The 60948-nt window shown below is 41.2% G+C and overlaps 2 protein-coding genes and 2 non-coding genes across 5 annotated transcripts; all 4 read right to left on the bottom strand.

Annotated features, from left to right (window-relative positions):
• Positions 1-584: 584 nt before the first annotated feature.
• On the bottom strand, positions 585-30487 carry ETF1 (eukaryotic translation termination factor 1). Of its 2 annotated transcripts, XM_046666637.1 has the most exons (11): positions 30352-30487; positions 30087-30190; positions 10390-10565; positions 9844-9983; positions 7038-7176; positions 6510-6700; positions 5324-5453; positions 4634-4789; positions 4133-4197; positions 3179-3326; positions 585-2899 (listed from the first exon to the last, which is right to left on the bottom strand). In XM_046666637.1, exons 2-11 carry the CDS (start codon positions 30170-30172, stop codon positions 2817-2819), a joined length of 1314 nt encoding a protein of 437 aa, XP_046522593.1. In that variant the 5' UTR covers positions 30173-30190; positions 30352-30487; the 3' UTR covers positions 585-2816. The 2 variants fall into 2 exon arrangements, with proteins under 2 accessions (XP_046522593.1, XP_046522594.1); XM_046666638.1 differs by lacking the exons at positions 30087-30190; positions 30352-30487 and adding an exon at positions 29963-30072.
• Positions 30488-40705: 10218 nt separating this feature from the next.
• Positions 40706-56537, bottom strand: HSPA9 (heat shock protein family A (Hsp70) member 9). Its single transcript, XM_046666012.1, has 17 exons — positions 56356-56537; positions 54920-54978; positions 54628-54715; positions 53337-53518; positions 52526-52650; positions 51896-51969; positions 51711-51817; positions 50829-50991; positions 50044-50136; positions 46614-46823; positions 44814-45041; positions 43831-43935; positions 43079-43196; positions 42563-42657; positions 42113-42205; positions 41795-41935; positions 40706-41473 (listed from the first exon to the last, which is right to left on the bottom strand). Exons 1-17 carry the CDS (start codon positions 56434-56436, stop codon positions 41396-41398), a joined length of 2040 nt encoding a protein of 679 aa, XP_046521968.1. The 5' UTR covers positions 56437-56537; the 3' UTR covers positions 40706-41395.
• On the bottom strand, positions 44260-44320 carry LOC124243137 (small nucleolar RNA SNORD63). The gene has a single exon (XR_006889632.1). It is a non-coding gene; the product is annotated as a small nucleolar RNA SNORD63 (small nucleolar RNA).
• Positions 46152-46226, bottom strand: LOC124243135 (small nucleolar RNA SNORD63). Its single transcript, XR_006889630.1, has one exon. It is a non-coding gene; the product is annotated as a small nucleolar RNA SNORD63 (small nucleolar RNA).
• Positions 56538-60948: the final 4411 nt, after the last annotated feature.

Here is a 60948-nt window from a genome sequence, read left to right as displayed (position 1 = left end):
CTTGCTCTTGGATGAGGTTATTATGCTCCTACGCAGTGCCATGTGTGCAAGATCAAGGAGAATGGGAGGCTGAGTTTCTCCCATCTGGACCATTCTTTTGACTCAAAGGTGGCCAGATGTATAAAGAGAATCAACTTTGGAATTAGGCCTGGGATAAAACTTGGCTTCTCCACTAAAGAACTACTTAACCTCTTTTGGTCTGTTTCATCACCTGTAAAATAGAGTACACCATCTACCTCCAGGGAATATTGAGTTACATGGGATAACATACTTGAAACACCTTAAAAAAAAAAAAAAGACAAGTTTCTCTTTGGCATGCATGTGGAATCAGGGAAGATATGAATTAGTTGGGCCCCAGCAACTTGAACCTCCTTCCTTAAGGCATTAACTTTGGGATCATGATCTCAGACACCCTTTGTATATATCCTTCCACAGGCAAACTGAGCGAAAAGACAACTAAAATCTAAGGCTGAAGTTATTTGCCATGACTAAACTGACACATGCCTTGGAGAGCTCACTCATACTGTCTCCATAGTTCAGACCTTTCTAGGAACAGTCCTAAAGAATCTCAAGCACACAAAGTGTATTCTTAAATATGGTTTAATACTCTTCTCCATTTCTGTACATCACAACACCAAGATTTTGCTGCTTAGGATCTCTCTGTAGAGGCTATAGAGAATGCAAAGGCTACGGTTTTCACCCCCTCTTATTTATGTGTTTGTATGTGTAAGTGTAATACATATCAGTATATATTGATACACACATCAATATATAATGCAATATATATCACCGAAGAGAACACATTGATTAAAGAAATACAAAAATTTGGCATCATTTCCAAACTTAAATAGTAAAAATAAAAACTACAAAAGGAGCTGCATACCCTAAATGTATCATGTGAAACAACAAGCATATTCAAAAATGTAAATTTACATCCAATTTCTCTGGTCTTGTCATATCACATTAGACCCATTTACAATGGCAAAACCCTAAGGTACTGCTGTGAAGAGAGCATGTTTGCTCACTCTTGGGTGTTCTGCAAACAAACAGCAGAGCCCAAAGCAAACGCCTGTTCCGGTGAAGCCTCCCGCGTCGGTGAATACCAAAGAAGTGACTCTTCTCACTGGGGGTTGAGACATCAGGTTATACATCAACAAACAGTCATTTGGACCTCAGAGTACAGTGTGAGAACCAGAAGCTTTACATTTAAGACATACTCCCTTCATTCAAGTGAAACAGGATTATTGGAACGATAGGCAGGTCTGCAACCTGGGAACAAGGAGCTGGTTCAGACCAATAAAGCTACGAGTGACTGAGTCAAGTCAGTGAAGAACAGCAGTCAGGCACTAAAGTGTTAAAAGTACCCAATTTGAAAACCAAATGCACCCCACTACTCTATCAGTGTGGGGGTGATACCAATTGACTTTTAAAACCTTTGGTCCTTCAAAGTCCATTTGGTATGCTTTTTTCCTTTGCTACCACTGGGCACATCATATACACTTTGTCACCACCTCGGGCACACCATGACCTTGCATGTCAGCTGGGGTCAAGTCCGACTTACAGCCCAGCTGTGAAGCATATGCTTCAGGTTTTCAGGCCCACTTTTGGATCCAACATGGTTAAGTCCTTGGTGCCAGAAGCTGTGTCCCATCCCTTCCCACCCCTGCCCTTCCCACCCCCCTCCCATAATTTCTCATATGAGAGGTGCTTATTATAAGTCCCATATTCGAAACAGATGCTCCTACCCCACCAGGAGGTCAGGGGTTTGTAATTACATGCACAGTCATACATGTCTTGTCTGTCGTTCCTGTGAAAAACCTTGTAGTTCATTTTTTAGGAATCAAAACATTCACATAATCTCATGCCATCCAACACAAGGAAAACACAACCACCTCCCTTTTACCAAGGACAGACCCAAGCAAAATAAAATATTCTTTAAATTTCTTTGCTTCCACTTAAATTGCATGTTTTATTTCTCCCAATCCCAGCAATAGCACAGAAGCCCCATTATATCCATCCCAAACTGGTTTCTAGTAGGCTAAGATTATGGGAACCCTTGTCAAAGCAATTGATGCTAAGAGTTCCCAAACCCTGGGCACAAATGCGCCTGCAAAACAGATGGAAGTAAACAGTGCACTGGCCCAAATGCTTCATGTGTCAGTGTGACTTTGTAATGCAATTTGCATCCTCAAAACTGACAGTCTGGAGGGGGAATGGGTAGTGTGAGGGAGTGAAGTTGAAATTGCCTCCTATTAGCTCACCCTTTCAACATTAAACAGAGACCAAGAGAGAAATGGTTCCAACATTTCACCACATATATTTCTTCTTATGCAGTCTAAGCTGAGAATGCCATGTAAATGGGTCACTGCGAAATGCAGCAATTTAATTTATCTCCAATCAAAATAAGAAACAAACCAGTAAGATCTCATTTCTATTAACTTTTGAAGGTTTACAGCAGTTAAAGTATTTTTGCTTCTATGTATGAAGGTTAAAAAAATCATTTTTTTTTCATAAAATACAAGAGCAACCAATTTCACCATCAAGTAAAAGTAAAAACTGGGATTCTTTTTTAAATTAGTCCAAAGTGGCATTTAGGAACTTAGTTGTAGGCTGCTGCGCTGACACCATGACAAACCTAAGTGTAGGGTTGGGTCTGGTTTTGTTTCGGTTTTCTTTTCAATATCCAATGCTCATGGATTAAGTTCTGGAAATGTTCCAATTGTAAGGCAGGGATCTGTTTGGATTCCACCACGGGTATGCTCCTTGGGTTGGATGCTGGAGGGTGAGGCACGTTTTGCCGGACCCACGTCGACTACCTAGTAGTCATCAAGGTCAAAAAATTCATCGTCTCCTCCTTGGTATTCCATTCCCTGGAAATCTACTCGGTACCGCAAGATACCTGGGGAAACAAACCAAAGAGTAAATCACCTGTGTTCACGGAATGGGGAAGGTCCACTCTAATAAAGGAAGTCCAATTCCCTTGCAGAATTATAAACAGCAACAAGGCGATGATAAAAAATGGTTCCAACCAAGGAACTTGCAGCCATGTGCTGCCTCAACCTCCAGTCTTGTGGGTGATGAGCACACCTCACTTGAAGTAACTTTATTTTGGGGTAGCCAGGAAAGGCCTTGGCCTGAGACCCTGGCGTTAAGCTTAGTTTTCTGATTTGCTACTTACCTCCAATTCCACCAAATCCTTTCACAAACTGGGATCCTTCTTGTGACTTATCTGTGACAATTTCCAATGTAGCTCCAAATTTTTTATAGTTGTTAGCAAACCATTCCAACAGGGGCATGCTCTCAATCAGCTCATGTTCTTGTCCTGTCTACACGTGCAACCATGAGACAGAGAGACAGTGGAATTAGGATATATCAAGATTCAGTGACTCTTGCTCCCATGCCCACCATCATTCTCATTCTCCCTCTCATTATGTGTACGTGTGTAAAACTCTCTAAGTAAATCCTGGTTTCTGATGACAAACCGAACAGCACAGAAATTCTGATTATTTGAAACAACATTCCTCCTCAGGTTCTAGCCTCAGTAATGAAATATCAACATACATTTAGCAGTTTTTCAACTGATGGTCCTGTTGTTGTCTCTGGAAGTCAGGCTGTTGTTAAGTGTCTCTAGGCAGCACTCATTCAACAGCCCTGAAGAGACATGCCAGAACTGCTTTTTGGAGTAGCCTTATAAAAAACAAAGTCCTTCAACTCAGCATTTGAGGAAGCCACCACTTAAAGGGATCTGTGCTGGTGACACTTTAAGCTGTGGTGATGCATTTAGACCAAACCTGCAAAAGCCATTTCAGAAGAACTGATAGAGTGAAGACAGCAGCACAAGTTTCACAGTGCAGGAGAGGCACTATTCCATGAAATCTTCCTCTCTACTATTTTAAAGATGAGAATGTTTTAACTACTTTAAAAATAAGGAACCATAGTAACTATGACCTGGCCTCCTTCCGTGGAATTAGATGGGTATGTGGCAGCTAGGAGCTGAACACTTCCCATTGCCCTCCACTGCCACCAAGTATGAGGTCTGGTTTCCCAAGGCTGATCCTCTACACTGCCAGTGCTCCAACATACGAATTTGTTTCCTTGCATGTATCATCAAACCAAGAAAACAATCACATACCTCTTTGTCTGTGAAATGAGATTTATCCTTCTCTTGTTCTGGAGTCAGGTAGAGAATTTTCTCCTCTGCAGTGATGGGGGGGGGGGGGGGGAAATGTGTTAACCTAGTTCTCATATACTAGTAAGTATAAGTCCCATGAGATGAGTCAGGTTAGATCAAAGGGCTCCTGAATTCATTCTATCAACCTTCTTTTCCTAAGCATATTAATCAGCATGCACTGAGTGTCTACTAGGTATACTGCTCCTATCATAAGCAAACACCAAAGACATTCCAGACACAGTCCTTGTCCTCAGGAAATTTAACAATCTTAAACAGGCATGTATCAGTTCAAGCAGAAACATCCATGCAGGAATGTGTTACAGATTGAAGGAGTGGGGAACAAGGTGTAGGGCTGCCTTCTGATTGCTCCTGAAATCAACCATCTCTCCCAAATCTCCACCCCAGGCTTCCTGAATACACAAGTCAGTAACAAATAGCATTCTTATCTTCTAATTCTCATACCTTCTGTGCCTTGGCAATGAAGAACATATCTCATTATATCCAGATTTTCATAGACTATTAGAATCTCTACAGCTCCCATTTCTAAAGCCTTTAGTGTATCTTCAACTCCAAAACAGTACTTGCCCGTGTCCTGGCTGATTTCATCAAAGTATCGCCCTGTGATTAGGCAAAGGTCAGTAAGGACATATATTAAAGTTTCCTTTATAGATATAGACCCCTTTACTCAAAATCAAAGAAAAAAAGTCAACTTAAAAATGAGTAAGCACCAAAAGTCAGTGACAAATCATACCACTAGGTGAGGCTCTGGAAATTGACCCTAGGAGGTAACAGTTGGGCCAAATACTATACAACCACCTGTAACCGTGCGTGTGCTCAGTTAAATTAGAAACAAAGTGAAGCAATGGCCACATCAATCTTTAATTCGGGCTCTCTATTCAACACTCTATTACGAAGGGTAATTAATATGGGAAATAAGACTGAAATTTGGTTCCTACTGGGAATATAAACACATTTATGAGACCTAATGACTAAAGGAATATTAAAAATAATGATTCCACTGAGGAAGAATTAAACAAAATGCTAAATTTTCCTTTTTTACCTTTCAGTGTCTTTTTCATACATGCAATCATGTACATACATATACACACACAAAAACATTCACAGAATAAGTCAGGTGCATTTCACTGATACCTATTAATTTCTTCTCTTGAATGAATTTCACGTTGGAGAGGACTTCAGTAGATAACTCAATAGCTTGGTTGAATCCATTTTCACCACCATAGGATATATCAACTAATTTTAAAACTTTTGATTGCAACCTCTGACACAATTAAAAAAAAAAAAAAAAAAAGCATTATCAGTATTTCAAACACCTTTACCAAGACCCACTACCTCTATTTTTCTTTGGTGAGAAAGATTGGCCCTGAGCTAACATTTGTTGCCAATCTTCCTTTTTTTTTTTTTTCCCTCCCCAGTACATAGCTGTATATCCTAGTTGTAGGTCCTTCTAGTTCTTCTATGTGGGATGCCACCTCAGGATGGCTTGATGAGTGGCACTAGGTCCATGCCCAGGATCCAAACCGGTGAACCCTGGGCCACCAAAGCAGAGTGTGCAAACTTAACCACTCAGCCATGGGGCCGGCCCTTCTACTGTCTCTTAATGGCATGCAAAGCTCAGCAACATAATCACTGAAGTCTAAAGAGAAAGAATATGGGGAAGGGGCCCAGTGTAAAACTCCCCAATCATATGACGCATTCTATTAGACCCATAAGAGACTAACTCATTAAACACAAACAAAACTAAGTTTCTTGTGAAGGCAAAGGGGGAACTATTGGTTCCTGCCATATAAGGTGGTAGAGTAAAAGACACATTCTTTGGTGAGCCTTCTACTGCAATGCTACACCTCCCCTCCAGAACATCATCTTGGGAATGTGTCACGGCTAAGCCCATGTCGTAAACCAAAAGATCTTACGGGATTAAATGCTTTAGGCTTAATCAGCTCTGTCTATTGCTGAGTCTCACTGCTTTACTTATCTCCAAGAACAAATCAGAAAAAGACAGGAAAAACCAGCTCCTAGTTTCTTTGAAATCAATCTCCATTTTAAAGCCAATTATGGCAATCCACTAAACCAGGGGCCTCCATAGGGCCCAGAAAGATTCTATCTAAAAATGGCTGATTTCAAAAGAGAAAAGGCCCAGAAAAGCATGGGGGAACGTTTCCTAATAAACACTCAGAATTCTACCAACTCAGAGATAGGTTTTTAACACAGAATATATCACTGTAAAAGTAAAAAAAAATGTGCATGTCCCAGTACTCAGAGGACTCTCCACTCCCACCTAGAAGCTTCCATAGTGGAGCCTCCACTTCTCACTCACCTGATCAAACATATCAGATTGACTTAGTTCAGTTTTAAAGTCAGCTGATCCAGCTAAAACGAGACCAGCCACATTTACTTTGTCCCCAGAAATAAATAGCTGTACAGCAGTCTCAGCTACTTTCCGAACATAGTTATGTCGCTTTTCCATTCTTAAACGGGCAAAACGCAAGGCTGATTGACCTCCTCTACCTTTGACACAAAAAAGTGGCGAGAGAAAAAGGTGATTATTAAGAAGCACAGGATGCCTTGCTAATTAAAAAGTAATTAAATGATCATGCTATTACCCAAGAAAAGGACAAAGAGGAAAATCACTATTCCCTTAACTAAATGTCTGACACAAACTGTTACTCGTTTCCAGAGGGTGACTACTAATTCTCTTGTCAAAAGAAGAGCTACAGCACGAATGAGTCATGAGTCATTTCATGATGCTTCTTCCATCATCTGGATTTACTTCCCCCCATTATCCTATTTGTTTCCTTACTGCTACGCACAAAGCAAATGGGCTCATGTTCTCTTCCTATATTACCATGTTTCTTTGGGAGATCCACAGTGAATTTGTGCAGGACTTCTCTTGTGTTTCCTTGGAGTGTGCCAAAAAGTGCACCACTACCATCTATTACAATGAAGCCAAACTTGCTATCATCTGAAAGTAGTGCTGTAAGAGCCTGAAAAGTAAACACATGTACCACACGATAAATTGCAAAGCTTTGCTAGGGTCAAGACAAAATCTGAAAGGAGATATATACAAACCCTTTCACCCCACTCAGAATGGTACAAGTACTACAGAAAAACCATTTTATGGAATAATTTATAGATTTCAGCTATAAATATGTAACTCCTATGGACAAATGTGAACCCAATGCAGGAAAAAACCAATGATATCAATGTGAAGCCTTGCAACAAGCCTGACCTGGGCCCATGAATACAGAGTTACGGGGCTCAAATTATTCCTAGTCCTTGATTTGACTTAGACTGATAGCAGTCTAGGGAACATAACGTTCAAATTAAAAGTCAACCTTCCAAAAGTTGACTTTCTGTTACCATTAATAACCCCAGCATTAATAGACAGTATTCATTATGACAAATAAGAATATCTCATAAATCAACTCTAGAGTAGGAGTATATGAGTACAAAACCCAAAAAAAGTCTATAAAAAGATCCAGCTCTGAAATGTTTCATTTAACTTCTACGTCTTGAGCATCATTAATGATACCAGGATATAAAACTCAATTTTATTTTAAAGGTATTATAGCTAATGCTTATGAGTTTCTATGGAGGAAAATTTTCTTTCTGGGTTAGCATTATTTCTGCCTTCTGAAAGAGCAAATATTTAAACAGTCTTGGGACCCATATAGATGGGCAAGAGTTTTTTATTTTATTTTTTTCCTTTTTCTCCCCAAAGCCCCCCCAGTACATAGTTGTATATTCTTCAATTGTGGGTCCTTCTAGTTGTGGCATGTGGGATGCTGCCTCAGCATGGTTTGATGAGCAGCGCCATGTCTGCGCCCAGGATTCAAACCAACGAAACACTGGGCCGCCTGCAGCAGAGCACGGGAACTTAACCACTCAGCCACGGGGCCAGCCCCTGGGCAAGAGTTTTTATGATGGAGTTTGAATACTATAGGCTTGGTAGAATACCAATTGCTAGGTGGCAGCCTCTTTAGAGCTAAGAAATCATTGCCCATTCGATTTTATCTAAGGAAGAAAGTAACTCATTCAAGAATTGAATAGCAAGCAGATTAATTACTAAGAATCAATCTTTAACCAAACCAACTTGATAATTAGCAGTAAGACAAGAATGTTGCATATGTTAAAATTTTTGCCTTATTATAATGATCTCTGTTAGGTAGCTTGATTAATTTAGGGCTCAAGCAAGCTTGGTCATCAGGGAACAGACTTACCCCCATAAGAATGTACAATTATTCTGATTAAACAGGACATGAATTGTGTTTTGCAGTATGCCACATTCATATCTCGTTATTGACATATCAATTAAAGCCAAAATAAACAAAGCTAGCAAGATTAAATGGTACCTTGGAAAAGGACTGAAGGTTTAGAAAAACCAATGAGGCTAAATTAATATGTAAGCTAAAGCTAGATAAAATGGGTACCAGGTACTGTTTAAATTAACAAGATTCAAAATCTGCTGTCATCAAAGCAAATACAGGTAAGTGGGACAGGGTGGCTAAGAGCCTCCTCAGTGAAGCTTTGCCAGAAGGAGGCTGTCATAGCCAAAAACAGTCTCACCCATCTATGTAACCAACCAAGAGCCAACTGGAATTGAACTTCCTGCCAAGTTAGCAAAAATCATCCACTGTAAATTGTGTCGACAAATGTCAGTTCTAATCCCACTGTAGAGGTTTCTCCCTAGGTCGATGAAAGGCAAGAGACTGAACTCGGAGCCAGCTGTGAATTCCTGATTGTTCTACTGTTGACTGATTTAGGTCACTCTAATGAGGTTTCCTTTCCACCCCTAAAGTTCATCTTATGGTAGCTCTGTCACTCAAAAGTTTCATGGATAATAAAGCTCTTACAGTCCTGCTACTAAAGATTTCACAATTTGTGAGCTAAAAACTAAGGGTGCAAGGAATATAGGTAAGTATCACGAGCACATAGGGAGAGATGGAGATCAGGTAGCCAATTATTTCTTTGCCTTTAATTAGTTCTCCAAACCTAGCTTAGCACTTTCAAACATGCTGAATGACTATGTCATTCAGTGTGTCATAATAAATGTAAATTCTTTCATTTTTTAAAAATAGCCAACCTTGTAACACGGTACAACGATTTAGAAGATAGTCTTGGAACTCTTCAAAAGGTTAAACATAGTCACTATACGACCCAGAAATTCCATTCCCAGGTACATACTCTCCAAAAAGAAACCATACGGTCACACAAAAACTTGTATATCTATGTTCAAAGCAGCATCATTCATAATAGCCCAACAGTAGAAACAACACCAATGTCCACCAACTGATGAACAGATAAATAAAATGTGGCACATCCATGGATAAAATATAATATGGCAAATATTATTTGGTAATATTGGGAATAAAAAGGGATGAAATACTGATATATGCCACAACATGGATGAACCTTGAAAACATTATGCTAAGTGAAAGAAGCCAGACACAAAAGGCTACCCACTGTATAATTCCATTTAAAAGAAACGCTCAGCACAAGCAAATCTATAGAGACAGAAAATAGATTAGTGATAGCCTAGACCTGAGAGATCTTTGGGGATGGGGATGAAGGGGTAGGATTGCGAGTGACTGCTAATGGGTATGGGGTTTCTTTTCAGGGTGATGAAAATATTCTGTGCTAGAACTTCTTACCTCTGTATGGAATTTGTTGTCACACAAATACAACGACGTATTAATTGGTTTGAAAGGTTCAAAGTCAATGTTGACTTTCTTTTCCTTTCCTTCTTCGGTTACAATTGTACCACAGTAAACAACCAGTCCATTTGGAGGTACTGCAAAGAACACAAACAATTTCTCCCCTTAAACCCACAGCTATTTTTCCTCAATAAACAGAAAATGTTTCAAGAGCCTATTGTCCCTGCCCCTTTAAATCATAATTTAAAGCAAAAATATCTGTAAATCTCCTAGGCAGAATTCTCACCCTAATTTTGAAACTTCCTCTTGAGATGTTTTAAAAAAGAAGGATTTACTCCTTTAAGTATAGCAAATACCACCTAACTTTAAAAAATTAAAAAAAAAAAAAAAAAAAAAAAAGGAGGTTAAATTCCAAGGCCAAACTGACTTTGCTGACAGCTGGGTGAAGGAAACACTAGTGACCAAAAGCATCATGACAGGATCAAAGTGGAAAATATAACCATGACAAACAAAGAAGAAGAAAATGACCAAGCTCCAAATTACCTTTGTTATAAAGTTTGAGTCTTTGCTGTACAGATGTAATGGCTCCCAAGACTGAAAGGCGGTTTACACGTGATTTAATGTTAGATGCAGTTCCAAACTCATCTGCTAACATTTTTGCCACTCTTGAAATCTGGTCTTTGGGAGGAATGATCAATGATATCATGCTTGTGCCATTGCTGTGGAAAAAAGAATAACATTAGACGTTCAAGTCCCACATAAGTAAATTCATGCTTATCATTAGTAAAGGGAGCTAGAATGAGATGCTGCTAAAATAGTAGAAAAAGATCACTCTCAAAGTGACCAGGATGGTAGGAACTATACCAGTGTAATCAAAGCATACCCAGAGCTAGGAATGGTGTGCAGAATACGGTAGGTGCTCAACTATTTGAACAAATACTAGCTACGTAATATCAGTTTAATGTAAAGAAGGCACTTTAGGGGATGCTTGGGAAACACTTCATTCCCTAAGGACAAAGAGAGAAGCTTTGATGAGGCAGGTGACGACGGGCTGAAATCTGACAGTGGGTCCATGGCAGAGGTTTGGAATCTGGTGGTTCTTCAGCGGGAGATGCCATCACAGGATGATGCAGTAAGTCGTTCCAGTTCTAGATGAAATACCAACTTAGTATTATCCTTCTCCCCCTTTTTCCTTAAATTCCAGGCTCACGAAAAAATTTATAATCACCAACTTGGCACTCTATGTACCCTGATAATAAGAGCGCCTTGGAATTTACACAATTATCCCAGTTAGAAAATCGCTCTCTCTTACACACTCCCTCTCTAAATAAATGTCTCTCTAAGTATATTTTACATTTTAATCGCTTTTGAGTTGAATTAAAAAGAGCAATGCACTGAGAGCGTGACCAACTCTGTGTGCCCAAACAAATTCAAGTTTCTAGAATTAAAAACCGGCACCAAACTCCCAACTATGGGGGACACCACCAAGGCCCTATCATACAGGTCTTTTGAGCAGCCTCTCTCTAACCTCAATACTGATGCCAGCAACATATTTTTTTACCTACACATTTTCAACATATTTATTAGCACTACCAGTTAAGAAATACTCCATTTCAATACCCCAACTTCTACTTGAAGGAAACAAAAAACTACATTATCAAAACATATCAGTTCATCACTAATCATTAGGGTAATGCAAATCAAAACACAAAACCACTTCACATCCATTAAGATGGCTATCAAAAAAACCACCAGAAAATAACAAGTGTTGGCAAGGATATGGAGATACCGGAACCCTTCCACACTGCTGGTGGTAATGTTAAGTGATAACAGCCAGTATGGATTAACAGCATGGCAGTTCCTCAAATAATTAAACATAGAATTACCATATGATCTAGTAAATTTCACTTCTGGGTATATACCCAAAAGAGTGAAAGCCAGGAACCAGGTACTTGTGCACTAATGCTCATAGTAGCAACATTCATAACAGCCAAAAGGGGAAAACAACTCACATGTCCATTGATAGATGAACAATAACAAAAAAAGGAAGGCATAAAGATACAGTGGAATATCATTCAACCTTAAAGGAAATTCTGAAACATGCTACAAGATGGATGAGCCTTGAAAACATCATGCTAAGAGAAGTAAGCGAGACACAAAAGGACAAAAACTGAATGATTCCACTTATATGAGGTACCTTGAGTGTCAAATTCACAGAGACAGAATGAATGGTGGTTGCTGTGTCTGGCGGGGAAGGCGAAAGAGGGAGTTTGTTGTTTAATGGGTATACAGTTTCAGTTTTACAAGATGAAGAGAGTTCTGGAGACTGGTTGCACAACAATGTCAATGTACTTAACACTACTAAACTGTATCTTAAAATGGTTAAGGTGGTAAATTTTATGTTGTGTATATTTTGGCACAATACAAAAGCCAAAAAAACCAAACTATGTGGGGCTGGCCTGGTGGTATAGTGGTTAAGTTCATGCACTCTGCTTTGGTGGCCCGGGCTTTGCAGGTTCGGATCCTAGGTGCAGACCTACACATCAAGCCATGCTGTGGCAGCATCCTACATACAAAAAAGAGGAAGACTAGCAACAGCTATTAGCTCAGGGCCAATCTTCCTCACCAAAAAAAGGGGGGAAAAAACCCCCAAACTATGAACTAGTTAGTCCATTTGTAAGTTAAAAAATTTAAAACACACATTTTCCTTAAAACAGCAGTTCTCAACCTTGGTTGCAGACTAAAATCACCTGGGGAGTTCATTCTAGCTGACTGCTCTTCAAAAAAGGTTCCCATAAGTTTCATTCCTTGAGGTGCTCTTCTCATCTCTGACTCTCACTTTAGGAAATGCAAATGCAATGAGTTCTCATTAATACCCAAACAGCATAGAAAAATTACTATGTAAAATACTGGATTACTGGGCTGGCCTGGTGGCGCAGCAGTTAAGTTTGCATGTTCCACTTCAGCGGCCTGGGGATCCTGGGTTTGGATCCCGGGCATGGACCTACATACTGCTCATCAAGCCATGCTGTGGCAGCCGTCCCACATGTAGGCAAAGGACTTGAACAGACATTTCTCCAAGATACAGGATATGGAGAAACTGAAACCTTTATTCAATGCTGTCAAGAAGGCAAAATGGTACAACACTTTGGAAAAGTCTGGCAGTTTCTCAAAAGGTTAAACACAGTTATCATATGACCCAGCCATTCCACTCTTAGGTATATGCTCAAGAGAAACGAAAACATGTGTACACACAAAAACTTGTGTTCAGGGGCCGGCCCGGTGGCGCAGTGGTTAAGCTTGCACATTCCACTTCTCAGCGGTCCGGGGTTTGCCGGTTCAGATCCCGGGCGCCGACATGGCACCACTTGTCAAAAGCCATGCTGTGGTAGGCGTCCCACGTATAAAGTGGAGGAAGATGGGCATGGATGTTAGCTCAGGGATGGTCTTCCTCAGCAAAAGGAGGAGGACTGGCAGTAGTTAGCTCAGGGCTAATCTTCCTCAAAAAAAAAAAAAATTTTTTTAAATAATAAAATAAAATAAAATTAGACAGTGGTGATTGCTGCACAACTCTGAATAAAACAGTGAACTGTATACTTTAAAAAGATGGTAAATTTTACAGTATGTAAATTATATCTCAATAGAGCTATTATTTAAAAAATCTATGGGAAACACTCAGTACCTAATAGGATATTCCTTATAAGGTCTCTTGGTCTCTTAACCTGACAGCTTACTAGAAATGCCAAAGGATGGTGTTCCTGAGAAATGTTAATTTATGTTTACTAAATTAACGATAAAGTGTTAATGTTTAAAAAACCAGATTATCAATTTCATGAGCGGCAATATGAACAGAATTGAATCTATAACATACATACACATAGGAAATTAAAAGCCCCAAATCTGCCCCGATCAGATCTAACGGCTGGCTTTCTTACAATGGCTATAGCATAAATTGAGCTGATTTATATATTTTAAAGGCAAAAGCTGATCTGATATGAGCCAAAGCATGTTAAGAAATGATATCATTTTACAAATATTCCTACTTGATACTTAATGAGTCTGTAAGAAAGTTACTTCCTGAGATTCTTATAATCAGCCCCTTAAAGTTTAATCGTTTTAAGTTATTAGTGTCATGGGGAAACGAGTGGAGGCTTTCTTTACACAAACTGGGAAGATTGCCAGAAACGTCTAAACTTTCCCCCAATTACTGAGCTTGCATAATTTCATAGTAGCCCAACATGCCAACTTTAATAGTAAAATTTCACATATTCAGTGTCCAGTGGAAGCTGGCAACAAAAAGAAATTAGAAAGATGGGTACAATGTCAAGTCAAATGGGCTTATGTGCCAAGTGACTAATAAGAAAGAAAGGAAGAGGTACAGTGAGGGAACAAAAACAAAAACTGAAGAAAATCCCTATATCGGCTTTCTAACTAGAGGGGTCTGAAATCTGACAATGTCTAGAAACATATCTTTACATAGTAAAATTAATTTCACAAACATGCACCATGGTATTTGTTTTTCCTCAGTATTAGCATTGGAAAGCAAACTCATTTACACGAGTCCCTGCCTGCTGAAAGTTTTCTACTAGTGGTAAATTCCACAGGTTCTCTCATCAGACAAATTTTCTTCACACGCAGACAAGCTAGCTATCTAGCCCTTCCACCATCAAAATATTGTCAGCTGATGTTATAACTCAACAGCATTGTTTCTGTTGGGGTTTGTTCTCAAAACCCAAGGCTGGTTCATAACCTTTGCGATACTTTCCCCAATGAATACAAGTTGATTAATGACAGTACACATATGTGTAGTGTCTGTATGTGTGTGTGCTCTGCTGCCACCCCTCGGATAGGGGAGCAAGCATTCTAAGCTGACCCAGAGAACCAAGCAATTCATGATAAGCAGCTTCAGTTGTCATCACAAACACAAGCAAAGTGATCACAAAACAAAGCTGCTTCCAAGATACACTTCATATAAATAAAGCTCCAAATACCACATCTGTCCCACAGTTATTTCTCCATCTACATGTTGTATCTCCATTCTTGAAATCAGCTAAAATTCCAAATACAGTACTGACAAACCTAAGTGATTCAGAACAATCCCTTGCTCATACATAGACATTTGTATTAAGTCATGTATATCACACTCTAAAATGGTTTTCATCTTAATTTTCATAGCACAACTACATTAAAGGAACTTTTCTAAACCAGGAGAAAGTGTCTAGAAATCAAAAGATCAGACACATAGCTACAATTCTATCTGTGGCCATGTTTCAGTTTCTAAGCTAGATGGAAAAAGAATTCCCAAATGAAACAGACATATCTTCTAATATAAAAAAAGAAAAATGTTCTTAACAGTCAGTAAGTGTTCTTTGGACCCTATTTTTAAGGAATCAAATGTAACAAATTGCTTTTCTTCCAATAATTTATCTTCCCAGGCTTTAAAAGAAGAATTTCCTTTTTTTTGTTCATGGTGTGGAAGACTGGCCCTGAGTTAACGTCTGTGCTAATCGTCCTCTATTTTATATGTGGGATGCTGCCACAGCATGGCTTGATGAGCAGTGTGTAGGTCTGTGCCTGGGATCTGAACCCACAAACCCCAGGCCACGGAAGTAGAGCGTGTGAACTTAACCACTATGCCACTGTGCTGGCTCCCAAAAAAACCTTTTTGACAAACCTTTCTGGAGTTATGTCAAACCCTAAAGGCCACGGAGGAGAAAAGGAGTTTGCTCTGGGAAGGGCTAGAAACACTGGGCAAGTAAATTTAACTTCAAACATGGTCTATATAGATGCCACCTACCTGTCTCTACTCAGGGTTGTCAACTTATGCAAATTATTAATATGAAAACACACAAGACGGGAAGAAAAGAAGACAGATAAGTTGGAATACTGACTTTACTGGCTTGTGCTTGTTTTCAGATGAACAATCCTCAAGAGAGCATGTTTCTCACCTTAAGGGCTCTTGGACTCTTTAGGGATCAAGAGAATTATTTCTCAAAAGAAAGGCTCAGCTTTTAAAAGCTGATGTGCTCTGATTTACAGAGTAGTTTCCTAGGAGATTGAACTAGCAAAGAGGCACTCAGTAGGGAATGGAATGAGAAGGGGCTCCAAGGATAGCAGGAGTGAAGGCTCAGAGCTCAGGAAGCGAACAGACCCCAATCTCCAAAGAATGGAAAGTCTGAGGCTAAAGAGGATATGTTGGGACAAATTAACTGAGCGAACCCAAATGCCTGAAGGAAGCCTTTTTTTTTTTGAGGAAGATTAGCCCTGAGCTAACATCTGTGCCCATCTTCCTCTACTTTATACATGGGACACCTGCCACAGCATAGCGTGCCAAGCGGTGTCATGTCCACACCCGGGATCTGACCCGGTGAACCCCGGGCTGCCGAAGCGGAACGTGCAGACTTAACTGCGCACCTAACCACTGCGCCACCAGGCCAGCCCCTGAAGGAAAATTTTTAAAGCAAGATAATCATGTGCCGGACAAAGCAATGACCTTAAGATAAGCAACTATTTACTTTCTACTGCAGATAGGTTAAGAAGATAAGCATTCATTAAGGAACTTTACCGTATAGCACCAGAGTTGGGCAACTTTACACTCATATCCATGTAACACTCTAGAGAGGACAAAGTAGTGAAGAACCTAAGAACTAAGAACATAATCTTATTATAGGATTCTACTTTAAAAATAGTTTGGAAGTGTAGCTTGCCAAAAAATTTCATTTGGTAGATTTCTATCAAGTTGCTAAATCTGAAACACTAGTTAGACTTGGTCTCTTACTCCTTTTGAATTTTGTCTAATGTTTCCAGAATTACCTTTTACTAGTTTCCCTTTGTGCCTCTCCCTACCCTGTTGTGCGAAACCTAAAGTTTCTGAATTCATCTTTACTATAAGACACCTGACTGGTGAAGAGAAACAAGGATTACTGAAAGGATGGCTTCCACTTTAGAAATTTAAAGGCTACTTTATAAACTCTGAATTTTGTATGTTGGGTTTAATATAAGCAGATTAAAGTTTCTCCAGGAAAGTTTCCAAACAAAATAAACGCTCATTTACCCTTCAGGCAAGCCAATCAAAGTTGTTAGACCAGTTTGTGTCAACACCAAAATAAAATCAAGGAGGCTGAATATTTCATTTTAAAGTAGAGGAGGAGAAACAAAGCTCTCACTAAGGAGCTGCTGGCCACACAGGCAAACTACACCGTTCTTTAATTTTAATTGCTTTCATTCACTCTTCTGCTGTGTCACTATCTCCCTTTTCCAAAATTGAAACGCTCTCATTCAAGAGCCAGTGACTTATGAGGTACAGCAATGATGCACATGGAGGTTGTAAAAACTGGGTGAAGTAAGACACAACATAGGGCAATGTGCCACGTTAAGGTTCCCAGGGGTCTCTGCTCTCAGCTTTCTTCTTGTTCTAAACATTTTAGGGGCATTTTCTCTTATCAAAGAAGGGCTGTTCATCAACACTTCCCCCCAGAGGGCTAATTTCTGAGAAATAAAACAGCTGGGAGATGGGAGGAAGTAGTAGTTGTAAATAGACTAAATACGGACAGTAAATAAAACTAGACAAAACTCAGGAAGGAAGAAAATTTAAAGAAAAGCTGACAGCTTTTCCTTCCCTCACTCTCTAAGAGACTGTTGAAGGACAAGTTTCTCTCCCTAGGACAGGAGGTTAGGATAGTACCACCAGCTACTTATCCAATCCAAGGTTTCATGGCCCCTGAGCATTATGGACAGGAAAACATTTATAAGGTCACTCAAATTGACAGGACTGGAAGGTCTCTAAGAAAAGAAAACTCAAAGTAATCAGAGCAAAGCCTAGGCTGTGGTGTGTGTAGCTTTAGGGCTTGTAGAGTTTCAGACTTTGGATTCAAGGTGCCTTCTGATGCAGTCAGTCAGAAGGAGGACAGGCAAACGAGAAAATCTAAGGCGCTCTTTGACCTTTACAGATCTTATCAAGGTTCATCATCATCAACAATGTTCAAGAAGACTTTTACAAAGGTAGGTGGAGAGGGCCGCCCCGGTAGCAGAGTGGTTAAGTTGGTGCGCTCTGCTGCGGCGGCCCAGGGTTTCACTGGTTCAGATCCTGGGCACGGACATGGCACCGCTCATCAGGCCACAATGAGACGGCATCCCACGTGCCACAACTATGAAGGACTCACAACTAAAAATATACAATTATGTACTGGGGGGATTTGGGGAGAAAAAGCAGAAAGAAAGAAAAAAAAAGATTGGCAACAGTTGTTAGCTCAGGTGCCAATCTTAATTTAAAATAAAAAAGGTAGGTGGAAAAAAAATGTGGTTCCCACAAGTTTGTCCACGGAGCAATTTGCAAGAGAACCCCAAATCCTTGGAGAGCTTTCTAAAAAAAGCAAAACAAAACACAAAATGCTCAGATGCAAAAAGATCTCCCCTTACTCTATTCTGATTCAATAGCTCTTGAACAGGGAGACTGAGGGTGGTGGTGATTGTGGGTAAGAGAGAGTCTCAATTTTCAACTAGACTGCTTCAAATAGACAAATTCTAATGCGTAACTAGGATTGAGAATCACTGTATCTGGCTTGCTTTCTACACCTTCAAGCAGGATCTCTCGGCCAGCTGAAGTCAAAGAGATTCCATGACCTCACCTCCACCTAAAGAAGAGAAACTTGGCAGAGCTCACTTGCCACAGGTAAGCTGCAATCATTTACCCTAGTAGTAACACAACCACAATGACAGCTCAGAGATGTCCAGCTTTTTCTAGCTGAAACACCTACTCCCCATCAAATGTCATGCCATCCATCTCATCAACTCTACATAATAGAATTACTTTCAGATTAGGACCAGGAATATTGTAGAGACTGCCTACTATACTCTCTAGTTGAGATTTAGAGTATATGCTCCCCAAGCATTCACTGCAATGTTTGATGACTGGGTTGTGCCTAGGATACGGATGGCCAAGGTTTCCACTATGCCCTTCTCAAACTCACAGAGCTCAGCTTACATCTCAGATCATTTCTGGGAGTCACTAAGCTAGCTGCATTATATGGATCACCAGCTGAAAATCAATCAGTTTACCTCCAATCTCTCCTCCCTTTGTCCTTGTTTTTTATTCATCAAGGGTTTTCCATTTTTCTTCTTTTATCAAATACACAAAACTAAGTTTAAACTTTGAGACTAAAACTATCTTTTTGATATGGGTTTAATATGGAAACAGAATAGGAGTGCAGTTATGAGCATAGATTTTAGAATTAGACAGATTTGGGTTCATGTCCTGTCCTATCTGCACAATCTAGGGCAAATTACATAAATCCCTTTGGGCCTCAGTTTCTACTTACTTTACAAGGTCATGATGATTCTATAAGATAATATATGTCAAGTACCTAACATGGATAGCAGATAGTACATGCTCACTAAATGGCAACTAGATAGAACTCTAGCTCTTTGTGCTCTCTCCTCCTGCCCTTTAATAAAGTCAGAAAGAATTAACAACACAACACAGCGGGGGAGGGGAGGGGGGAAGCACAGTTAGGTAGTGAACTCTTATTTGAACCTGAGTAAGTCCAAAGAGCGAGAGATAAAGAGTTGACTTTGTGATAGGTGGTGATCACCTTTATTGGATTACAGGATTTATCAACATGGCCAGAACACTAGAAACTGTTCCTTAATTTATCATAAGGGAGAAATATAAATTCATTCCCGTCTAAGACTTTAAATAGTTATACTATATAAAAGTTTAAGTGGCTTTATCTTACAGCTGTGGCATGAGTTCAGTATTTTGATATAACCCAGAGCCAGTCACTTCCTTCTGGTTATCAGTTACTTCAAAGATCTGACCTGTTTTCTCTTCCACCAAGTATCAGTGAAACAACACATTGCTTACACTAGGTCTATATAAGCTTCTTGAGGACAGAAATCATTTTAGCACATAATGGATGCTCAAATATTTGATGAACAACTGGTTAATTCCTAACATCAGAAATAGGGTCTTCTCTGTATAGTCTCTTCTAAGAAAACACCAGGGATTTATTCTAAACTACCAAATAAAACACCAACTAAAAATCTGCCACTCTCTGGAGAACTTACACATACCTGGAAATGACTAATTGTCTTGGCTTTAGCTCCAGTACAAAAGTTCAAACTATCCTGTTAGTCTTTTACCATAACAAAACCAACACTTCTGGAGTGTCTTCTTTTGCCACACTTAATTTTGTTCATTTCTCAACTTGATGGCCCCCTCCGCTATATCATCTAGGATGCAGATAGGAGGTGGATGGGGCTGCCTTTTATAAGGAGCTTATAGAATATCAAACTAGGAGGGGGAAGCCTGTTACTGTTCAAAGAGGCTAGGCAAAGTTACCTGAAACTGCTTTGCGAAATTGACATTAGGGTCAAATGCCCTTACTACATGGAAGAAGGACCAAGATCTGGACATACTGAGACATTAAAGCAGCCTCTATGGGGCTGGCCCCGTGCTGAGTGGTTAAGTTTGCACGCTCCACTTTGGGGGCCCAGGGTTCACTGGTTTGGATCCCGGAAATGGACCTAGCACCACTCATCAAGCCTTGCTGAGGCAGTGTCCCACACAGCAGAACTAGAAGGACCTCCAACTAGAATATACAATTATGTATATAATTGGGGGGCTTTGGGGAGAAGGAAAAAAAGATTGGCAAAACATTAGCTCAGGAACAATTAAAAGAAAAAATGCAGCCTCTATCCTAGAGAATAGAATAACTTAGATGTCCCAAAAATTTTCAGCAGAAAGTTTACAAAGGTTCATTTTAGTATTTTACCCTCAAAAGCATTAGGATTATTCAGTCATCCGAAACAAAAACGTATATATCTAGTGAAGTATTACTTTTTCTACAATTACAGGCATTTACTATGTCTTAAAAAAAAATTATAACAACTTCACAAAATTAACCTAGTGGAATATTCCACCAGGGAGCAGCAGAAGCTGGAAAATTTCTCTAGCATTCTCACATGAGTGCAAAGCCAGGAGATATCAATCGGAACCAGCATTAGGGACTCATTACCGATGTTCTATACAGGACTCTATAAATGAGAAAGTCCACCTCCTATCTTTCTTGACGACTACGCAAGTACTTTTCAAACGAAACAAAAGCTTGAGGCTTCCTGTTAATCTTCTTTCTAATACACAAATAAGCTTCTGGGGAGGGATTTAAAAGCAAGTTATTTCCCTCACCACTGATGCTCATTAAGAATAAGCATGTTCGGTACCCAAGTTCTTTCTAGGGTAGATTTGCAAATAGCATACCTGTTTTCCTTTTATCTTTGCTCCTGGGTCTCAGCACACCTGCTCCCTCTAGTAAACTGCAAATCTCCTTGGACAAGAGCCCTTCTTTCAGAAGGGAAGGGGAGATGTTTCTATCCAGCAAAAGAACTACTAATCACAGAGCAAGGCAGTGTGGCATAATAGTTGGGATCCCAGGCTTTGAAATCAGAAAAGTGGGAACATAATCTAGCACTGCCCCTTACTAGGCTGTAATATTAGGCAAGCTACTTAATCTCTCTGTACTTCAATTTCTTCATCCATCAAAGGGCAATAATAGTTTTCCGCACAGAGCTGTTGTGAGGAGTCAAAATGTATGCCATTCAACTCATCTTTAGAAAACTAGTTTCATTACTTGATTAAAACACTTCTCAGCCATGAACCTCTAACCCTGTCTTTCCTGAGGATCCTCCTTACTTACGTGGAATCATAAAGGACAGAAGATTGCCAGAAAATGGGGCAGCCAGAAAGGAAGACAAGTTTTTTCAGTAAAAAGCTAAAAATATCCAGAGGTATTAAGGAACTAATGTTTGAGGATCAGTACAAGTACATTTTCATTACTTACAAACCAAAGTTTATTCAGGCTGAAAGGCAAACTGTTGGGACTGTCTTAAGCTCTGTCATGCCAAAATTACCAACAAGGCACACATGTATAAATGCTCTGCCCTATTTCAATACCCTGACAGGTCACCAACCATCAACCGACACAAAGCTTTTGGATCTAATTTTAGGCTAACTGGCTTTTAATCAAGAATGAATTTCAGGAACCAGCCTGGTGGCACAGTGGTTAAGTTTGTATGTTCTGCTTTGGCGGCTTGGGGTTTGCTGGTTTGGATCACGAGTGCAGACCTACGTACCACTTGTCAAGCCATGCTGTGGCAGGCATCCCATATACAAAGCAGAGGATGATGGGCACAGATGTTAGCTCAGGGCCAGTCTACCTCAGCCAAAAAAAAGAGGAGGATTGGTGGCAGATGTTAGCTCAGGGCTAATTCCCCCCAACCCCCTGGCCCCAAAGAATGAATTTCAATTACAATTTCAACATTGCAGATCAGTTACAGCTCCACTCCACCATGCATCAAAGATACTGTATCAGCTAAATAATACTAATCCCAAGGTAACATTCTTTGACAACACTTGCTTTGCCTAGGAAATCTGCCTGAGTAGTTACACAATCTCTTTCGGTTTTTGACAAAGTCCAACACCTCATTCAAGACCCTAATCATCTTCTTACACCATACTCCCTTCAACATGTACTGTATTAGTATTACTCTGTACTTATTAACATGGGGTGGAAACGGTTCATATCATCACTTCAGGGTGTGTGTCAGACCATGTTCTCACTGTATCACACACTTCTTCCAAAATATCTAGTGTCCAACTCAAGCAGATTTTTGATGAAGTTTCTAAGCTGACTGGTTAATAGCAAAAATGCATAGGTGGGCTTCATTTTTCATACACCTAGATATGAGTTTGGAAAAAAATGTAATTTAGAAGGCCATGTATCCAGAAGGGAATAAATCTTTTGAGTAGGATCATTCTTCAAAAGGAGGCCTTAGAGGATCAAATGAAAACGTGAGAACAGAGGAGCACAGGCTCAATATCCCCCACTAGTTATCTGCACGACAAGACGTAGTTACCAGGTTTCTGCTAACGTCAAGTCCTTGGAACTGGGTAGGAAGGACAGTGACAAGAGTAAGGTCAAAGTATACACTGAATGAAAGCTATGTGTCTGAAAATTAGTATTAAAATAAAGATATAAAACAACTTGGAGGGCTAAAAAAAGGACAAAGCAAATATATTCTTATAAGGCATCTATTATATACAAATTAAGTAGGTGAAAAAGAAAGGGCTGCATGAAAGGACAGAAAGCTTGATCACTCTACCAATGCAAAAAAATGAAGTCTGTGTTCACCTTTGTATCTATAAGAAGAGAATAATATTGAAATTGTTATTTTTTTGAGGAAGATTAGCCCTGAGCTAACATCTGTGCCCATCTTCCTCTACGTTATATGTGGGATGCCTGCCACAGCATGGCGTGCCAAGCGGTGCCATGTCTGCACCCAGGATCCGAAGTGGTGAACTCCGGGCCACCGAAGCAGAACGTGTGCACTTAACCACTGCGCCACCAGGCTTGCCCCGAAATTATGCTTCTTAAACTCAATTATGTTTTGGAGAAGGAGAGAAAAAAAAAAATCATTTTTTCCCCCATAATCTTCATTCACTTAGATTCAAAGAAAGAAAGCTGGGCCAGCCAGACCCCTATCCACTGCTTATCAAGCCATGCTGTGGCAGGTGTCCCACATATAAAGTAGAGGAAGATGGGCAAAGATGTTAGCTCAGGGCCAATCTTCCTCAAAAAAAAACTGAAAGAAAGGAAGGAAAGGAAGGAAGAGAAGAAAAAGAGAGAGAAAGAAAGAAAAGGAAAAAGTCATCTGTTTAGAAAGTGACAATATTAAGGAAAAAAGGAAGCTTCCATTCCTTAGATATCTCTTCTTCTTCTTCTTCTTCTCCCTGAAGTCCAATACATAGTTGTATATTGTAGTTGCGGTCCTTCTGGTTGTGCTATGTAGGACGCCGCCTCAGCATGGCCTGATGAGTGGTGCCATGTCCATGCCCAGGATCTGAACCAGCGAAATCCTGGCCCGCTGAAGTGGAGCACACGAACTTAACTACTCGGCCACAGGGCTGGCCCCTCCATTCCTAACAGACAGTAGGCAAGGGTTCAAAGTGTGTCCAGTAGCATAAAATAAATCTGTTATCAGAGGGAACTTCATCATACTCTCTGAGAATAGTGCCCCACTGAGAAATCTAATTTCTAACCTGCTGGAAAAAAGAGCTTTGTACCTCCCTAATCTCTTCTCCCCCTAAGATAGCAGGCTGCCAAAGAATTAAGAGACACCTACAGAATGTATCCTAGGAGGTTCTATTCTGAGATCCCTGGAGAATAGGCTGGACTCGGAAATTTCTGCTGTCCAAGTTCTCAGCTGGACAGTTCCAGCTGTGGATCTAGGGAAAAAAGGCAAATTTCTCCTTGTGATTCTTCAGATAGGACCTAAGACCATTTAGCCCCGCTGCAAAATTGACATTTTAAGTTTTCTCACAACCAAACGTCTTCCCAGCACAAGGGGCAACACTGAGCACACCCTCAACTGCAAGTTCAAAGAGAAAGGGCTCTCTGCCAAAAGGGTCCAACTGGTGGGTGGGAGGGTGAGCGAATGGAGACCTATACTCCATACTGCATTTGGCCTTAAATGATATTCTAACTAGGTACTCTTGCTTATTATCTAAGAACGTGGCCAGAGAAAGCCTTCCTTTCCTGGAAGGATAAGTCTATCTATTATTACAATGAGAAGTCTGTCAAGAGTTGAAATTCAAAGAGAGTAATTGTTCATTAGGTTCACAGCGCATGGAACACCATGCCAGAATACAACGGTTGTCAGGACTAGTTCTGAGTTGAGGCAGGCAGCCCAGGACACCTGGAGTGGACTGAGGAACACCACCACATCCTATCAAATATACTCTTTTATCTTCCCCTCTTCCCTTTACCTCATTTCTCTCTCCTTTCTCTTCTCATGGCTCAGACATGTTGGTGGCATCTGTATCCTGACCCTTTAGTGAGAGAACACCAAAGCCTCTGTAGTTGTTAGGTCTATATTCACCTCTTCTCAGAAAATTAAAAATACCCCAATCCTTGACTTTTCTCTGGGGATTCTTTAAGCCGTCTAACCATGGGGAGGGAGGCAGTGGGCAGAAGAGAGGATGAAAAAAGCCCTCTTCAAGTGCCTGAACGTTCTGCTATCAGTAGGAACACTACGAAGTATCACTTTAGTTATAACCATCCCTTTAAGGATATGGAGAACTAAAGTAAAAATAAAAGTACCTGAAATTCATCACTTTGAGAACAATCCAAGTATCATTTAGGTAAATGTTCTATTAAAAAACAATTTTCACTTGGGAAAGGTACTCAAACACATTTAATATACCTTAATCTATTCAAATCGTATTAGCCATCTGCCTGTATTATTTGTCTATAAGATTTTTAAAAACCTATCCAACGATTTTTACAAAATTACTAACTTTTAATTCAACATAATGTGAGGAGTTTTGAAGATTTTTTAAAAACTTATGTGATATAATAAGAAATATATTTGGTCTTTGTCCCACCTTTTGACAAAGCTCCTAAAACCCTTAGAATTTCCTGATAGGAGTGTTTTTGTTATTTATAAGGAGCCCCTTTGTAGCACAACTGAGTTTATGCTAATGAAGTGACTTACGGTATGGGGCTGGTCACTATAAAGACTGAGGGTTGGAAGTGTCAGCTCTATCCTTGTACACCTGGGGGAGTGGGGAGACAGTGGCTGCAGATTAAGCTGTATAAAAACTCTTGAAGAAGATTTACTGAACTTCTGGGTTGGTAAACCCTGGTGGTGCACCCGACTTCCACAGGGACAGAAGATCCTGCACTCGGACCTTTTCGGATCTTGCCCCAAGTGACTCAATCTGTATCCTTTATAATATCCTTTGTAACAAACCAGTAAACATAAGTAAAGTGTTTCGATGAGTTCTGTGGGCCATTCTGGCAAATTATCGAACCCTCAATTGATAGCCTGTCGGTCAGAAGTAGGGGAGGCCTGGACTTGTAATTGGCATCGCAAGTGGGGGTCGTCTTGTGGAACTCAGACTTGTACCTTGTGAGATCTGATGCTAAATCCAGGTAGTGTGAGAAATGAATTAAATTGCAGGACACTCAGCTGTGTCACTGAGAACTGGAGAATTGCTCAGTGTAGGAAAAAAATCCCCACACATCTGGTATCAGAACTATTGAGAGTACATGAGAAAAATAGCCCTCCAACCCCCACCACTAGAGTTATATTTGGGGACAGGAAAGACAGTCATGTATAGCCAGGTAATTTCTATTTCTTTCAAAGCCAAGATATCTAATTTTTTTTGTAAGGATGAGCTAACATCCATGCCCATCTTCCTCTATTTTATATGTGGGATGCTGCAACAGCATGGCTTGGTAAGTGGTACATAGGTCTGCACGTGGGATCCAAAGTGGTCAACCCCCAACCACCGAAGCGGAGCACAGGAACTTAAAACTGCTAGGCCACCAGGCCGGTCGCTCTACAAATTATTTTTAACTAAAGAGTAAGCTTTAAAAATGCCCCAAGACCACAGCAGAAGACCCAAATGAAGTCTACAAACTGCACTGATGTTCAAACACGGGTTATCTGACCAAGCCCTCATTATGTCTGAAATATACAAGGTTCCTAGCTGAAGATAAGTGAAAAAACATTCTAACACCCACAGGAACAACTTAGCCCAAATTAACCTTGTTTGTTTCTAATCACAACTGTCCTTGGCCACAACAGGCTCTGGTTATGATTTTATTATGTGAAAACTATAAAGCTTCCGACACTACTTCTGGAGCTACTTCTTGCTGGTTCAGAAAACACCAGGAAAAAGAAACAACCAAAACTGCCCACATACCTTTCTTGTAACATATGTTCACCTGCTTTAGTTCCTTACTCAGAATACCTGCAACCACTGTTCCATTCACATGGCCCTAGTTCCAGTTTTGGCTTATGTACACATTTGTCCCCATTAAGCCAACTGTGAAAAACATACCAGGAACAATCATAAACTGGGAAGAACTACCACTACCTTGAAGTGGGACTTACGTATACTGGCTGGTTATTTTACTAGCACACACAGAAACTAACATGTAACCAAGGCTTATATGAAACTAAATAGGTATGTTCCACCCAAGTTAAATTCAAGTTACATGTTTAACACTCCTTTCAACTCAGAAAATTAAGTATGATGCTGGCTACAAAAAGACTCCTAGCAAGTTCCCCATTTCAGTCATGTTGGCTCCTATAAATGCTCTTCCACAGACATGTCTGTTATAGTTCAGATTACAATTTGAGTAAATCCAGGTTTGCATTTTTTGAAACATAAAATATATCCATTGTGTAGTACAGCATACTGGTTCAAGCACTAGGCTCTGCTACATTCTAGCTCTATAACATTTCAGATAGCAAGCTATTTAACCTCTCGGCCTCAGGTGCCTTGTCTATCAAATGGCAGTTATACTTCTTGTGAGGATTAAATGAAATAATGTACTGCTTAACACAGTGTCTATAACATATTAAGTGCTTAATAAATTATTGTGCTTAGAAACTTCACTCTGTTCAGATGTACTTAATTAGTGAGTCTATTTTTGAAGGTGTCTCCCTTTTAAAGCTATATTACATTTGGGTCATATTATCAAGAATTAGTCACATATCAACTATGTCAATTTCAAAATTACTCTTATCCCAGCATACCATAATAGTTACTGTTAAAAACTAACCAATCTGATTCTCATGCCCAGAATTCTACACTGCTGGGAAGGGGAAAAAAAAACTCTTCATTTCCAAAACAATTCTATTAATTCACCACTAAGTTTCACTATCTAGTGCTAATAACCATGCTTGAACACAACCTCAGTTTTCTCCTGAAACCCAGGGTGCCCCCTAAACACTCGCACACACAGATTCATCTTGCCACCCAGTTTGTTTTTAAGGTCCATTACATTTCTCTTTAAAATATTTTAGCATCAGGTAAAAAAGAAAAAACATTTCTCACTGTATACTATGATAATCGAATGAATCTGACTTTAATACAACTCAGCCACAAAAACACAATCTTGCTATTCCTGAAAAGAAATTGCTATGTGCTGAGAAACTTCTCAGCCAAACAGAATGAATTTGTGACTCCCTTAGTGATACCCAGAGATGGCCAAGATTTTAAATTTTCATGGGATCAAGATGCAACCAAATCGTGAATAAAAGCAAAGTAGGCCATGATAATCAACCACATTGTTTGAAGGACTACTCCCCAGCTATTTCAGACAGCCTAATCCCATCTAAAATGTCCAAACTAACCGTATCACTTGCAAGAAAAGTTGTCCATAAGAACTTCATTTTTAGAGTGTTTTAAACTTGACTAACTTTGCTAATCAAAGGGGTAAAACCTTTAAAAGCTTTAAAAGGGGAGCTTAACAGTTTCAAATGGGTAGGTAACATGGTTAGGAACAAATTTAAGAATAAGCCTCCTTTATCAAGTAGTAGAAAGGAATGCTGTTACTTATTAAGCAGTGTTATCTTTAACGTTACTTCACTCAGACAACAAATTATAGTTGTGAATTCACATTTTAGACTTCTTCAGAGAAATATAATGCATGCAAATTCTAATGTGTGAACTGTCTCCAATTAAAGTAATAAGAGAACAAATCTACAGGTCATATCCAACTTTAAACAACACTGCAACAACAGTAATCTATAAAAGCCACATTCAGTTGAACGATTCAAGTAACACAACAGATGATCCTAGTGAAACAAAAGAACCTGGCTAATTCCTGATAATAATGATCATATGGGGTCATGACCTATATTACCCCTCCTGTACAGTATTTTCACACTTGGGGAATAATTATTCATTCTATCATGTGGCACAGAATCATCTGTGTTCAAGTTCCTGTATGATTATTAACTAGATCTGAATAGTCTATTAAATTCAAAGAAAAACAAACGTAAGGAACTAAAATAAGCTGCTACCTTCAATTCATATTAGAAAAAGTGAGCAAAAGCCCAAGTCACTGAATAGGGCCAAACTTTCAGAAGCTTCATCTCAAGCATAATTGTTACTAATTTATTAAGAACAAAACACAATGGCAAACCAGTCTGTTAACCCTGGGCCTTTCATGGAACTAGGTACACCTTATTTCATAAAGTGGTAACAATCAAGAGTTTGATTAAGTCTATCATTGCAAATCTACTGATGAAGGACAAACCTGGGCTGGAAACCAGAATGTCCAATTCCTGTGCTGAAAACAACTTTCAACATGGCCTAGGGCAAGCCACTCTGCTATTCTAAAAATGCTCAAACATAAAAACATGTAATGCTCCAAATGCTTTTTTTGCCACTTCCTGTAAGTAAAAAGTCTCTACAACTGGGAAAGGAACAGGATAAAGTAATTAGGTGAGAAAACAGAAATACCTCTGACACACCTTCCCCAGATGGTCTAGTAACTCTTTTTAATTAAAAAAAAGCAAATAAAGCCACTTTTAAGCTAGCCTGCCCTTCCCACAATGGACACACCTATGGTTTCTTACCAAAATTTACAGAATGACACTCAAAGCCCACCTTATTCAGTTCTGAATATCCACAAACATGGACTCATCAGACACCTCTATTCCCAAGTTCCAGAGAGGCCAAAAGGGACCCTGTTGTTACAGTTCATATCAAGAGCCCCATAATTCGGGTTTCTGCTATACAGACACAGATTCGTTAACCAAAACCTCCCCTACATCCCCACCCCGCACACGTTGGCATTTCCACTTTATAGGTGGGTCCTAGAACAGCTAAAACCAGGAAGTCATCTTGGGAGAATTGGAAGACCCAGAGAAATCAGGGGAAGTCAGGAAGAGGTTGTCCCCGATCACCTCTCCTTCCTGCCCCATCCAAACTTCACCCACCGGAGTCTAAGCAGCCCAGGAGGAGAAAGCCATTTTAAGGAGGCCTGGCTGAGGAACGTGAAGGGAGAGAAAGAGAGGAAATTAGGGAAGGCCGAGCCCTTTCCCCCGAGAACACCCAAGTCGGGTGTCAGCACCTGGAGCTCCAAGAAGGAGGAGCTAGATTCAAGAGCCTGGGAGGGGTAGAAAAGTAGCAGTGGCCTACCACGAGGCGGTCGAGTGGTCTGAGCCCCGAGAGCAGGACCCCTTACCCCCAAGCCGGGGAAGGACCCCTTCTCTGGCCAACCGCGTAGACCCTAGCCCCTGGATCGGAGGCTACTACCCAGAGGTCCAGAAGGCGGGAGTTGGCTAGTGCCTGGTTCTCATCCGGCCATGCGGCGCGAGGACAGCCATCCTGAGGGGTCCGGGAACCAAGAGGGCACGGGGGGGCCGGACGCGGCGCTCACCCGCGGGCCGCCTCCAAGCTCTTAATGAGCTTCTTGATCTTCCAGATCTCCACGTTCCTGTCGGCTGCACTGGGGTCGTCGGCCATCTTCTCGCCTCCTCCTCCCTAGAGCGGCCCGGCGGGGCCCGGAGACACCAAGACCACAGAGTTAGCGCCGCCGCTGGGGCAGAGCGGCCCCCTTCCTTGCCACCCCCGAGAGGCCCTCCTCTTCCCGGCCCGCGCGGCCCGCTGCTGTGGTCACTGGCCTTTCCCTCTCCCTGGCTTACCTAAGGGCCCAGTCCTGGGCGGCAGCGGCTGCTCCTCCCCGGCGGCGGCTCCGCGGCGGCGGCTCTGACGTAGGACACCGGCTCCCTCTCTCCAGGCAGCTGCATGTGTTGCAATCCGCTCACATGGGGCCTGTGACATCACTTCCTCTGCCAGAGGCTGAGTGGAAGTCGGCGGGCGGAAGGGAGGGGGCTGGTGCGGAAGAGGGGAAGCTCTGCGTGCGCCGCGACTTTCCATTGGTTCTCTGCGCCGAGGCCTACAAGGAGCCCGCCGATTGGCCGCAGCCGAGGCCGCGCTGCCTTGTGAGGTAGAGGCCGGGGGGCGGGGAAGTACCGCCTTCCTTCCGGCCCGGCGAAGCGAAAGGAGGAAGCGGGCGGAAGCCGGTAGCTCTCGCGAGGAAATACTCAGAGCCCGGCCAGGATCTAATGGGGGGGGGTGTTCCTTAAAGGGCGAGGCGCAGGGGTCGTCGTCGTCTCCGTCTCTCCTCCTTGAATGGAATGGGCTTCTAAGAGTCTGCGACGCGTGGCTAGGCGCTCAGGCCTGGACGCGCGGTTTGAATTGCGCCAGAGACGCCTCAGAGAAGCGGCTCGCGGCTTCATAGCTGACGAAGTGCTCGGCCTGCGTGCGTCACGGCTGCGCGGACTAGGGTTCAGAGTCCCGGCCAGGGTGTCCGGATTAGGAAACCTCCCCCGGGTGGTATGGGACCCCGCCACCCGCAGGAGCAAGAGAGGCATGTTCCTTCTCGCCCCAGTGCTAATGGCTTCACTTTGGACCTGGAGCTTTATGGGGGGGAAGAAAAAGGCTGCCTGAGGTTGGAGACCTGCGGTATCCAATCCTATGATTGGTTTAGTCTGAGCCGTTGAGAGTGGAGGTGGAGAAGTGTTGAAGCAAATGGGCAGCTGTATAACAGAGCTTTGATCTTTCTGAGTTACGGTTTTTAGTTGGCTACTTTCTCTGTTTACCTCAGTTGAATTCATTCAAATCTTGGGGCCCAAACTGTGCGCTAGGCCTGGTTTTCCTGAGGGTACTGAGGTAAACCCAACAGATAACAGTGGCTACCTTCGTGGAGCTTTCACTTTAGTTGGCTTTATAATCATTTGTGATTTTATACTTTTGTGTAATAAAATAATTCAACAAATACATAAGCACTTCAGAATGCTGTGAGTGTAATGAAAGAGGGCTCAACCCCGGAATGAGACCCAAAGGATGAGTAGGAGTTTGTCAGGAGGGAGCGTAACACATTTGAGGAACCCTCTTGCTGGAGCAAGGTCAGGAATGGGGAGAAGGAGGCAGGGGACAGATCGTATAGGACCTTGAAAGCCAGGTTTAGGAGTTTGGCCTCTTTCTCCTAAACAACGGGCAGCTTAAAGGATTTAGAGGTGGGGAGGTGACATGAAGGTATATAGTTATGTTTTTAAGGAGACAGTTCTGCTTGGATTGGAGAAAAAAAAGTGGAAGCCTAAAGATCATTTTGGTTGCTGCGGTAATTCACGTGAGAGAGAATTGTAGTTTATACGAGGGTGATGACATGCAGACAGAAGTGAATGATGTATGGGGGTTAGAATAGATACACTGGATGATGAGTTGGATGTGGAGGGAGAGCAAGAATGGCTCCCAGAGTACTGAAATGGTTAGGTTTACTGAGATGGGAAAGATGAGCAGAGTTTGGGGGATGATTGAAAATTTCATCTTGCATCTATTAAGTTTGAGATTGATTATTCAACTGGTGATGTCAGTCAGGCACTTGGGTTTGTGTAGGCTTTGCATCCTTTTTACATGTTATGTCAACTTTATCCACATCTTGGAGATGGGGGTATTACCACCATTTCATAGATTGGGAAACTGAGGCAAAGAAAGGTGAAAGGGACTTGCTCAGAGTCACACAGCTAATTGATGGCTTCCAGACTCGATGTTCAGTGTCAGTGCATTTTATCACGCAGCAACGCGTTACCTATGTTTCTATAAGCTGAGGACACAGAATTTCTATAGGTCAAGTCTTCTCTCCCCCAGCAAATGAATTCCCAAGATGGAATCTCTTCTTTGGGTTCCATTTTGTAATTTTTGGCATATGTTCACTCATTACATAATATTTCTTGTACTTCTGCTGTATGCCATTCACTGTGCTTAGTAACGGGCCTTAAAGTAAATAGTCATTAACACTGCTTACTGACTGACTAGGTGTCTACTATGTCCCAAGCGTTTTCCAACTTCATTCCCCTTGCCCCAGTTCCTGCTTTATACACTAGGTTGCCTTGATCTACCTTTCCTGCTCATTTTTATGCTTATAATGTTGCTTCAGGTCTGTGTTTGATGGCTTTACAGGCTTTCTAGGCCAGCTCACAGGCTTGTTTTTCTATGTGATTCGTGCTGAAGTAAGCGTGGTGACATTCCAGATAGAACTACTGTTTGTTAACCTTTGAATCTTTGAACCTTGGTGATTATGAAGACGTGCGACTTGTTTCTTAGAATATTCTAGACCCAGGCAGTTTAACTGTAGCCCCCAAAGCTTTCTTGCCTAGTTGCTGCATATTCACCATCTCTGTGTTTAGAATTGGAAATCAGTGCGTTAGAGGCAAAGGCTGGCATGGATCTCTAGCAGAAGAGATTTGGGAGGAATAGAACAGGGATGCTGTTTTCTTCAGCAAAGATGAGGCTTTTTAAATGGGACCATACCACTCAGTGTCCAGGAGGAATCTCCTGTGGTATAAGGGTGATACAGATTTTTTCAAAATGCCATATGGTGAGAATAGAATATGTAATTTCTCTGGGCACAGGTTGTCTTTCTCTGAAGAATGAGAGATTTGTTCTTGGTGACCTCAGAACTCCTTCCCCAGCTCTAACATTCGGTAATAAAGTGAAATATTGGGATATAGATGACATTACTAGTTAATGGGTGGGGGTGGGGGGAAAGGAGAGGGATGGTTTGTTTTGATGTTGAAAACACCGATAGCAGCTTGAGAACACAGTACTGGTAGGTATGGAATGAGATAATTCTGTGCTATTGTGGAGGCTGGTCCAAGAGTAGCCAAGGTGAAGAAGGTAGGGAAGGGATGGTTGTGGAAAGGTTTGCTAAAGGCTATACCCTTTGACTCTTCTAGAAGTGGGCAGGATTGTTAAAGGAAAGACCTGGAGCTAGGCAGGCTTAGGGTTGAACCCTGACTCTGTCTGCTCCTTACCTTGGGCAAGTCACTTCTTAAATCTCGCAGAATCTTAGTTTGCTTTTTTTCTTTTCAGGAAGATTAGCCCTGAGCTAACATCTGCTGCCAATCCTCCTCTTTTTGCTGAGGAAGACTGGCCCTGAGCTAACATCTGTGCCCATCCTCCTCTACTTTATTTGTGGCACGCTTCCCACAGCATGGCTTGATAAATGATGCGTCTGCGCCCGGGATCTGAACCTGTGAACCCTGGGCCGCCCACGCAGAATGTGCAAACTTAACTGCTACGCCACTGGGCCAGCCCCAAATCTCGGTTTTCTTATTTGTAAAATGAGGATACTGCCTATTTTGTGGGACTATTGTTGAATTAAATAACTTGTGTGAAGTGTAAAGTACCGTTTACAACAACCATATGTCATGAATGAATGTTAGTTCTCTTTTTAGTTTCTCTTAATTTGTCCTGTTTTCTTCAACTATTTTCTTTTTTCTTTTTTTTTTTTTTTGAGGAAGATTAGCCCTGAGCTAACTGCTGCCAATCCACCTCTTTTTGCTGAGGAAGACTGGCCTAGAGCTAACATCCATGCCCATCTTCCTCTACTTTATATGTAGAACGCCTGCCACAGCATGGCTTGCCAAGCAGTGCCACATCCGCACCCGGGATCCAAACCGGCGAACCCCGGGCCGCCAAAGTGGAATGTGCACACTTAACTGCTGCGCCACTGGGCAGGCCCCTCTTCAACTATTTTCTGTACTCATCTGTTGACACCTGTGACACTACTCATTTTATCATTCTCCAGCAGAAAATAAAGTTGAGAGACTAAAGGCAGAGCAGATCCAAAGTACAATTCCTAGGGATTTTTTTCTCTTGGTGGAAAGAGGGAGCCAGTAAAATAGGTCTGTGGGATCTTTTCCATTACTTCAGTGGCGGGTGTATTAATAACTATTAGAAATTTGGAACTTTTCAGAGTTGGAATTTAAAATGTTGGGTATTTATATGCCCTAACTATATTAGTAGAATGAATGACTTTTTCCTAGGTATCTTAATAGTTAGGTGTGTTTTTTCCCTGCCCTTGATCCAGCAATCAAAGATTCCAAAGATTTTGCTTTAAAAAAAAGAAAAAGAAAAATGTTTCCCTAGAAAAAGAAAAAATAGTTTGAAAAATCTCTAGATTAGACTATCTCTAAAGTGCTTACAATTTCATGAAGTAGATGGAGATCAATAAGGGAATGTTTAGTCTGCCCTCAAGTTCCTGGCTGTACTTAAGCCTAATGAATTTGAGTAATGCAATTCTGTAGATTCCATCCTTAAATAAATAAAGAAATCTTACACTAAGTAAAAGCCAAGGAAGAAGACCTGAGCTATAGCGGTACAATATAAGACTCAAAGGATTTAAGATTTGTGTAAATTGACATACGACATAGTTGCTTAACTATGGAGTGCAGTGTGTGTGAAAGTGACTTGAATTGGGCAAGTGTCATTTACTGTCCTGTGGACACCTAGTGGTGAAATGTAACCCTTCAGTGGGAGCAGGGAAGTACAACTAAGGAGTGACAGCAGTTTCCTCTCTACCAAACACCTTTACACGAGTTTGTAGTCTTGTTAAATTAAGCAGATATTGACCATTAAATGCTTTACTCTCTGATTTCCAATTTTAAGAAAATGTACATAGATAACACCTTTTTCCTCATTCTTTCAGTTCTAGAAATTTTTTTTTTCTTTTTTAGATTCTAGGTTCTAGTTCTAGGGAGCACTCACTAGCTGGAGTAGGTCTTCCCATAACATGAAAAATTGAGAGGGTGAGATTTTTTTTTTTTAAGATTGGCGCCTGAGCTAACAAATGTTGCCAATCTTTTTTTTTTTTCCTGCTTTTTCTCCCCAAATCCCCCTAGTACATTGTTGTACATTTTAGTTGTGGGTCCTTCTAGTTGTGGCATGTGGGATGCTGAGCGGTGCCATGTCCGCGCCCAGGATCCGAACTGGCGAAACCCCAGGCTGCCGAAGTGGTGCTTGTGAACTTAACCACTTGGCCATGGGGTCGGCCCCAAGGCAGGGTGAGAGTGAGCTATGCCCTTGGACTAGCTCGGGAGGAGGTAAGCGCATAACGTTTCCAGTTGTTCCTTTTTGACTCAATAGAGATACTTGTAGAGTAGGCAGACACATGCTAATCTTTTAGTTGAGGTCCATAAATATTTATTGTGTACCAGTTTTCGGTCTAGCACTGGGATGAGTGCTGAAAAATTTCAGATGTAGTACAGTCCTTAAATTTACCATCTTTTTTAGGGGAAAAAAGGTGTAGGAATATTAAACAAATAGATAACAGTATAAAAGAAGCAGCGGCTTTTTTTTTCTTTTTTAAAGAAAGATTAGCCCTGAGCTTACATCTGCCAATCCTCCTCTTTTTGCTGAGGAAGACCGGCCCTGCGCTAACATCTGTGCCCATCTTCCTCTATTTTATGTGTGGCACCTACCACAGCATGGTGTGCCAAGCGGTGCCATGTCCACACCTGGGATCGGAACCGGCATACCCTGGGCCACCCAAGCGGAAGGTGCGCACTTAACCGCGAGCCACCCGGCCGGCCCCTACAGCAGCTGTTTATAGGACTGTTCAGAAGTGAACAAGATGAACCTGGAACAACTTGCTATAGCAATAAGAAAGGAAATTAACAGACTACTGGGTTTTTTGTTTTTGTATAAGTACTTTTAATATCCTGATAGACTTTTTTTAGGTCTAATTGATATATTACATTATATTAGTTTCAGATGTACAACATAATGATTCGTTATTTGTATATATTGTGAAATGATCACAATGTCAACATCTGTCTGTCACCATTCATAGTTACAAAATTGTTTTTCTTGTGATGAGAAAGTTTAAGATTTATTTTCTTAGTAACTTTCAAATTTGCCATACAGTATTAGTAACTATAATCACCATGCTGTACATTACATCCCCAAGACTTATTTATAAGTGGAAATTTGTACCTTTTGACCCCCTTCACCTATTTTGCTCACTCCTGCCTCTGGCAACCACCAGCCTGTTCTCTGCATCTACGATCTGGGCCCCCCCCCCCCCCCCCCCCCCCCCCCCCCCCCCCCCCCCCCCCCCCCGCCTCAGATTCCACATATAAGTGAGCTCATGCGGTATTTGTCTTTCTCTATTTCTCTTAGCATAATGCCCTCAAGGGCCACCTAATGTTATCACAAATGGCAAGATTTCATTTTTTTAGGGCTAATTATTATTCTGTTGTATGTATACACCCCACATCTTTATCCATTCATCCATCAATGGACACTTAGGTTGTTTCTAAATCTTGACTATTGTAAATAATGGTGCAGTGAACATAGGGGTGAATATATCTTTTCACCCCATTAGTGTTTTCCTTCCTTCTGATAAATACCCAGAAGTGGAATTGTTGGATTGTATGGTAGTTCTGCTTTTAACTTTTAGGGGAACCTCCCTAGTGGCTGCACCAATTTACATTCCCACCAACAGTGCACAAGGGTTCCCTTTTCTCCACATCCTTACCACCACTTATCTTTTTGACAACAGCCATTCTAACAAGTCTGAGGTGATACCCCATCATGGTTTTGATTTGCATTTCTTTGATGATTAGTGATATTGAGCACCTTTTCATTGTTGGCCATTTGTGTCTTCTTTGGAAAAATGTCTATCCAGATCCTCTGCCCATTTTTTGATTGGATTGTTTGCTTTTTTGCTATTGGGTTGTATGAGTTCTTTATATATTTTGGATATGAACCCCTTACCACTGATATGATTTGCAAATATTTTCTCCCATTTGGTAGGTTGCCTTTTCATTTTGTTGTGGTTTTCTTTGCTGTACAGAAGCTTTTTAGTTTGATGTAGTCCCTCTTGTATATTTTTACTTTTATTGCCTTTGCTTTTGGTGTCAAATCCAAAAAAATGTCACCAAGACCAACGTCAAGGAGCTTACTGCCTATGTTTTCTTCTGGGATTTTTATGGTTTCAGGTCTATGTTCAAGTCTTTAAATCCATTTTGAGTTAATTTTTGCTTATGGTGTAAGATATTGGTCCAGTTTTCCCAACACCATTTATTGAAGAGACCATCCTTGACTACTGAGGTCTTGTCAAAAGAACTTAAAAGCCAATAGGAAGAGGCTCCCACAGACCAAAGTTAGAAAATTTGAGCATCAATAACAACTGCAATAAATCAAAACCCCTAAGTTAAAATCCACGAGGTCACAATGACACCCAAGAAACCTCATTAATTTCACCTTTGAGTAATACTACAGAACCAACTCATTCTAATAAACCACTTCATAAAGAAGCCTTTCTTATATGAACTATGCCTCATGGTAACTAGGTACTTGTTATGAGGGGTTTTCTCACTATAGAGGTATTCCAACTAAAAATTGAAGATAGAATAGTACACCTTGAACGAAATTAGAGATCCAGGTAATGATCATCAGTGGCTGTTAACATTACAAAAGAGCTAACCAGAATTATGTACCCTCTGGTGAAGTACACCGCCATCTAGTCTTGTCAAAAAACTGAACGTGATTACATCAAGCAGGGACAGAAGAACATGTTAAGTGATAGCACAGGAATGCAATCAGTAAAATGTAGAATACAGGTATTACAGGACCAGTGCCCCAGTTTCTTTGACAAGTAAATTGCAAAGCAGGGGAGAAAGAGGCAGGGAAACCTATAGTTTCAACGAGACTTAAGGGACATATCAACCAATATGGGATGTGGCCCTTATTTGGTTCCTGACTCTAACAGTTGAAAAAGGTATTAAACAATTGGGAAAATTTGAACATGCAAGTGTTTGCTATTAAGGAGTTGTTTAAAATATGTGACCATGATATTACTATATTTTGTAGAATAATCCTTTTGGGGGCCGGCCCCTTGGCCGAGTGGTTAAGTTCTCAGGCTCTGTTTTGGCGGCCTAGGGTTTTGCTGTTTGGATCCTGTGCGCAGAGAGGGCACTGCTCATCAGGCCATGCTGAGGTGGCGTCCCCCATGCCACAACTAGAAGGACCCACAACTAAAAATACACAACTATGTACCGGGGAGCTTTGGGGAGAAAAAGGAAAAATAAAATCTTTAAAATAACCCTGGGTAGCTTATAAACCGAAATTTATTTCTCACAGTTCTGGAGGCTGGAATTCTTAGATTAGGGTGCCAGCATGGCCAGGTGAGGGCCCACTCCTAGGTTGCAGACTTCTCATTGGGTCCAAAAGGGGATGAGGAAACTCTGGAGCCTCTTTTATAAGGGCACTGCTCCCATTCATGAGGGCCTCACCCTCATGGCCTATCACCAACCCCTAAAACCATCACCTTAGGGGTTAGGATTTCAACGGGCATAAAAATTCAGACCATAGCAGTAGAGGAAGGACAAATTAGGTGGTGGTAATTGCTATGGAGAGAAAAGAGTAAAGTAAGGAGGACAGGAAATGACAGGAACGTGAGGAGACAGCTGGTATTATTATAACACTTCAAAACTTTATGGAAAAAAGTGAGGACTGAGCCAAGTGGAAATCTAAGGGAATACTGTTCCAGCAAGGGCAAAGACTACAAGGTAAAATTGTGGTTGGAGGTCAAAGAGAAAGAGGTAGTGAGGCATCAGATCATGTGAAGCCTGTTTAAGCCTAGGGAAAAGCTTTGAGCAGGCAAGTGATTTGCTGACTGGTGTGGGAAAACACTAAAGTAGCAAGGGTGTAATTTTAAGTGGGGGAAGACTACTTGGAATAATCCCAGTAGTAACTTACAGTAAATAAGCAGTAGGAGTGGAGATGGTGATTCTGGATGTACTTTGAAGCTTGCTAAGATTTGCTGACTCCAGGTTTTTTTGAAGAAACTGGAAAAACCACTTAAGGGAAATCAGAAGTTCCTATCAAGAACCTATCAAGCACTTGTCACCACAAAAAAAGAAACTATCTGAAGAATAAAAAAAAATTCCTTTTTCCTTTTCAAGGCTGTTAGCACTAATACCTGTTTTATTAGTAGGTAACTGAAATACTGCAATGTGTTCACTACAAATGGGACAGCTTGAGACAGCAGCTGTGGGTGCCTCCCAAAGCAGCTCTTCTCCCTCCTTACTAATAGAATCCACTTTGTTCAAGGGATGCTTGGCTCCTCTCCCCAATCCCAAGAATGAATCTTGAATAATATAAGCCAGTAATTCTTAACTGGAGTAGTTTGGAAATCCTTGAGGGGTTTAGTTATCACAATAATTGGGAGACACTAGAGGCATTGAGTGGGCAAGGGCCAGCCAGAGATGCTAAATATCTTCCCCCAACACACCACAAAACAATCCTTAATAAAGAATTATTGCACATCCCACAAGGTTCCCACCAAGTGTTCATGTGGCTGAAAACTTGAGCCTAGAATTTATTTCTTATATGAATCCCAGGCAGCTTTTAAATGTGTTAATGAACACAGTATCCCAGGAATGTAATTATCACATAATCTCCTTCATATTAGAACACTGTATTGATTTCTTAAGTAAATATAAATTCCATTTCTAAATAACATTGCAAAATATTACAAAAGGAGGCATTATATCCAATGGGGTCTAAGCCCATGCTCTTAACAGACTCCTTAAGGCATGGCATGTGACAGTACTCAATCAACACGAGGGGAAGTCTGTTAGAAGTCTTGGGAAATAATTCTTAACACTTCAATGAGATACAAGAAAGATGCAGTCACCTTTCTGGTTCTGAAACTGTCAGCATGTGATAATTAGATTAGAGAATTTGGGAAAACACACTGAGGATGAAAGAGCAGAAATATAGAAAGAATTGGGGTTCCTGGTATTACTGAGCCACTGAAATCATATCTTAGGACTTATTACTAGACATGTTTCTTTACTGTAAGCCAATTCTGATTGGATTTTTGCTCCTTAGAACTGAAAGCAGCCTGAAAATACTAGACCTGCTTTTCATGCTAGATAGAGATCTAGAACTTTCAACATTCCAAACCAAAATGGGGCTTTAAGGAGGGAAAAAAAACTCCTGACCAGACTTGTCCTTGGTGATAACACTCATTATTTCATTATACCGCCCCTTCCAAATCTTCAATTTGTATTTTCAGCCAGCGTTAGAAAATCCTGTATTTCACCTGAGTGACACTAGATCAAGGAATTTTGAAGTATGATTTATGTCATATTCCTGAAGCTAAATCTCAGGGCCTCACCCCTCACGAACAAGAGATCAAGATGATTTTCATATTTATTTTTTTTAAAAAAATCCAGAATGGATCAAAAAGAACAATCTCAAGGATACAAGTGCCAGACACAGGCCACAAGGTAGCTAGAAAAGTATGCCTTAGGAAATTGGAGCCTTATTACCTTGTTTTAAAAGCTGTACCTAGCATAAATAGCTAACTTTATTTTTCATCCATCTAGCTTCCCCTGCCCTACCTCCCAAAATGGCACAGCTGGCTTGCCTTGCAAGGCCTCAGTTGAAGAATCCCAAGTACACACAGGCCGGTACAGCAGTACTCAGCTAACTAGAAGGATCTCATCCTCATATGGTCTCATTTCAGGTCTATGGGCTGACTACCTTCATTGTTGTGTGTGAGACGGTTTTACCTCTTGAAAATATGGCTACTTCAGCAGAAAACAACATTAAGTCTTTATAATAATCAATAAGTCATCTCCCGTCCCTTTTACATGCAGCTGAAAAACGACAGGCTAGGAACAGAACATGTGAACTTTGTACTGCTGGAATTATCACTCATTAAATGATCATTAGCTAACTGTCACTAAATGTACACATTAAGGAAATTATATATAGAATACTGCAAAAACACAGTAAAAGATGAAGTTTGCCCATTTCTGCTCAGGAAGTCCCTTCACTCCCAAGCGTCATAGTATGTTGTCCTTTCAGCTTCCAAGTTTACTGCTATTACTGTTTCTCCTCCTTCTGATCTTCCTTTTGTTCCCCAGTGCTGGAACTTCCAGAGCCTTCTCGCTCAGATGCCATCTGTTAAAAAAACATTTGAGAGCCATTCATTTAATGTTAAGGCTGACAGTTTGCTTTCTGAAGAACTAAATAACATAGGGAGCATATCCTGTCTGTTCCAACCTCCCTCCCTGCTTGTCTACTATTGGTGGTTTGTGTGATTCCTTCCATTTGACCTTACGCTCCCTCCCAAATTAGAGTTGAGAAGGCAGGAAAGGTATTTTCAATTCTAATACTCCCAGTTCTATAAAATGGCTATGAAGAGAGCAATCAGTGACAGTAATCAAGAGAAGTTACATGGGGATCAAGTTAGGAGCAAAACACCCATCAGCCCTTGTGTACCTTTTTGTACGCCATTTCGAAGAGCTTCAATGATGCCTGCTGAAGGGAAGATGCTGCCTGCCTTATGTTTTCTCCGGTTTCGCTATCTTTTCGAGCCAGGAGCTCTCTCATCTTGGAAATCTCTTCTTTCAGCTTGTTGCACTTAAAAACCAAACCAAACCAAGCCCTCAGTTTTTCTGGGTTTCTTAACCTATTACAGGTAGCAGTAATATTCAGAAGCATTTCTTAAAAACTAAATTCCCACACAGAAAAACAAACTTAAATGACATTGGTGACAACGCCTCTAAACTTCTTGAGCTATTTTAAAAGTGGGCTCACCTCATCAGCAGGCAATTGGTCCTTGAATTCTTCCATCTTGGTTTCTGTGTCGTGAATGATTCCTTCAGCCATATTAACTGCTTCGACTCGTTCCTAAGAGAAATTAGAAATGTAGTACCAATGAAGATTTCCCAGTCAACCAGGTGACTGAACGTCTGCACTGAGCAAAACAACATGGTAACTGCTGCATACAGTTACAGAATAAAAATATCAAGAGACAACAATCACTGTGATCTCGCATAGCCTGGGATGTTTGTAAGAGATTTCAGCTGGATTATATAAGATGAGAATTTTGACATGGGAAGACAGAATAAATAAGAAAGGCATTCCACACACAAGTTACAAGCAAAGGCAGAGAAGGGATATATTGAGCGTAACGGAAGATATAAGATGAATGACACATGTCCCAACTACTTTCGCCTCCCAGCTGAAAAGGCAGAAAGTAATCACCTTCTTTCGGCGGTCTTCCTCAGCATACTTCTCTGCATTTTTAACCATATTTTCAATATCATCTTTGCTTAACCCACCAGAAGACTGGATCACAACTATAGTGAAAAGAAAGCACCTTGTTACTTCCCAGATAAAACTACATGCCTCTTCGTATATTCTATTAAGAAAAAGAAAACTCCTGCACAGAGTAGCTAATCTTGATGTGAATTATGAAAAAAACAAATACCCTGTTGTCTTATAAGAAGGAAACCATGGGTCTGAAATATACAAAGACCAACTGTCCTGCCTGCCTACCAAAACTTCAGCAATCCGGAGGCTCAGTGCTTGCCTGTTATGGAGATAAACACACCTGTTTGTGAATTTGATAAGTGGGGAAAAAAGGGGCAAGGAAGGACTCATCATCCTCCTGAGGCTGGGGGGAAAGATATGCACAACTTAGAGGTTCTAGCTCCTAACATAGAGGAACTCCAAGGTCCCTCATCTGACTCTTACAGTCTGATAAATAAGAGCACTTACTCTGCTGCTCACGTCCTGTACCCTTATCTTTGGCAGAAACATGTACGATCCCATTGGCATCAATGTCAAATGTAACTTCAATTTGAGGGACTCCACGAGGGGCTGGGGGAATTCCAATCTAAAATAAATAAATATCCAGAGTAAGCTCCTCTCGCAAAGGGGTCCAGTGCTCTATTTCAAAACCTATACCATCTTCTGGAAAACAAGTCACTTGGTTCCTAGGAGAAACAAGTGATACTTAAATGTACAAAACCACAACGTTTATAAGTGAGGGGAGTAGTTTCATTGCTGCATAAAATAAAGAGGGCTTATACCAGTGAAGACTGGCTATAGCAAAAAACCATTAATCGCTGTATGTACCTGGGCACAGAGTAAGAACAAACCTCTCCATTAGTGCTCAGCTCATCAAGAACCAATAAGCAACGCTAACTAAAAGCCAGAACATCAAATGTCTTTTACAGTACTAACCAAGAATTTCTCCTAATTAATATTGCTTATGAACATTTCCCTGACTCTTATATTTATAAACTTTTTGATGAAGTTCCTAAGGCACAGGGAACAAGCAAGGCTTCTAGGTAAAAACTGAAGCCAGGGGTATCCAGTTGCAGAATTTGTCTGTATATGATGTTAAAATAACAGACTATGTCTGTGTCTGTCACCAGTTTATGGTATTATTATTACGGGTTAGAATATAATCTAACTTTACAGTAAATAGAATGAGGAGCATAATATTCAGGATTCCCAATACCTACCAAAGTAAACTGTCCAAGAAGTTTGTTGTCTCCAGCCATCTCTCTCTCACCTTGACACACTTTAATCTCCACTTGAGTCTGTCCATCAGCGGCTGTAGAAAACACCTAGGGAGAAGGAAACTTGCTGGGTTGGGAGTCTGATGAAACTACTCCCCTTATACAAAGTGCTAGCCAAAGGAAGAAATTCACATCCCAACACTGTAAGAGTCCTAATGTACACTACGTTCAGAACAAAGACACATATTTTTGCAGGGAACAGGAGAAAGCTTAGCACAGCAAAAAAGCATACAACAGCTACTGTTTCAGCTGAGCAAATGCATTGTACAAAGATGTAGCATTAGCACAGAGGGCCCCAAGAGAAGGAGCTAAAAAGTGAGGTGTTGAAACATGCTCATCTGGGGAAATGGGTCAGAGACAGGACATATATTTTGTGCTCAGTCACAGGAAGTCACTGCACACTCTTCTTCAGAATGATGTGTTGGCACTGCACAAATACAGCAAGTCATAGGTTTTCAGAAAAATATCAAAATTGGGAAAGTCAGGAAATAATTCTTAATTCAAGACCAAGCCATTGTCCAGACAGCCCTGCTTGGTATCTGAAGACCCCCATCATTCACCTGGAAGACAAGCACACTCCCCTAGCCTTGGCCAACCCATTCTTTTTACTGCCTTTGAGAACAGAAGAGTACAGGGAATTCAGTCCCAAACAGTGAGGCTCCTTTTGGCAAGTTATTTTAATCCTGTGAAGGAGAGACTAAAGGAAAAATGCCATTCCTAAAATCATCACCACTGGCTGACAGGTAAAGAACTTTCCCAGGAATAAAAAAAGAGAACAAAAGACAAGATTCTTACCACCCACATTCAACTAGTATGGACTGCAAAACAAAAAGAGAAGTTTTCTAGGAAAAGCTCACAAAAGTAGCTACAACCACATACCTCACAGAACCTATTATCTCTATGAGGTAGGGAAGGGTGGCTCTTACCTGGCTCTTCTTGGTTGGAATAGTGGTGTTCCTATTAATTAGTTTGGTAAAGACACCTCCTAGAGTCTCAATACCCAGAGACAGTGGAGTGACATCCAGGAGTAGCACATCTGTAACATCACCAGCCAAGACACCCCCCTGAATGGCAGCGCCAATGGCCACAGCCTCATCAGGATTGACAGCTTTACTTGGGGCTCGGCCAAAGAGATCCTGCACGGTCTGCTGAACCTGAACATGAAGAAAAAAGAACCTCAGAACAACTGCCTGAGAAGGTCGAGGAAGAGCAGATGTGTGTCCCAAGACCCCACCAGATCGCAGGATAGGTTGCTTCACATGCAAGAAGGTTTACTCAAATTACTATTTTGTAACTGAATTCTTGTTAATGAGCTAATCATGCAGGAAACACACATACTTCACTCATATGACTATCTCATTTACAACCCTTTTAAATTTGGGAAGAATTGGCCTAAGTTTTGTTTTCTGGTTTCCCATACATTAACTTAGAAATAGAAGGTACGGGGCTGGCCCAGTGGCGTAGCCGTTAAGTTCGCACATTCTGCCTTGGCGGCCCAAGGTTCACCAGTTTGGATCCCAGGTGTGGACACACGCACTGCTTGTCAGCCATGCTGTGGCAGGTGTCTCACATATAGAGTAGAGGCAGACGGGCAGGGATGTCAGCTCAGGGCCAGGCTTCCTCAGCAAAAAGAGGAGGATTGGCAGCAGACGTTAGCTCAGACTAATCTTTCTCAAAAAACAAACAAAAAAAGGGGGCTGAACCCGTGGTTAAGTTCATGCGCTCCGCTTCCGCAGCCCAGGGTTTCACCGGTTCAGATCCTGGGCGCGGACACGGCTCCACTTGCCAAGCCATGCTGAGGCAGGGTCCCACACGCCACAACTAGAAGGACTCATAACTAAGTACTGGGGGGCTTTGGGGAGAAGGAGGAAAAACAAAAAAAATAAAGTCTTCAAAAAAAAAAAAGAAATAGAAGGTACAAGGCAAAGGGACATAGAAATTTTATATTTCAAGTTCTCGTCCACATATCAAGTAAAAACCAACTTAAAAGCAGCAGTGTTAATTCAACACTGGTGCTGATGTGGGGCATGTTTCTCCCCACTGCTTATTTTACTAATGCTAGGAAACAGTTCTATTTGAATAGCATGAGATAAGTTGTTAAATAAAAATATCCACCTGGTTCAAAGCCTCTCTTTTTTCCTCCAGGTTTATTGTGTGCATGTTTTCCTAAGCCCATTTACTCCAAAGTAAAAATTAAGAAATTACCATGGCCCAGGATAATTCCATTCAAATTATAAAGCAAGAATTGCACCTTCAACAGGTTCTGTGCTCAGTCATTAGTTTTCCACACACCTGTCCTTTCAGAATGATGTGTTGATGAGTAAAATGCATCATCGCACAAATCTTTGCTGAAGAGATGCAATTACAAACCCCAAATACTATGCTGCAATGACACGTCCAAAATTGCCCCTAGAGACGACTTAGTATGAAGGTTTTAAGCAATCTCTAACCTCAAACTTTGTTTCATTCCTAAAAATTCTGCAGGACTGAAGTTCAGGATCCTCCCCTGCTACCACCCCAGACATTCTGTCCTTTCTAATCCTTTTTCTTATACTCTTTTAAGAAAACAACTCTCTGGTGAGGGCACAAATTCATCCCCCTTTCAGGTCACCAGGGCAAAAAGGCCACATATTCATGTCCCTGAACAACATAAGCCGTTTGTTCCAAGAGAACATTATCTGTTGGCCCTCTCTCCTCCCCATGCCAAGAATTCCATGGGTCCATACCTTAGGCATCCTAGTCATACCACCAACAAGAATCACTTCTCCTATGTCACTCTTGCTGACTTCTGCATCTTGCATGGCTTTTTGGCACGGGGCGATGGTTCTCCTTATTAGATCAGTAACAATCCCCTCAAACTGAGCCCGGGTCAGCTTCATATTCAAATGCTTGGGTCCAGAAGCATCCATAGTAAGATATGGCAAGTTGATGTCCGTCTACAAAGGAAGCGGGGAGACCAGTAGTGGTGAAGTCTCTTTATTACTTAAAATAAGACCATACCTTCGGTCAGGAAGACTTTGAAAACCACGAGGATCAAACCTACTTTAAATGGACAGCCAACAAGACAGTGACTATTTAAGATTCAACCTCTTTTCTTCCCAGAGGGTAAACTTTATACAATCGGATCCTGGGGGCAGACATGGCACCACTTGATGAGGCCACGCTGAGACAGCGTCCCACATGCCACAACTAGAAGGACCCACAACAAAAATATCCAACTATGTACTGGGGGGATTTGGAGAGAAAAAGCAGGGAAAAAAAAAGAAGATTGGCAACAATTGTTAGCTCAGGTGCCAATCTTAAAAACAACCAAAAAAACAAAAAACACAATGAAGAATAGAGAAGCAGGAAAAATCCCCGTTCAGGAGATGAACTGTCTTGCCACTAAACATACATTAAAAATCACACTACTGTTTTCTTTTACTAAGTTTTAAAGTATTCCATGCACATGAAGAGAAATGTCAAAGATATGCTCTGAACCAAATAACCAGCCATCAAGTAAGAGCTTTATAAGTTTCAGGCAGATAGTAAGAAAGCTACCACAGAAATGCTAAAGAAAACTACAAGGACTGACTTTACTGCCATCACACCCATGGAGAGCAGCTAACACTTCCACAGTCACACCATGTAACATCCAGTATTTAATAAACCCCAAATCCTAATAAGGCATGAATTGAGAATATTAAGACTAACAAAACATCACCAAACATGCTGAAACAGGTGTCCCAAGGGTGAACTCTCAGGAACAGAAGTACCTTAAGTCTCCCCTCACACTTCACATCAAAGCAAGGCCAACAGGGAATAAGACTGAGGGGAGCAAGTCCTTAACCACCTTTCTTCAGATAAAGTACCCTGGACATTTAAATGCTTAATAGTGAGAGCTGACACACCTTCTGTAGAAACAGTGACAGTGCATATAGCTCTAAAGAACTCCACTGACAACTTTGCTCTTTCTTTGCAAAATATTAATAAATGAAACCAGAAAATAGAATTTAATTATCAAAACCAATGCCATCCAATAGAACTTTGTGTGGCAATAGAAATGCTCTCTATCTGTGCTGTTCAATTCAGCAGCCACTAGCCACATATGGCTGAGCACCCGAAACTTTATGGCTAGTGCAATCGAGGAATCGAATTTTTAATTTCATTTAATTTTAAATACTCACATGTGGCTACTACCATATCAGTGCAGTTTTATACACTGTAAGTTAACGACAATCTGAAAAACCTGGGACTCTCAACCCCCTAAAGCCAGTTCATCATAAAGTTTTGTCCCTCTCTCAAATCTAACCACATTCTCTCTCACCACCTGGTGTGCTGCAACAGCATCCCGACATTTTCCATCCACTCAGGCTGCCCTCTGCCACAGGACTCCCAGGAACAATACCCTACTCCACCTCAGCCTTTTCCCAAAACCAAATCTGACCGTGTTACTGCCCCCAGCTTAAAAGTTTTGAGTGGTTTGTACTCACTTATCTCAGCATAGACACCAAATCCCAAATCTATAAAGCCTGTAGCCTCATCTTCCATGCCCCCCTGCCTGTGTGCACTTCAGTCACACTGGCTCTTGCTCAGGTCTTCACCCCAGAGCCTCATACTTACTTGACTCTCTCTTTTCCTGATCAACTCATCTTTCAGAAGCTCTCCTTATTATGTCCAACCTCTGTCAGGCTCCTCTGTTATTAAGTGTAAATCTAACTTTACCTTTTTACCACATTAAAAGCAGCTTATATTTAGAGTACTTACTATTTACTACACATTGTCCTAAGCATGTTATATGTATTAATTTAGTAATCTTCATAACTCTAAGGGGGAAAGCAGCACTATTATTCTCATTTTATAGATAAGAAAACAAACAGAATTGTTAATTCATCCAGGTCACACAGCTAATAAGTGATGAAATAAGGACTTAAACCCCAGCAGTGTGCCTACAGAGCCCTCTTAACCTCTATGTTACATTACTTCTGATTTGACATTAATATAATGTTTTAATTAAAGTCTGTTTCCTCAAACCACTCTTTAAACTCCATAAGGGTAAAAAAAATGCTTCTAGAAATTTATCCTACAGATTTACAATCACACATGCACAAACATTATAAGCACAAGAATGCTCCATATACCTTGCTATAAACAACAAAATGCTGGAAACAATCAGTAGGATACAGCCTCACTAAAACCAACACCCCGCCTCCAAACAGTGTCAAGCCCCTGGAAAGAATTCTAAGCTATCCTCTAGCAGTGCCACATATTTCAACCCAGCCCTAACCATCATATTGCAAAGTTCTGCCACTCTGATAGCAGGGACAAGGCAACACCATCAACATCATGGATGACTGTACAACTTTGTCACTCCTCACAGCTACTTAAAAAAAACCCGGGTTTGACTGGAGGCCAATCACTTTACCAACACAATGTCAACTGCTATAAGTATCTCTTCTTAGTGGGGGTGATCAAACTAACAACTAAAGTAGTCACAGGGTCTGCTTTCCTGCTGCCACCTGAGAACCCGGAAACAGATCTCTTGCTTTCCCTCTTGTTGGGTTTCTGACCCAAATCTAACATGCTTCCTATTATCCTGTTCTAAGTGGCTAAGACAAAGTAAAGCTCTCACCTCTCAGAACTAGAGCAACACAGACTGACACCTTCTGCAGATACTCAGCAAATCTGATACCCACGGAGGAAAACTTGCACATGTGTACATACACCAGCCTTCAGCCACGTTTCACAGCTCATTTTCTAGATTGGTGATTCAAATAATTAAATGAGAGACAACTAGAGACTCACACAAAGAGATGTCTTAAGACAGTAGCAGTTCTGAGAGTCTCCTAGTATTTCCAGGCTAGTAATTCTAATTTTGCATACTATTAGTCTAAATTTTAAAATCAGTATCTTTAATTTAAAGCAAATAAGCATATTCAGTGTCATTCAAGTCTTAATTATTATTTGGCTCCAGTATATACAACCTCTGATTTTGGTAGTTAACAAATTTCAGCTCATCCATAAACATACTGCTGCTTTGCTCATGGAAAGCCATTTACCACCAACCAGAAAACTGTAAAAAGATTAGACTGACATTAGGCCAATGAGGACACGCTATTTAAATAAACTCAGGCTGAAAAGATGCATCAAGACTGCTGGAATTTGTCCACATCTCACCTGCACAGATGAGGACAGTTCACACTTGGCCTTTTCAGCAGCTTCTCGAACTCTCTGAAGCGCCATGTTGTCTTTGGTCAAATCAACCCCCGTCTACAAAGAGAAGACACACAACACTAGTATTAGTGAGGTAATGAATATTACTTAAATTGCAGTGGTAAGCTGTAACAACACAAAATAGAGCCATACCTTTATAAACAAGCAGAAATTACTTATTACCCTTAAAAACTTGTAGAAAACAGAAAACATATTCTGAAAAAGCTATCTAGGGGGCCAGCCCAGTGGTGTAGTGGTTAAGGTCACGCGCTCCACTTCAGTGGCCCACGGTTCATGGGTTCAGATCCCTGGTGTGGACCCACACACCACTCGTCAAGCCATGCTGTGGCGGCATCCCACATACAAAAAAGTAGAAGAAAACTGACAACAGATGTCAGCGCAGGGCCAATCTTCCTCACCAAAAAAAAGGCTATCTGTGCCTGGAGTCAGAGGGCTGAACTGATCTCGGTTCTTGCCAGCTGTAGAATTCTAGCTCAAAAAAGGAGTCCCCAAGATTCCTTTTCCAATATTGTACACTGAGTGCTGTATCCTTTTAATCTGTTTGTTCCCAATCTGAAGCTACAGGAACCAAAACAGTACAGTCCACCCATGCAACTGAAATGCAATCATTTCAGTGGTCTATTCTATGTTCTATTAGGGGCAAACTATTATATACAATGCAAATAGCAATCTGAACAAGAAACTCTCAATATCCCAATGTCTAAACATTAACCACACTGGTAACTAACCTCCCTTTTGAACTCCTTCACAATGTGTCGTAACAAGGCCTGGTCGAAGTCTTCACCACCTAAGAAAGTGTCTCCATTGGTGGATTTCACCTCAAACACTCCTTTCTGGATTTCCAGGATCGAAATATCAAAAGTTCCACCACCTAAATCATATACAGCAATGCTAGGGAAAAAAAAAAAGAAGGCCTTAAGGAACAAAAACTATCACGAGGGTATAAATTTCAATAACCAAACAAACATAAACTTGGCTATGTCCCCCAAGGTGTAATAATTATGGATTTCTTTCTCTCTTTTTTTTTTTTGCTTGAGGAAGATTGTCCATGAGCTAACATTTGTGCCAACCTTCCTCTATTTTGTACGTGGAACTCTGCTGCATCAAGGCTTGATTAGCGGTGTATAGGTCTGCACCCAGGATTGAAACCTAGGAACCCCAGGCCACCGAAGCAGAGCACACAAACTTAACCACTACGCCACCAGGCCAGCCCCAAATTATGAAATCTGATAACTGCCGAAGTGATGTGTGTTAACATGTGGTCCCAATAGCTACATGTAAGACACACAGCTGAAATGAAATAAATTCAATTTTTGAAAGCAAAATTGACAGTATTCAACCACTCTTTTGGATGAATACTTGCCAACATGCATACCAAGGAGGAAAAAAAGACCATAGCCCAGTACTTAAAAACAAACAAATAAATAAAGGAATGATCTTCAAATGAATGAAAAACACAGATCATACAGCCTTGAAGGTTAAGGCATCACATTTTCAGTTGGAGTACAAGGCTCGATCACTAAGAAATTAAGATGATAATTTAGGATAAGTCTCATAGTTCCATAAACTTAGTCTCACAAATCCAGGTAGAACTTACGGCACAAACTTACATTTTGTCTTCTGATTTGTCTAGACCATAAGCCAGTGCAGCAGCTGTGGGTTCATTAATTACTCGAAGTACATTTAGTCCAGATATCTGACCAGCATCCTTCGTGGCCTAAAGAAAAAAAGCATTTTCTACTCCTGTGTCCCAAGTACAATTAATTTCCTGAATAAGAAAGCTAACTGAACACACCTGTCTCTGAGAGTCATTGAAATAAGCCGGGACTGTGATCACAGCATTTTTTGCTGTATGCCCCAAGTAATTTTCTGGAAAAGAATCAAAGAATGAAATTCAATCATGAGATTCTGTCAGATAAATACGTAATAGAATTACTAATATAGCCTTGAAGTCACAGACAGCACCCACCAGTTTTTTAGCATGTGACAATACGTAGAGACCTTGTAGGAAAACACTCCAATTAAAGACACACATTGAAAACCCAAGATATCACCTTAACACTTTAGTGAAGGTTCACCAGCTATAATAACCTACTTTTTAAACTTGAAACAGTTACTAGTTTTTTCAAATGGGAAGTTCTAAGTTTTATCTAACAGAGACAAAAGCTTAATGTGTAGTCTTTTGGCTTTCAACACAGAATACTTCTCCCTTCCTGGGGGGAGGGATGACCACAAGCAAGGCACCATTAGGAAAACGTAGAAGACAAATTCACAATCTGCAGGGAAAGTGTGAAATTAACAATGTGTTGCCATTCCTCGGTTTTCTATAGAAAACCTACCAGACTCCTACAAGGATATGGGCATGGCAGCTAGTGATTTCAGAGGAATCAGCCAGTTCTCCCAACTTCCCCTGATGTGAACTCACCTGCAGTCTCTTTCATCTTCATCAACACAAATGCTCCAATCTGACTTGGAGAATAGAGTTTTCCATGAGCTTCAACCCAGGCATCACCATTAGAGGCACGCACAATTTTAAAGGGAACATTCTTACTGAAAGACAAAATTTACGTTTGAGAAAACATGCCAGTGCAGCCTACCATGACAAAGCTCCCATACACCATAAAGTCCAACCCCACCCCGAGATCCACAGCCAACAAATGAGAACTTCAGGATTCAAGAAAACCTTTAGAAAGCAATCATTAACATGTAAAAACATCGTGATGGAACCTGAACATTCTTTTTTCCCCCCAACAAAAGAATTATGCTGCTTATTGGGAAAGCAATTACACGGTTACTGTAACACCCAGCAATCACACTACTAAGTCCAAGAGAAATGAAAACAGATGTGCACACAAAAACTGTACACAAATGTTTATGGCACCATTAATCATAATAGCCCCAAAGAGAAAACAATCCAAATGCCCATTAACTGACAAACAGATAAACAAAATGTAATACACATCCATACAATAGAAAAATATTTGGCCATAAAAGGGAATGAAATACTGATACACATTACAACATGGATCGACCCTGAAAATATACCTGATCTGCACATATCGGAGCCCATGCCGCTATCGGCCTTATGGGTTTAACACCAATTTACATGGTCCAGGAATGACTAGCCAAATCTTCACACATCATGTCAATACATACCAAACACCTAACCAGGGATCCTGCTGAAAAGATTCTTTTGTATGGCCTTTGCAAGTAACTACACTTTTGCTCTTACTCACATGTCTTTCTGTACTTCAGGGTCATCATATCGCCGGCCAATGAGACGCTTAGTGGCATAGAATGTATTGTTTGGGTTGGTGACAGCCTGTCGCTTGGCCGGCATGCCAACAAGTCGTTCACCATCTGCTGTAAAGGCTACAACCGAAGGGGTGGTTCTGGCACCTTCAGCGTTCTCCAGCACCTAAAACTCCCAAAGTAAGATAAAGAATGAGGTTCCAGTCATCACCAGTGTCTTTGTATCAATCATTTAAGACAAAACAGGTGCCAAGTCACAACACAAATGCTCAAGAACAGTACTAATGGGCATGTGTTTCTTTTTGTCTTTTGGGTGGTGTTTTTTCTTCTCCCCAAAGCCACCTAGAACATAGTTGTATATTCTAGCCGCAGGTCCTTCTGGTTATGCTACGTTGGACTCCGCCACAGAATGGCTTGATGAGCGGTGCTAAGTCCATGTCCAGGATCCAAACTGGTGAAACCCTGGGCTGCAGAAGCAGAGCTCACGAACTTAACCACTTGGCCAGAGGGCCCGCCACTGGGCATGCGTTTCTGCTGTATGAATGCAGATATAGTAAGTACCTACTACTGGAAATAGATGTTTACATTATTTTTAGCCATTTACTTCAAAATAACTTATAACTAAAAACAAAACAAAAAACTGGAATAAATTTAAATTGGATCCTTCATACTCAATGTTAGGACAAGGAAATCTTTCCTTCCATATGGAGAATTAAATCTACATTTTTTTTGTGATGGCTACAAGTTTCAGGCACAAAAAAAACTGTGAAGAAGCAATTCAAGAATCCCAGGGGCTCTAAATCTTGAGATGAACCCAGTGAGAATAAATGTTTCATGAACACAGTTAAGGAGGCTTCCAGGACACCTCTACCATAGCAGGGAGTTCCTAAAAATGTGCTTTACTTAGGATATAGCCCATGCATTACGCGGAGCTCCACCTGCTTCTAGACGGTTTCTGCACCTCCAGCCTTGGTTCAACTCACTTACAAAAATGCTGGACTCTAAACACGGAAACAACCAACAGTGGAAGTCATCCCAATGGGTTCCAATGGTAACTTAGCAGTCTTACCTGTATACTACGACACATTTAAGGCTTGGGAAGTCAAATCCATTCAGTCATCAGCACCAGGCAATTAAGCACAAAGGTTGACCTCACAAGGGTCTTAAGAACTTAAAAGCAGCTCTTAATACGTCCCTACCTAAGCCAAAGAACACAGAATTCTGGATGGGGTATTAGCTATCACTACATGATCCAGAGCTTCCAATCATGCTCACCTTTGCCTGTTTACCTTCCATAACCGCCACACAGGAGTTGGTAGTACCCAAATCAATACCAACAACTGCTCCCTTAATTGCTTCTGATCTGTAAGACATTTAAAACACTGCTTTGGTTATTGTTATCTTAATAGTGGTCTCCCAAATGGCTGCAGGAAAGCTTAAAAAAATACTTGATACTGTGGGAATAGTAACATTACATAATCTATAAATAAATATGAATGTGTCTCTCTTTCTGAACAGAACAGTTAATCACAAATTTAGAGACATTTCAAAGAAAGTGAACACTTACGCATAGTCCCGCCTTGAAACAATTCTAAAAGCCTCATGACTAAGGCCATTCCAGCCATCCTAAAAAACAAAAAAACTTATATCAGACATCAACTATACATGAAAACTTAGGCTTGTTCCAATTATTCTTCTGAAGAACACATGAAAGTTTAATAAGACTTTAAGTCTGTTAATTGAGTGGCTATCATATATAAAACGTACTGAAATGAAAGTATTTCATATTTAATAAACATTATGGTACTGAAACAACCAAATCTGATAAAGTTATGAACCTCCCACATAAGTAAAATGAAAATAAGTGTAAAATTATCTTGAGTTACTTTACAACAGGACTTCTCAACCTTGACACTACTTTTTTTGAACCAAATCTCTCTGTGGGGGGCCTGCTCCGCTCACTGTTGGATGTTTAGCAGCATCCTGGACCTCTACCACCACAGGCCAACAGCACAGCTCCCCAAATTGAGATAGTGCTAATATTCGCTGGGGAGGCAAAACTGCCCTTGGTTGAGAATCACTGCATTACAAAATACTAGTTAGATACGCCTCAACTTGTTAGGAACAGTGTATACCTAAACTCTATATACGTGTGTATTGCAGGTGTAGATCTAAATTACTCAGACACACTTCACCCGACCTTGCCAAGTAACTGATTTAAGGGGACTAGGATTAACAGTCATGCAGAGTCAGTTTAGAAAGAGACAAATTTGTCAGGAGTGGCCTCCACCCAGGATCAAAGATCTCTCTTCAACCTAACCTCAGGCTACTCCCAAGCCTTCCTTTAACCACGCGTGAGTGCAAAAAGAGGCACAAATCCTATTCTCCAACGATGAACGTTTTTCGTCCTACACGATAATGAACAACCGAACCATGACCTTTTCCTAGAATCTGCTTACTTTTTCTGAAATAACACAGGAAGACAATTTTACATGAAAGATTCTGAAGAACTAACTGGACAAATGTTCCTAAGCAAGGATATCGCAGCTTTATTTTCAATTCGTCATTTGGGTGCTTTTCTTCCTTCATTTCACCACATCAACGCGGTCCTTACACACTATGTGTTTTACAGAGGCAAAGAACAGTCGTCCTTCGACTCGTAGGGGAAATGAAAACTAGAATAGCGGTTCCCTCGCAAGAGACTGCGTCCCTCGATCCTAAGGCCAAACCTGTTTGATAAGCACAGAAAACACCGTCAGGACTACTATCCGCTACTTCGTGCAGTAAGACTCTAGGTTTGCGAGGGGGTGTGACTCAGCAGCGCCTGAGACATGGACGCAGAACCCTGAATTAGGCCTTGAACCGGGAACGCTGAGTTCTGAAAACTCGCTATCTTCCTTCCCTCCCAATCTCTCCCGGAGGATTCTGACCCCGAAGGGCGCGGCCTGCCGCACAGAGGCCCAAGGCCGTAAGCCCCTGGGAGAAGGCTCGGCAGTTCCTTACCTTGTGGCGGGCGGCCGTGGGGCCCCGGGAGGCTGCGGCGCCGACAAGACGGGCTGCTGCGGCTCGACTGACGCTTATCATGGCGGCTCTACGGTTGAAGTACCAGGCAGCAAAAAGGCGCTCGGACGACCAGGAGCTGCGCGGCACTGCTGGACCAGCGCTTCTGGAAACCTCCAACCACGTGGGGTGGGGGGCGGGGGTTGGTCGCTGGGGCCCAGAGGCCCGCTCTTCCGCTGAGGCGCCGCCTGCTCTGCCTGACCAGAGACTACCTGAACGTCGATCCCGGAGTCAGGGCGTACGGCTAATACGCTTCGTAGCATGATGGTTGGAAAAAGAGCTTCCTCCCGTTTCAGCTGCGGTAGGTCTGGGCTCAGCGAGAGGCGAGGGGACTATAAGATGTATAAAGGCAGTATCTTGGACAGCCCCGGTCTTCAACGGCAGGAAAGACTCAAGGTCACACGGGATAAATTGCGAACCGATTACAGTCTCCTTGCGTCAGTTGCGTGAGAGGAGGGGACTGTTGCGCCTGCGCAGCTGGCATCCTGCTGAGGGCCTGGAGCGCATGTGCGCAGGGAGTGGCGGAAAACGGGGGTGGAGTCTAACTCACAGCACTCATTGGATGCACCAGCGCGCGTGAGTTTGGTCCAACGAACGTAGCCCAGAACGCGTCCGGGCGCGTGCACGCTTCCTGTGCGTTGACGTTTTCGCAGCTTCTTGTTTTGGGAGAGGACGCCATCTTGTTCTAGACTTTTGTTCTTTTATCGACCTCAGGCTTAGGACGTTTGGTGCCCTGCCACGTCGTTTGTTCGCTTTTTGGCTTCTTGTTACTATTGTAGTAACTTGATACAGCTAGATGTACAGACGTTCGGCAAATTCGTGAAGTGTTGACCACAGGGACGGCAGGTTTCCAGCCAGTAAAGCAGCCTTTGGTTCACAGGGAACGTTGGGTCGCATTAGGCTAATTATTGTGCAAACCATCAAGATGACAAATAGAAATGTTAAGCAATAGGATATATTGGAGTATATGAGGAAGCCAATTTGGTATAAACTTAATTTGGCCTTTGTTTTTCCAGTAGGGCCTCACGTCGCCGTTGAGCACGCATTGTATATCTGCTTTCAACGTGTACTATGGCAAGAACACATGCCCTTAAGAGAAAGGTGCAACTTCCCCCCACACTGGCATTTCCTTAAGGATAAGCATCTCTCCCTAGGCTAGGAAGTGATTGCTGTGCTCACCTGTGACCACCCAGCTAGAGACAACAGAACTGACACCCTGACATGTACACAGAGACAGCAACCTACTACCTGCTGTGTCTGTCAGCCGCTGTGCCGACAGAGCAGTCTCATGACTGTTGTAAAAGGGACATTTCAGTCATATGTGAAACATCCTCTTTGGGGGTATATAACCACTCTGTATACCCCACTTTTTTGGTGCCCTTACTTCCTTCGGGAAGAAAGGCCCTGGGCCATGGTCCTCACATTTTGGCTCAGAGCAGACTCACCCACACTTTCCTTTATAGATTGGTTATGGATTATTATTGTTGACAAAGAGAAAATATCTGAGCTCAGGCTTTTCCAAGCCCAGCTGTGCTGGGCCTGCCTGAGGCTTCTCAGGCTGGTCTCAAAACTTTGTGCTGGTTGCTAGAGACAGAGGTTGTGGGTTTTGTAACAAGATGTCAGTAGCCGTTTTGTGCTGTGACTGGTTTCAGATTTGTAAGAAAAAGAATTAATTCTCTGATTCAACAAATATGTGCTGGAGTGCTCACCATGTGTCAGGCTCTGTTCTAGGTGGTGGGAATACGGTGAAAGCAAAACATGAATTCGCTGATGAGATGACAGTGAGATTGAGTTTCATTTTGGAAGTGAAGCAATTTGTCCTTAAAGTGTTAAAGTCCTATTTCAACAGAAAAAATTGCTCCACTATTAAGTGATCACTGCTGGGTGGGGAATTGTGAAGGAAATGTTGGGGGAAGTTTGGGCAGGAAAGAAGACAACTAAAGAGTTTACATTGTGAGGGGGTTGGAAGTGGGAGTAAGAAAATAAACAGAAAAGTCAAACATAACATGGGTTATAGATTATACAGATTGTAAAAAAAAAAAGTCCCTCCAACTCTTAAGTGTTGGCTATTATTATATTATCCTCACTAGTCTACTTAATACTCTTATTTCTCTTGTCTTTTTAATTCCCTCAGAGGTGGACTTTCCTGAGGCCATCGAAGTTACAGGATAATGACTGACCCACTGTTTGTAGAGATTTATGTTCTAAAACACTATACTGATGCAGAAGAACATAGAGAGGAATGACAAATAATATCAAACATTGGAGCAAAATAGAAATTGAAAATTTCTCATGTTGTATGTGACATGGAGAAAGGAGGGCAAGTGGAATGATTGGAGTAACTGCATTCTCCTCGCTTCCCTCTTCTCTCAACTGGTTCCCTTAAGAGTTCGCTTTTTTGTTGTTGTTCTTGTTGTGTACACTTAAAAGCCACCAAGCGTTAATCAAAAGAATCCTGGAATCAAATGGTGTTAGCCAAAGGGTATCTGAGACGGTGATTCTGTGGGTACATGTATGATTGAGGTTCCTGGTAATTTCCCCAAGAGCTGAGCAAATACCTGCCATGACCACAAGGGGGATGTGGTAGCTCTAGATGTTCAAAGCAGGAGCCTGAGAATGGGGCTGTACTGTATTTGCCAGAGAGAAGGACAGGCTTCTGGACTGGTTTACAAATTAACATGGCCTACAGCCTGAAGGATGGAAGAAATGAGCTAGAGTCTAAAAAGAAATAGAGTACAAATGAATAAGAATGGACGGTTAGATCTACATCCGGATGGTATAATTCTTCACATACAGCGCAGTACCATATTTCATTTCTCTGCTGTCATTTCATTGTCACACTGGAAAGTGGAAGGAGCTGATACATAATTTGCATGTGGGTAAATGTTTACCAGACAGAACAGGAAGCTGTTGAACAGGTATTGACCTGTGTGTGATATATTTTAGATTGTATTCTGACTGGCATGATTGCTGTTTTAGCATATTTGAAGACAGGAAACTAGTTTTGATTTTTAAGTATTTACCTGCCAGCCATTAATAGGAATTGTCATTAGATAATAATCACTAATAGTTGTTAAATGTTTACTTAAGTGCCAGACACTGTCCTAAATGCTTTATATACATTATCTAATGGAATGCTCACAACAATGGTCTCAAGTAAATACTCTTGGTGTTCCCATTTTGCGGATGTAGAAACTGAGGCTTGGACTGGTTAAGTATGTTATATGGGTCACACAGCAATTGAATGGTAACACCAGAATTTGAAGTCAGACTGACTCCAGAACCTACACTGCTAACCACTAGGCTCTGCTGCCTCATAACCAAGCTGGGTCTGATCTTTTACCTCCACAGTTGTAGAAGAAGAGTTTTATAATACTGGCTTAATCTGTTATTAACAGCAGTTATTTTAGGCAATAGAATAAAAAAGTTAGAAATGATTTTTAAAAATTTTTATGTAGTTTAGGTTCCAGGGACTATAAAGAAAGTTCAATCGGTAGTATAACACATAGGATCAAGTTTTTTTTAAGCAATCTCTTTAAACTGGTGACTCATATGACGTTTTATTCAGTCTTCCCAAAGATGAATATCATGCTGTGGCACCTTCCATCTTCATGAAATAAAAATGTGGCATACTGCAGGGATTTGTCACTTTTATTCTCGTTGGAATTTTTCATGTGCTTGCAGCAGATTTCAGGAGACAGTTCCCATTTTTCCATTTTGGCATTAGCTACACTATATTGGAGTACATTACACGGTGTCATTCCACTCAAACCTGATTGAACAGAGCTTGCCCCAGTGAAGTGTAGAAAGTATTATGTCAGGTGATGTCTCTATCCCCAAAGGTGGTGACAATTAGCAGGTTTCATTTTATACTGAATGCCTGGTAACCCACCGACCTGCTTTCCTTTGGATAGGAGAAAAGAGAAATAGAGGATGACCCTGAAAGAAAAGTAAGGCAGCAATAAATGAAAATAAGATGTCACTTTGATTAGATAGGACATTTACATATCGGTGATAATGCAGTCTCATTGTACAGGGTAAAAATCAGTCAGTTAACCTCACTCTGGATTTTCGTTCAGGTTTGGAAAACAGTTGGCTATTTGATAGGTCAAGGACCTGTGCATGAATTCCTTATTTGAGGAGGGAGCAGAGATGACAAAAGCAGAGATTTTCTCTTCATGAAGATTCACTTAGTAGTTAATTCTTAAAGGTGTATAGGTGCCTTTTCTGAATTTTTTAGTTTAAAGGGCCAGAATTTTAATTTATTCTTGATCAGCCTGGTATAGTGAAAGGAACCCTGAACTTGGAGTTAAGCCCAAACTTGGTTTCTAGAAACAGAAAGCATCTTAGATATCATTTAAAGTCTAACCTGTCATTTAATACATGAATAACAGAGAGAATCAGTGAGTTGCCCGAGGTCATACAGACAGTGTTAACTTCTGCTCTACAGCCTCTGTTTTTACTTGGTATACTGTTGAGAAATCATCCAAATGATTTCAGATTAAATATTTAGTCAGTATAGGACCTTTTTCAAAT

This window comes from Equus quagga, chromosome 7 (assembly GCF_021613505.1).
Source record: "Equus quagga isolate Etosha38 chromosome 7, UCLA_HA_Equagga_1.0, whole genome shotgun sequence".
Classification (NCBI taxonomy): domain Eukaryota; kingdom Metazoa; phylum Chordata; class Mammalia; order Perissodactyla; family Equidae; genus Equus; species Equus quagga.
This window is presented reverse-complemented; position numbering and strand designations above follow the sequence as displayed.

Excerpts from the sequence above, each read along its gene's own strand:
- HSPA9 (XM_046666012.1), bottom strand. The coding sequence starts at position 56,436 with ATGATAAGCGTCAGTCGAGCCGCAGCAGCCCGTCTTGTCGGCGCCGCA. Across the intron at positions 53,519-54,627 it reads TGGAAGGTAAACAGGCAAAG|GTGCTGGAGAACGCTGAAGG; the intron begins GTGAGCATGATT and ends TGGGAGTTTTAG. Across the intron at positions 43,936-44,813 it reads TTCCAACCAAGAAGAGCCAG|GTGTTTTCTACAGCCGCTGA; the intron begins GTAAGAGCCACC and ends CCTTCTCCCTAG.
- ETF1 (XM_046666637.1), bottom strand. The coding sequence starts at position 30,172 with ATGGCCGACGACCCCAGTGCAGCCGACAGGAACGTGGAGATCTGGAAG. Across the intron at positions 6,701-7,037 it reads GGATCTCCCAAAGAAACATG|GTAGAGGAGGTCAATCAGCC; the intron begins GTAATATAGGAA and ends TTTGTGTCAAAG. Across the intron at positions 4,198-4,633 it reads TCATTGCCAAGGCACAGAAG|AGGAGAAAATTCTCTACCTG; the intron begins GTATGAGAATTA and ends CCATCACTGCAG.